This window comes from Rutilus rutilus (assembly GCF_951802725.1).
Source record: "Rutilus rutilus genome assembly, chromosome: 22".
In the NCBI taxonomy this organism is placed as follows: Eukaryota; Metazoa; Chordata; class Actinopteri; order Cypriniformes; family Leuciscidae; genus Rutilus; species Rutilus rutilus.
The window spans coordinates 490892-562980 of record NC_140227.1 but is presented as its reverse complement, the minus strand read 5'-3'; the positions used below and the strand labels follow the sequence as shown (position 1 = coordinate 562980).

Here is a 72089-nt window from a genome sequence, read left to right as displayed (position 1 = left end):
GCGGCGGGGAGTTAGCCTAGAGTTAGTGAGTGAAGGGCAGGACAGTTTTGGACTGGAACGCAGCCGTTGAGTAGATTCACTCACTCTGTCCAAATAAACGTCCCTCGAGTTGAACTCTTCAGAATGGCGGCGGGGAAGTTTGGGGCCTTTTACATCACACCATTTTCAACTAAAAACGGAAAACTTTTTATGCGTTTTGGCCGTTCATTTACACAAGAATGGCATTTTGGGCCTGAAAACACGAAAACCTTTGAAAATGTTTTGTGAAAGCGATACCGTTATCGTCTCTGTGTAAACTACAAAAACACGAATCTGTGAAAACAGTGAGATCATGTGTGTTACGTTGTTGAGGGTAAATGTGGCTGAGTCGTCGTGAGCAGATGTAAACACTCAGGAGAAGTTGGATGAGTTTGAACAGATGGGATCTTTTTATTTACCCCAATTAAGGCCAAAGAAAGGCAATACAAATTTACAAAGGAAAAAAAAGAAAAAAAAAAAAAATACTGTTTAATAAAGAAAATAAATTGACATGAGAGTCAAAACAAAAAAAAATCTAAATTTTGCAGCTGCTTTGAAATTGACCTTTACACAAGCCACTATACATAGAGCATCACACAGACTTATGTCCTCTCATCTCACGCCCCCCCAAGAGAATGAAGCTACTCATCTTTATAGGACTAACGGTACCCCTGAAATTGGCACATACCAACACAATATTACAATGCAGGGGAGGCTCAGGTGAATAGTCCATAAATGCTTAAAAACAGCCGAAATACTACATCTATAAAACTAGAAAATTACAAAATATTATTTCTATGGTTCCAGCTAACATTTGGCAAAGCCACAAATCATATTAACAGCCAAAAAATTAATAACTCAAACTCCGGTTCACTTGCAATTGACCCGGAAGTCATAGCGTCATTTAAACCCCCCAATTGCGGCAAAATTTCCTTTACCCAAACAAACCGGAGACGCCAGTAAGACACAAAGATGGTATGTCAAAGCTATGTTCCTTTTAAACTAAATAAACAGATACATAATTAACGAAAACATGTGTTACGTGGTTATTGAAACTAATCATGATTGCGCGATAAATAACATGATATTAAACAGTAAGATATGTATTGATGACAGTAGCTATAGCATATAAATCACCGTAGTAATAGATATTATAAGTGTGCACACGAAACTACGGGATTACTGTAGGAGTTTTGATAAAAAGCTAGGTTACCGCTGATTTGAAACAATATAAGGATTAACAAAACACATTAACACGCTTGACAAACAAATACAAGCAACATTTGCACTCAGTCTTTGTGAACTGTAATAGGTAGCGCATCGCTGCCGTGACGGTAGCTAAGCACCCCGTCACACACCCCCCCCCCTTAAGAGAGAACGTCCAGGTCCAGCTCATGACGTGAAAGAAAGTCCGCAATGACATTGTCCTTTCCCGCCCTATACCTCACAGTAAACCTGTATGGCTGCAAGGATAGGTGCCATCGGGTGATTCTGGAATTAAAGTCACGCATGCGATGTAGCCATTGCAAGGGCCTGTGGTCTGTCTCCAAGACAAACTCTTTGCCAACAAGGTAATATTTTAAAGTGTCCAGAGCCCACTTGATGGCAAGACACTCCTTTTCGATGGTGGAGTACCGAGTTTCGCGAGGGAACAGTTTGCGGCTCACAAACTGTATAGGTCTTTTGTCCTCCCCCTCACCCTGCAACAACACTGCTCCCAGGCCGATGCCCGAAGCGTCGGTTTGCACCGTGAAAGGTAAGGAAAAGTCAGGACTCTGCAACACCGGTTCGTGGCACATGCTCTCCTTGAGGTCGTGGAAAGCTGCCTCACACTCAAAAGTCCAGACGACCTTATTGGGGCTGGTCTTGCGAGTGAGGTCTGACAGGGGAGCTGCTCGGCTTGAAAAGTTGGGGATGAACCTCCGGTACCATCCGACCAACCCCAGAAAAGATCTCACCCCCTTCTTGGTTGAAGGCGGCTGGGAGCTGCGGATGGCGTCCACCTTGCTGACCTGAGGACGTATGGTGCCGCAACCCAGGACATATCCCAGGTAACACACTTCAGACCGGGCTAGCTGGCATTTGCTGGCATTTACTACCAGCCCGGCCTGCCGAATCCTATGGAAGACATCACTGAGGTGTTGAAGATGTTCTTCCCATGATGAACTGTGAATAATAACATCATCGATATAAGCCTCAGCGCCCCTCAGCACCTCATCCATGAGACGCTGGAATGTTGCTGCTGCGCCATGAAGGCCAAAGGGCATGACCCTAAACTGGAACAAGCCAGATGGAGCTTTGAAGGCGGTCAGTTCCCGTGCTTGGGGGTTGAGTGGCACTTGCCAGTACCCCTTACACAAGTCTAAGGTGCTGAGGAACTCAGCCTTTCCCAGGCGCTCCACCAGCTCGTCCACACGGGGCATGGGATATGGGTCAAAAGCTGAGATGGTATTCAGTTTCGAAAAGTCGACACAGAAGCGAAGCCCTCCGTCCTTTTTTGGCACCAGGACCACAGGACTGCACCACTCACTGTGTGACGTCTCAATCACCCCCATTTCCAGCATCGCCAACACCTCCTGCTTCAGCGCGGGGATCAGTCGCGCTGGAACCCTGGTGGTGGTCTGCCGGATAGGGCCTGTAGAAGTCAGCCGGATGTCGTGGGTGATGACGTCAGTTCGCCCCGGCTGGTCTCGGAACAGGCCTTTCGGGATGATTTTCAGCAGGTCATCCTGCTGTTCAGTTGTCAAATGGGTAACAGAGGGGTAGGTTGACTCTCCGCCCGCAGTAGGAAAGTACTGCTCCATCGGCTCTTCTTCCTCTTCCACGGTCCGCGCCCACAGCTGGTCTTGGATAGAAGATGGTCGGTCAACCCATTGTTTTAGGAGGTTCACGTGGAAGATCTGTTTGGAGCGACGTCTGTCTGGCATTGAGATTTCGTAGGTAACCTCGCCAACCTTGCGAAGTACCTTGAAAGGGCCTTGCCACTTCGCCAGCAAACTACTTTCTGATGATGGCAACAGTAGCAGTACTTTCTGTCCGGACATAAAGGTACGACTGCGTGCTGTTCGGTCATACCACGTTTTCTGCCTCGTTTGAGCCTGGGCTAGGTGTTGGTGGGCCATGGAGCTCAGCTGGTCCAACTTTTCCCGCATCTTCAGGACATAACTCACAATGTTGGTTGGCTGGTGAGGAGCGTCCCCCTCCCAACTCTCTCGGAGGATGTCAAGTGGGCCTCTCACTTCCCGTCCGAACAAGAGTTCGAAGGGAGAGAACCCGGTGGATGCCTGCGGTACTTCTCTGTAGGCAAACAATAGGTAAGGAAGCCACTGGTCCCAGTCAGCTCCTGACTCAGACACGAACTTCCGCAGCATCGACTTCAGGGTCTGATTGAATCTCTCAACCATACCGTCGGTCTGCGGGTGGTAGGGTGTGGTTTTAATGCCCCGGATCCCTAACAGGGAGTACACCTGTCTCAATGCCTTGCTGGTGAAATTACTTCCCTGATCGGTTAAGATTTCTTTGGGGACACCCACACGGGAGAAAAGTTGAATTAAACTATTGGCCACTTGCCTTGCCTTAGTATTTCTGAGGGGGAATGCTTCTGGGTAACGTGTTGCGTAATCACAAATTACTAAGGTGTCCTGCCCTACTCCTCTCTAAGGGACCAACTACATCCATAGCAATGCGACTAAAAGGTGTGTCAATAATTGGGAGACTGATGAGGGGAGCTTTTAAACCCCTTTTGGAACGAGCAGACAACTGGCACTCTGGACATGACCTAGTGTACTCTGCTATGTCCTTGTTGAAACCTGGCCAATAAAATCTTTGCAGGATTCTCTTCTCAGTCTTCTCCCTGCCTAGATGTCCTGACCACGGAATGCTGTGACCTAGGTGTAACACTTTGGCTCTAAGAGTTTCAGGAACAACTAACTGCTCTGTGTCTGCACTCACTCGATACAGTTTCTCATTATTGATAACAAAACACATGCCACCTTCCCTCACGGCTTCTCTAGCCTCATCATCGGTCTTAACAGAAGAAAAGCAAGAGCTAAGTGTGGGGTCTTCCTTTTGAAGCTTCTTGAAGTCTTCAAAGACTTCAATGTCCTCTAGTTGTGGGAAGGATAGACTTTCCTGCACAGCTGTACCTGCCACCTTTGCTCTACGCCTCTCTGCCTTGGACTTTTTAGGTTTGCCACCAGGACAACCCTCAAATGGTAACTCAGACCAAACACTGGAATCTAGTTTATCCTTGGCCTGTGCTCTAGTTGTAACATAAGCACTGACTGTGTTAACACTTTGCAATAGTTCTGTAAGAACTGGCACATCCTGGCCTAAAATCACTGGGTAAGGGCATTTATCCAAAATCCCTACGGTCAACAAGTATTTTTGGCCATTAATATCTATGAGAACCTCGCTGGTCTGGTGCTCAGACTCATCGCCATGAATGCAGCGGACCCTCACTTTGCCCACAGGCTGGAAATCCGACCTCAAACAAGATTGAAGAACGAAAGACTGACTACTTCCTGAGTCAACTAAAGCCTGAACTATCTTTCCACTTATCTTCACAGGGACAGTAACATCAGAAGACACACAAGGTAAGTGCTTACTAGGTCCAGGTAGGTAACATAGTCTGGAATCAGACACTTTCTTCAGTGTGCAATTGGGCCTAATGTGACCTTGCTGACCACAACCGTGACAAATAGGTACTCTAGGTGTTCCAGCTGGAGTGGGGCTAACACTGGGGCTATTGGGGCTGTTAGAGGGCCTAAACACTCGACTGTTACCACCCGCAGACCTACCAGAGGCTGTCTTCTCTGGCTCTTTCTGGGCTGCTTGGTAGGGTCTTCTCCAGTCCTGCTGTTGTGGACCCAGGTGATAGCCTCTTCTGGATTGTCTGGCAGCCATGAAAGTCTCCACCAGATCTGCTGCTTGCACCGATGAATCTGGGGTGCGTTCTCTCACCCACACCTGCAGCTCAGGGTACAGCATGCCCAGGAACTGCTCCAGCACGATTTGGTCGCACACCTGGTTCCTGGTCCGTGTCTCTGGAACTAGCCACTTCTCCATCAGGTCCTTTAGCCGGGCTTGAAGTTCTTTCGCCGTCTCACCCTCCTTAATGGACTTGGAACGGAAACGCTGGCGGTAAGTCTCGGCGCTGATGTTGAACTTGTTGAGAATGGCTTGCTTCACTTTCATGTAATCCTGACTATCTTCAACACACATGGCTACATAGGCAGATCTTGCCTTACCATTTAACAAGGGCACAAGATACAATGCCCAAGTCTCATGGGGCCACTGACTTGCTGCTGCGAGCCTTTCGAAAGTGGTTAAATAATGTTCAATATCTTCGTCCTCTTCATACGAGGACATCCTAGGGGGTTTCCACCCCCGCTGGAGGTTTAGAGGAGCGGCAAGGCCAAGGGCGGTGGAGTTGAGAGAGCTCTGCATCCCTGGTGCTGGGTGCTGATCTGGATGTGGCTGAGGAGTTGGTAAATCCAGAAAAGGCATGTTGAGTGGATCAAAGGCTGTCGAAGGGCGGGAGCTGGGCAGATCCATCTGCTGCATTCCGGCGAGTGGCTGCCTCGTTGCCTGTGTTGATGCTGGATGGCCTCTCACCAGTTGCTGTAGTTGCTTGAATTGGTGCTCCATACCTTTCCATCTCCGCTCTTGCCGGAGCGCCTCTGCCTCTATCTGGTCCTGCTGATGCCGCTGAGACTCCACCATCGTTCTCACAATCCTCTCCAAGCGATCTGTCCTGTCTTCGACCACAGGAGTGGGATGCTTGAATGACTCTGTGGATTTGGGCCTGGTACCCATAGTTGAACCATCTCTAGGGGGTGCCGTACCTCTGCCTTGATTGTCCATCTTGACTCACTGAGTGCTGCTCGGACACTGTTTACCCGGAAACCGCTGCCACCAAATGTTGAGGGTAAATGTGGCTGAGTCGTCGTGAGCAGATGTAAACACTCAGGAGAAGTTGGATGAGTTTGAACAGATGGGATCTTTTTATTTACCCCAATTAAGGCCAAAGAAAGGCAATACAAATTTACAAAAAAAAAAAAAAAAAAGGAAAAAAAAAAAATACTGTTTAATAAAGAAAATAAATTGACATGAGAGTCAAAACAAAAAAAAATCTAAATTTTGCAGCTGCTTTGAAATTGACCTTTACACAAGCCACTATACATAGAGCATCACACAGACTTATGTCCTCTCATCTCACAAGAGAATGAAGCTACTCATCTTTATAGGACTAACGGTACCCCTGAAATTGGCACATACCAACACAATATTACAATGCAGGGGAGGCTCAGGTGAATAGTCCATAAATGCTTAAAAACAGCCGAAATACTACATCTATAAAACTAGAAAATTACAAAATATTATTTCTATGGTTCCAGCTAACATTTGGCAAAGCCACAAATCATATTAACAGCCAAAAAATTAATAACTCAAACTCCGGTTCACTTGCAATTGACCCGGAAGTCATAGCGTCATTTAAACCCCCCAATTGCGGCAAAATTTCCTTTACCCAAATGTTGTGTGGGTGCTTTCATTAATCACAAGGAACCAAAAAGGTCCTAATAAATACTCCTTTTATTGATACCAAGGCTTTAAAATCGAGTTTAAATATCCACCCTCATTTAAGAAGGCATGACACAGACAGCAATCTTTAAAGAAAAAAACCAAACAACTCAAAATAAACCAATTCTGAATAACCAACCAAATTGTTTAAACAAAATTTAGGACAAATTAAATCAAAACCGAGGCAATCTTTAAAACACCCATTTTACACCCAGGCTGCTCTGGTTACCGGGGTTCTCGGGAGCACTTGCGATCCAATTCATTCCCAGCGCCGTATTTACGTGGCGTCTTCACCGCATGAGTTTGGTGCATCACTTAAATCAGTCCGTGCTCATCCCCCTTAAATATATGCACAGTTCCTCCCCCCACCCCTTTTAACCAGAGCTCAATGTCACATCCAACCCCCACTTGTCAAATCATCGTCCCGATGATTCACCATATACATTTCCTGACAAAATCTTTAAAAAAACACCATTAACCACCTCTTACTCTTTTTAATTCATACATCACTTGCAGCAAGAGATCTAAGACTGTCTCCATTGCTTCAACTTCGCTAGAAGGGGGTCTTAAGCCATCATTTAACCCTGTGGGGATTGCTGCAGCTTCCATACCCTGCACCGATCGTGGCTCTCTAAAGGGATTACTATGCTGTCCCGCTGTGGCCCTCTGGGAGCGTCGAACAGTAGAGTCTGTCCCAGTGGTTATTGATTTCTCGTCATCTCTGGAAGATACTTCTTCTGCACTCCTTTCAACCCCTGAAGACAGATTCTCTGGTACCACCACCCGGAGCTCCTCCCAATCCTCCTCAGACTCAGACTCTGACGGTACCATGCTTATACTTGAGTCTGTCCCTTGATGCTCCCTTGACCATACAGGCTCCTTCTGCAGAGGTCCACAGCGGCGTAGCTCCAAACGATGCACATTCTTTGGTGGACGAGATTGATTCACTGGAACTACCTTATACACTGCCTTGTCCGGGTCCAATCTTTCCAACACACAGTGAGGCAAATCCTCCCAAACATCCTGGATTTTATTTCTTCCTCTCACTCTGCGATTACGCAGGTAGACCAAATCCCCTGGATTCAAGCTGGCATCTTGGATTACCCCTTGTTGTCTTTGTCTCTGCTTGGCCATACTCTGCAACCGTCTCTGTGTCAGCCTATAAGCCTGTTGCAGTTTGTGCTGATGTTTGATCACCCAGGTCTCCACCATACCTCCTCCTTTCTTTTCCCTTGTACCACCCCTCAACAAATGGTCAATTGGGAGATCGGGGCTCCTGCCAAACATTAAAAAGAAAGGGGAAAATCCAGTCGTAGCATTTTCAGTAGTATTATATGCAAACAATACTTCATGCAAGTACTCATCCCATCTTTTTTTCTTTTCGGAAGGAAGGGCCCTGAGGAGATCATGTAAAGTTCTATTGAAACGTTAACACTGCCCGTTACCTTGGGGGTGAAATGCTGTTGTTCGGCTCTTCTGTATGCCATACATTCTACACAACTGCTGCACAACTTCAGCCTCAAAGCATCGTCCTTGGTCGGAATGAATCCGGGCTGGAACCCCGTATCGATGAATCCACTCCTTGACCAACACCTTCGCCACTGTTATGGCCCTCTGATCAGCTGTAGGTACGGCTACTGTGAATTTAGAAAATACATCCGTTATGACAAGCACATTTTCTCTTCCCCTCTGGGAACGTTCCAGCAACGTAAAATCCAATGCCACCACCTCCAAAGGTTTAGATGCTTGAATGCTATTCATCACCGTTTTTTCTTTAGGCTGAACATCCTTAGACACAATACATCGAAGACAATGTTTGCAGAACTCCTGAACATCCTGGTACATTCCGGGCCAATAAAAGCGTTGACGTACTAGCTTAAACGTCCGGTCAATCCCCTGATGACCTTGATGGTCATGCAGCTGACCAAGAACTTCCTGCTTTAAGACTTGGGGTAAGAGAAGCTGTTTTACCCAGCCCCCTCCAGCATCTGCAATGACTCTATAAAAGATGCCTTCATGATCTTCCACTTTATCCCACTGTCTTAACAGCTCCAGTGCATCTTTTGACTCCTCTTTTCTCTCTTTCTTACCTGGCCCTTCCCCCTTACTCCAATAGAACTTCAACCGGGAAATAACAGGATCCTGTTCTTGCCAGCTCTGCAGATCCTGTGCCTGAAATTCATGGAAAACAGAAACAACATCCACTGTAGTTACAGATTGTGGCAAAATACTCCCCTTGTCTCCCTCCTCCAGTCCACCACCACCCCTGAATGTGGGGGTAACTCTCTCTGACACGGCCAGCTGTCGTGCTCCTGCTGACTTTTGACGGGACAAGGCATCGGCATTTCCATTCTTCTTCCCAGGACGGTACAAAATTTCAAAATCGAACATGGCCAATTGCGAAGCCCATCGCTGCTCCACAGCCCCCAATTTAGCAGTCTTCAAATGACTCAGAGGGTTATTATCTGTAAACACTGTAAACTTATTCCCAATTAAATAGTCCCGAAATTTCTCGGTTACTGCCCATTTCAGGGCGAGAAACTCCAGCTTCATTGTACTATAATTGTCCATATTACGTTCAGACTCCCTCAAACCTCTACTAGCATAGGCCACTGGCCTCCGCTTACCTCCCACGTCCTGGGAGAGCACCGCTCCGAGTCCTGTATGGCTGGCATCTATTTCGAGAAGAAAAGGCTTAGTGAAGTCAGCATAAGCTAACACAGGAGCAGATGTTAATTTCCTTTTCAGTGTTTGGAAAGCTTCTTCACATTTGTCATCCCACCTCTGTCTGAATTTTTCACCAGTCAAATATACTCTTTTCTTTTGCTTCTTACCCTGTGGCATTTCCCCAACCGCAGCCAACTGATGTAATGGTGCTGCAATCCTAGCGAATCCTTGCACAAACCGTCTATAATAGCTTGCAAATCCCAAAAAAGATCTAAGCTCTTTTGCTGTCTGAGGTTTCGCCCATTCTGCTACTGCTTGAATCTTCTCAGGGTCTGTCGCCACCCCCTCACCAGCAATGACATGACCCAGGTAACGTACCTCCTGTTGGAAAAAACAGCATTTACTGAGCTTAACTTTGAGACCATGATGCTGAAATCGTTGCAAGACTTTCTCCAATCTCTCCAGGTGTTGCTCTACTGTTGATGAAAACACAATCACATCATCCAAATACAAGAGCACTGACTGAAAACTTTCATCACTGAATATACGTTCCATCAGACGTTGGAACGTACTTGGCCCATTGGACAAACCATATGGTAAACGATTATATTCAAACAGGCCAAACGGCGTACAAAAAGCAGTCTTTTGTTTATCCTTTTCTGCCACTGCCACTTGATTGTATCCGCTTGCCAGGTCCAGGGTGGAAAACCAACACGCTCCACTCAACGCATCTAAGGATTCTTCGATTCTAGGCAGTGGATATGAATCTCTTCTTGTTTTTGCATTTAACTGCCTATAATCCACACACATCCGAATTGATCCATCCTTCTTCTTTACAATCACAATCGGTGAGGAATATGGGCTGCAGCTTTCCCTAATTACCTTTTGCTCTAAAAGTAATTTAATGTGAGCTTTAACCTCCTCATATTGAGTAGGGGGCAACCTTCTATACCTTTGACAAACTGGAGCCTCATCTACTACTGGGATCTGATGTTCAATCAAATCAGTATAGCCCAAATCCCCACTTCCGTCAACAAACACAGAAGCATATTTATTCAATAACCTCCTGGCCTTCCCTTCATGCTCCACACTCAACAAAGGAAAATTAAGTGCCTGAACTTGTTGAGCAGCTGTTACCCCTGACTGTGACACATTACTCTGCTCAATAAAAACCGTACAATTTTGTTCTTCCTGTACCGGGGTAAACTGAATATCAAGATCCCCTCCACTGACCACCACTTCAGCCCTATGAACAGACGCTAGTCGAACATGTGGGTACAAAATAACATCCCTAGTTCCCACATTCATAATTGGGACCAACAATTGTCCTTTTTCTGGGGACACTATTGAACCTATCATTAAAAGGTCTGCTGGTAAACTCCCCTCACTCTCTATCAGAGGCTCTAAAAGCAAAGACTCCTTTGGCATGAGTCTAGTGTACCCACTCGCTGCACAAACCAATTGAAGCGTACCTGCTGGCACCTTGACTGGACTTTGGGCCAACAGTTTCACAAAAGACTGATTTTGTGTATCGTACAATTGACAGATTTCCAACGCCTGTTTCAAAGAAGCTTCACATTGCTGCATCATAGGACTTTTCGAATATTGAGACCCAAATTGCTGCTTCAAAAGCTCATGACAATTTTGAATTACATTCATACCAATTAAACCAGGAACCTGTTTCTTTCTTTCCCTTGTCTCTGTATCAAATGTGTCTTTCACCACCAACACCCCCTGTTTTGGAAGAATTTGGTCAAGGATATTCATATCTAGCTCCAGATAACCCACATATGGGATATCAAGGCCATTTGCTGCTTTTAACACCAGCCAACCACAGTCCTTCAATGCGTCTACATCCTTTCCAACGATGTGCTGTTTAAAAAAACTCTCAGTTATCATGGAAACCATAGAGCCAGTGTCAATCAAACTATTTATTTCAACACCCCCCATCTTCACAACCGTGACTGGACATTGACCCACCAATTGTTTATAGATTTCTGGGCTAGTTCCTTGAACCATAGAGCCAGGTGACCCCTCACTTACTGTGTGGCTCTCCACAGTAAAGGGTGTTAGTTTAACGGGCCAGGCTTTTGGGCTTGGGGATTGGATACATCATCTGCAAGGTGTCTCTGCTGCCCCCATACTTGACTGGGGTTCACAATCTCACTACAATAACGCCCAATATGTCCCACTTTCTGACACTTGAAACAAATAGGCTGTCCCGAGGGATCAAAGGAATACAATCTTCGTGGCACTCCCTGTTGTTGCCTATTAAATGCTTGCAAATTGGACATTTTCTCAGTTAAATCACTTAATTGCTTTTGTTGACTTTTCACCATACCAAACAGCTCTACTAACATTGGATCAGTACTCTGCTTTGCAATCACTGCTTCACTATCTATAGTACTGAGGTTCTCAGACCCAAACAATGTTTCAGAAACCCTCCCCCCGTCACTAGCCCACTCAACAGCTTCTTTGCGGACATCAAGGAATGTTAAGCTTGGTTTCTGTCTAATCATTCTTTTTAATTCTCTACAGAGTTCCTTACTTCTCACATTCTCTGCAAACTGATCCCTAAGCATTACATCCTCTTCCGACACACCCCTTGGGTTACAGCTTTTTAGTTCTTTTAACAAAGCCATTAATGCATGTGAGAACTCAATTAGAGTTTCAGTTTTCCCTTGTTGCCTTTCAAAAAACTGTCTCTGTAATGCAGTAAATGATTGAGCACTTCCAAATACTTCAAGCAAAGCTTCAAAAATTCCCTCTGGCCTGGACCGTGTTTCCTTAGATCTATACTTAATTTCCTGTTTTGCCTCACCCTCTAGATGTTCCCAAATGTAATCAACTGCCTGATCTGGTGTAAAGTTACGGGCCTTGAACACACTTTTCAGGTCCTCAATCCAATCACTCAGAGGTACACTTGAAGCTTTACCAGTATAAACTTTACATCTCTTCTCTCTGGGAACATAAACCACCTCTACCTTTGTTGTGCTTCTTTCTTGCCGCACAGTCCCAGTGTCCATTACAGCACCCCTTGACAGTTTCTCGTTCTCAATAGCCAGTCTATCTTTCTCTTCCTTCTCCCGCGCTAGTCTCCTCTTTAGATCTGCCAGCTGATCCTGAAGCTCCTCCATTATGATCCTCTGTGCCGTAGTCCTTGGCCCTTATTTGACGATCGTCTCCGTCTTCACCACGGTTTTGATTTAATTTGTCCTCAAAAAAACAAAAAAAACACAACAACAGAGAAAGAAAGAAAAAAAAGAAAAAAAAAAGAAAAGGGAGTACACCTAAATTAGGGACCCCATCCTCGTCGCCAAAATTCTGTTGTGTGGGTGCTTTCATTAATCACAAGGAACCAAAAAGGTCCTAATAAATACTCCTTTTATTGATACCAAGGCTTTAAAATCGAGTTTAAATATCCACCCTCATTTAAGAAGGCATGACACAGACAGCAATCTTTAAAGAAAAAAACCAAACAACTCAAAATAAACCAATTCTGAATAACCAACCAAATTGTTTAAACAAAATTTAGGACAAATTAAATCAAAACCGAGGCAATCTTTAAAACACCCATTTTACACCCAGGCTGCTCTGGTTACCGGGGTTCTCGGGAGCACTTGCGATCCAATTCATTCCCAGCGCCGTATTTACGTGGCGTCTTCACCGCATGAGTTTGGTGCATCACTTAAATCAGTCCGTGCTCATCCCCCTTAAATATATGCACAGTTCCTCCCCCCACCCCTTTTAACCAGAGCTCAATGTCACACAAACAAACCGGAGACGCCAGTAAGACACAAAGATGGTATGTCAAAGCTATGTTCCTTTTAAACTAAATAAACAGATACATAATTAACGAAAACATGTGTTACGTGGTTATTGAAACTAATCATGATTGCGCGATAAATAACATGATATTAAACAGTAAGATATGTATTGATGACAGTAGCTATAGCATATAAATCACCGTAGTAATAGATATTATAAGTGTGCACACGAAACTACGGGATTACTGTAGGAGTTTTGATAAAAAGCTAGGTTACCGCTGATTTGAAACAATATAAGGATTAACAAAACACATTAACACGCTTGACAAACAAATACAAGCAACATTTGCACTCAGTCTTTGTGAACTGTAATAGGTAGCGCATCGCTGCCGTGACGGTAGCTAAGCGCCCCGTCACATACGTGTTCACTCTACAGGTGTGTAGTGTTTCCTCACACAGTGACATCGCCACCTACTGGCCTGACAGCGGTTTCAGCCGTTTTCACCGATCTGTGTGACCGGGATTGTTTTGACAATGTTGTCGTCTGAATGCAACAAACACAAGGAAAAAATTCTGTTTTTAGTACATCGTTGTTGTGTAAACACCCTGAATATGTGAGCGACTGACAGACCGAAGGAGGATGAGATTAATGAAGCATGACTGGAACAACTGTTGTGTTACACTACAAATATCCTTTAAAATGTATTCATGTAAACCACTGCACATAAAACTGACACAAACTTATGCTTATGTTGCCTTTTTATTTGACAGCATTTTAACATTAATTTGAAAACCAATTTTTCATCATTTCTACATTTTAAAAAAACTTTAGAATATAAAGGCATTTAAACAAACACAAATATGGAATATCCAGCACAATCACAGTCAGTGTTGAGAAACTGTTAACAGTTGCTTCGAGTTTTTCTGTGCAAATAATGGTGAATTTGTGAGAATGATCTACATAAAAATACAACTTTCATTTATTAATCATCATGACAACATTAAAACAGAGAAAAAAAAAATCCTTTTCCAGTGGATCTCAGGTTGTAATTAGACAAGAAACAGCGCAAGAGTTACATAATCATTATATGCAGCAGTGTTTTCTGCACATTTCATACATACGTCCAATAGAATCTAGTTTAAAGTCCCCCTGTGATGAAGATCCAGCTTTTAATGTTGTTTATATTTTTAATACACTTTAAGACAAAGCATGTGTAAGTTCATAAGTCGACACCATTGCTGAGTATTTCCTCCTTAAAACTGCAGTGAACCAAAGACGTCACTGTGTTGTGTTTCTGACATCACAAACTACCTTGTAACCAATCAGATCAACGTGTGATCGTCAACCAGTGGATCTCTGAGCTGAGTGAGTGAGTGAGTGGAGGCGGGGCTCATTTGCATTTTCATAGAACCGCGCATACTAAATGAGGCAAGGGTGTCGAGTTACAGCCAAGATATTTTAAGACATGAAGAAACATTTTTCAAGGAAAAAAAGTTTTAAGTAATTTTGGTGATTGAAAATGAGTTTTAAAGGATAGAATTATTCACTACAGAGGGACTTTAACACAATCATCCACTATGAAAATCAAACCAGGTGCATATCAGTTTAATCTGTTAAACACACACTACCAGTCAAAAGTTTTGAATCGGTAAGATTTTTTATGTTTTTGAAAGAGTCTCTTCTGCTCACCAAGCCTGCATTTATTTGATTAAAAATACACAAAAAATAGTAATATTGTGAAATATTATCACAATGTAAATCATCTGTTCTCTATGTGAATATACAGTAAAGTGTCATTTATTCCTGTGATCAAAGCTGAATGTTCAGCATCATTACTCCAGTCTTCAGTGTCACATGATCCTTCAGAAATCACTCTAATATGAGGATTTATGATCAAGAAACATTTATGATTATTATCAGTGTTGAAAACAGTTATTTACATTTTTATTTCACGATTCTTTGATGAATAGAAAGTTCAAAAGAACAGAATTGATCTGAAATAGAAGCTTTTGTAACATTAAAAAGTTTGGGGTCAGTAAGAATTTTTTACTGAAGACTGGAGTAATGATGATAAATTCAGCTTTGATCACAGGAATAAATTACATTTTAAAATATATTAAAATAGAAAACATTAATTTAAAATTTCCATAATATTTAACAATATTACCGTTTTTTTGGTGTTTTTTTAATCAAATAAATTCTGGTGAGCAGAAGAGACTCTTTTAAAAACATTAAAACTCTGCCTGATCCCAAACGTTAGTCAGTAGTGTGTGTGAGGTCCAGAGTCAGTCCTGGTTTGAGTTCAGCCCATCGTGTGGACGAAGCTCTTGTGGACTTCTCTGTAAGCGTTTCTCAGGAGAACGTACGGGAAACACATCTCCAGCATGTCTTGACTCAAGAACGGCGACTGATCCACGATCTACAACACACACATGAGAAAACATTCATTCATAAAGTATTATAGATCCTGAGCTCATAATAATCCTCCAGAGATTCATTACCATGTGAAGAATGAGATAAACTGAGTCTCTGTTCTTTATTTCCACTCGCTCCACGTTCTGACCGAGCTGGAGTAAGATGGAGGACGCCACCTACACACACACACACACACACACATTACAGATGAGATGTTCAGAGTGACGTGAAGCAGTGTGAGAAGAGTGTGTGTGTGTGTGTTTCACCTTCAGGAACTCCTGCAGTTGTGTTTGTATGTTCTTCCTCTGGACGGTGAACATGGCGGCCGCCAGATGATTCACTGCAGTCGCCAGACAGTGGATGTTGTTCTGGTGGCCTGGAGAAGAACACGACAAGCTCAAGCTCAGCAGGCTCGAGGCGGACCACAGAGCTTTAGGGTCGGTCTACACCGGGTCATTCGTGTGTTTTCTGTGATCCAGTGTAAATGCTCTCCGAAACACATTCGACACGGATTTGAATCCGATCTCTCAAACCACATCAGGAGTTCTGGGCCGCTCTCCACACCGAACTGGACACGTGTAAATGCCTCTGGTTGTTGAAACCACAAGTGTACATTTTACTATAAAAGTAAACGTGTGAGAGCGTGTTATAGGCTACATGTCAGATATGACGACGCTACTGCAGATGAGCATCTCTTCATCAACGAGCAAACTATCGCAAATCAAAGTGAAGTCGCAGACGCTTAACACACAATCATCATCATTAAAAGTAAAGAAACGAAATGATCTGACAGCGCTGTTCTCTCCTATAGCGGTGTCTGATCTTGAGATTAGCTGATGATCGATCAAACGCAGCTCATACGGACGTGAATCCATTAAATCTGCATATAGCGCTGGAATTGAAGATCGGACTTAAATCCATTTTGCGAAAACACATTCATGTGAGCAGGTGTAAATGGAATCGTTTTGATATGAAGTGAAGTGACCCGGTGTGAACAGGCCTTACAGAACAACAAGATGTATAACGCATACAAATTACATGTATAACTTTGATGAAAGGTTTTGATCCACTTCAAATGTTGACTACTGTATATAAATGAACTAAATAACTTTTTTACAACAGAAATGAACCATCACTGATCTTACTGAAGCTGGACTGTGACGATATTTTCTTCTGGAAACAAACTCTGCTGCAGTATTCTCCTGTTATCTCTGTAAAGCTGCTCTGAAACACTGTGTTGTGAAAAGCGCTGTATAAATAAAGGAGACTTGACGACTTTTATCAAGGGTCTGTCAGGAAATCATGATGAAGTTGGTGATCAAAGCAAGCGCTCATGTTTTTAGCAATACATTTATCATGTTGACCCTTTCCCCGCCAGCATCTTTGATCATTCACAAAACTTTCATGGCACCCAGAATTTCTTATTGTATGAATATCTGAACCATTTTATTCTAGCTTCATGCATTCTTTTTTATCCACACTTGTGGGTTGTCATCCAGATTTACATTTTACATTTACATTTATTCATTTAGCTGACGCTTTTATCCAAAGCGACTTACAATTGCTATATATGTCAGAGGTCGCACGCCTCTGGAGCAACTAGGGGTTAAGTGTCTTGCTCAGGGACACATTGGTGTCTCACAGTGGATTCGAACCCGGGTCTCTCACACCAAAGGCATGTGTCTTATCCATTGCGCCACACCACACTACACATGTGTCAGATGGGATTCAAATGGAGTTATGATGGATAGATGCACTTTTATGATGGACAGATGCACTTTTATGATGGATAGATGCACTTTTATGATGGACAGATGCACTTTTATGATGGACAGATGCACTTTTATGATGGACAGATGCACTTTAATGATGGATAGATGCACTTTTATGGACTTCAAAACAGAAACCGTCCATTCACTGCCATTATATATATATATATATATATATAAATATATATGTCCATCAGGCTTAAAGCTGTCTCAAAGCTGTTTCTGTCGTCTGTGAGACTCAAACTCACCTCCCAGTTCTCGGCTGTAGAACGAGTTGGGATCCAGACACAGGGTGGGCAGAGACACGGCTATATACACCATCAGAAGACAGCTGATCTTAAACTCCTCCTCGAGCGACAAGTTGTCTGGCAAGGAGAATAACAGGTTATACATCGAAACAATCAGATCAGATTATCTTGAGACATTCCTCCTTTATCAGGACTTCACCTGTCTGCGTGTTTGCTATCGCCGAAACCAGTGCAGGGTCGATCTCACATCTCAAACCAGCAGCCGAAGACATCTCATACACACCGAGAGTCATCTACACATGATCAGACGAGGACAATCAATAAACAAGACATCTCATACACACCGAGAGTCATCTACACATGTGTCTAAGTGGTGTCCGCAAAATAATATTTTTTAATTGAATGACTGAATGTCTGAATGACTGAATGTCTGAATGATTGAATGACTGAATGACTGAATGACTGAATGATTGAAGGATTGAATGACTGAATGTCTGAATGATTGAATGACTGAATGACTGAATGATTGAAGGATTGAATGACTGAATGACTGAATGATTGAAGGATTGAATGACTGAATGACTGAATGATTGAATGTCTGAATGACTGAATGTCTGAATGATTGAAGGATTGAATGACTGAAGGATTGAATGATTGAAGGATTGAATGACTGAATGACTGAATGACTGAATGATTGAATGATTGAATAATTGAATGACTGACCTTGATGTCGAGCTCGGGCTTGATAAAGTCCTTCAGACATTTGATGGGTCTCATGAGAAACGGACAGTGTCTGTCCATGATCTACAGATGGAAATGACCAGTACAGTGATGTTATAGCAGTATATTATAGCACGTCATGCATTTATTATTATGCATGCACTATAAGATCTGACAAATACAGATTTAATATTAATGAACATGAAGGGCTTCTCACCTCGGCAAGAGCGTCTTGGACCATAGACCGAAACGACAGAATCACCCCAATAATGGTCACTCTCTTCAACACATTCTCACAGCCTGGTGGAACATATTAGATAAATCAGCGTTTCATTACAGAAAGAAGACACAAGAGAAGATTTATGAACGAGTGAAACACTTTAGACCAGGGCTTCCCGAACTTTTGTCCTTGGAGAAGTTGATAGAATTATGCTCTTTTTCTGTCTGTTTATTTTAACTTTTGACATGAAATAGAGATTCATCACATCTATTTTCCAAATGCATCTCCATGATTGTACTGTGAACAATTCATTGTTTTGTGAATTTTTTTTTATTTTGACTCTATACTTTTTAATCAAGAAATCCTAACTGGATCTTCTGGTGAAACGACTTCACCTTGTGTAAACGTGACGCTTATATCTGTTCATACACATGCAAGGCATTTCCCATTAAAATAACACTACAACACAGTTTTAATCAAGGGTAATAATGTAATAACTATAATTCAGAGAAATTGGTGATGTGTGTGATCTTTGCTTTTTAGTTTTACTAAGAGTGTTTTATGATTTATTTAACAATAAAGAAGCTATTATGATTGTTTTTGAGAGGAATGATATTGGAAAGTGTCCAAAACTGCAGACAACTAAGTGAGTAAACTATGTGAGGATTTGAAGAACTGTACCTGTCAGCTTCTTCTGAAGGTCAATCATCGCCTCAGGCTTCTCAAAGTTAGCTCTCATTTGCACCAGGACATCCATGTTGTCACTTACAAGTTTCTGAAAATGAAAACATGATTTATTTCATGTTTACACTGTATGACTGTAAATTAGCCATGTTTGTGCTTTAGAAAGATGTCATGCCTTCAGTTCTCCAATTTGGGATATGATGTGCCACATGAGGTTCTCATTTAAAAACTTCATTCCATACGGGCCAATCAGTTCAGCCAACGATCGCAAACCTGCAGACAAATATGTGTGAATTAAACATCAAACCAGCGTTTAACACCATTTCAGGCACCTTACAGTCTTACTGTATAAAATCAGAAACCGGATCCGAAATATTTCCTTGAGTAAAATACTTTTATAATGCGAGTTGAATATTATTTAGCCTGAATATTTAGCTGAAATATCTTTCATCTTACCACCGATGTCAGAGTATTCCTCAGCACGAAAGCTCTGCTCGTTCTCCGTGTTCTGGTTGATGAAGCACTGTATGGTTGGACAGTGGACTATGAGAGCGCTGCTGGCCTGACGCAGGAGACCCTCGAGATACCTGACCACAGGAGACCAGGAACACAGTTAAACCAGAGACCAAGAACGAACACAGTTAAACCAGAGACCAAGAACGAACACAGTTAAACCAGAGACCAGGAACGAACACAGTTAAACCAGAGACCAGGAACACAGTTAAACCAGAGACCAGGAACACAGTTAAACCAGAGACCAGGAACACAGTTAAACCACAACATCCACAGTTAAACCAGAGACCAGGAACACAGTTAAACCAGAGACCAGGGACACAGTTAAACCAGAAACCGGGAACACAGTTAAACCAGAGACCAGGGACACAGTTAAACCAGAGACCAGGAACACAGTTAAACCAGAGACCAGGGACACAGTTAAACCAGAAACCGGGAACACAGTTAAACCAGAGACCAGGAACACAGTTAAAACAGAGACCAGGAACACAGTTAAACCAGAGACCAGGGACACAGTTAAACCAGAGACCAGGAACAGTTAAACCACAACATCCACAGTTAAACCAGAGACCAGGAACACAGTTAAACCAGAGACCAGGAACACAGTTAAACCACAACATCCACAGTTAAACCAGAGACCAGGAACACAGTTAAACCAGAGACCAGGGACACAGTTAAAACAGAGACCAGGGACACAGTTAAACCAGAGACCAGGGACACAGTTAAAACAGAGACCAGGGACACAGTTAAAACAGAGACCAGGGACACAGTTAAAACAGAGACCAGGGACACAGTTAAAACAGAGACCAGGAACACAGTTAAACCAGAGACCAGGGACACAGTTAAAACAGAGACCAGAAACAGTTAAACCAGAGACTGGGAACACAGTTAAACCAGAGACCAGGAACACAGTTAAACCAGAAACCGGGAACACAGTTAAACCACAACATCCACAGTTAAACCAGAGACCGGGAACACTGTAAAACCAGAGACCAGGAACACAGTTAAACCAGAGACCAGGAACACAGTTAAACCAGAAACCGGGAACACAGTTAAACCACAACATCCACAGTTAAACCAGAGACCGGGAACACTGTAAAACCAGAGACCAGGAACACAGTTAAACCAGAGACCAGGGACACAGTTAAACCAGAGACCAGGAACACAGTTAAACCAGAGACCAGGGACACAGTTAAAACAGAGACCAGGAACACAGTTAAACCAGAGACCAGAAACAGTTAAACCACAACATCCACAGTTAAACCAGAGACCAGGAACACAGTTAAACCAGAGACCAGGGACACAGTTAAAACAGAGACCAGAAACAGTTAAACCAGAGACCAGGAACACAGTTAAACCAGAGACCAGGGACACAGTTAAAACAGAGACCAGAAACAGTTAAACCAGAGACTGGGAACACAGTTAAACCAGAGACCAGGAACACAGTTAAACCAGAGACCAGGAACACAGTTAAACCAGAGACCAGGAACACAGTTAAACCAGAAACCGGGAACACAGTTAAACCACAACATCCACAGTTAAACCAGAGACCGGGAACACTGTAAAACCAGAGACCAGGAACACAGTTAAACCAGAGACCAGGAACACAGTTAAACCAGAGACCAAGAACCATTTAAACCGCAACAGCACGACTGTATGTGTTCAATGACTCGCTCATAAAAGCAGTCAGTTGTTTCATTCCTGAAAATATCAGCAGTGTTGGGGAAAGTTACTTTTAGAAGTAACTAATTGTGTTACTTAGTTGTGGAAAGTATTGCATTTTCACTTTTCCTCACCTGGGCTAGGCTTGTTTGTGCCAAAATAGAACTTTTTCATTTAAAGGCTCTTTCACACCAAAGTTGAAAGGAATAAGCCTCAGGCTGAAAAATGTGCATTCACTCCTTTAACAGTAGAGGGCGCCGCTCAATAAACCTTTCACCTGTGATGTCATTCTGGACCACAGCAATAAAAAAATAAAGCACAAATGTGATGTTTATCTAAAGTCATTTTTGCAGTTTAGAACGGTTGAAGTGGATCATCGAAGGTCAGCAGCAAAGACACTGGTTAATAAAGTGAGATTAAATACATAAAGTATATTTGTATTATTTAGCATATTTAATTGCAGGTTTGCGTGATATTCTGCATTTTTTGCATTTCACTGTTTTTATTCATTTTGAGGAATACTGAATTTGTGCAAGTGAGATGCTCATATTTAGTCTAGAACTACAATATTCACACACAAAGCCTCTGTAATAACTCACGATCTGAAAAAAATACAATACATTCAATATATGGGTCAATGACGTGACGCCTAAATTTTCTGTCCGATTGCATTTTTTCAGGCAAAAACGGGTTAAAATGCATAAAAAGATACTGCATATTTGAAGTACCTCTCCCATGTATGTACTCACTTTAACTCATCAAAAACCTTTACTTATTTTTTTTTTTTTTTGTTATTTAAAGTGTCAAAACATCATGTGGTGCAACCGTCCGGCCATAACTTCTGTTTTGAAAACGTCTTTGAAATTACTCTGAATTTATTCAAATTTATTTTCTGCACTATTTGGCATGATTTCCAAAATGTTTTGTAATCCTTTAAAAAAATTCAAAGCATTTGTATTTATATTTCCATCATAATATACAAACAAACTTTGTCCGATGATGTCCATTTTATGAAATATCATGTGGTGTGACCATCAAGGAACTACCATTTTGGGACTTTAATGTTGAAAACTATTCAAACACAGGACGTTACATCATATACCAATTTACCAAGGACCCATGGAAGCAGCAAGCAGGTTTGTAATTCTCTCAAATTGGAAAAAAAATAAACCTTTGTAATGGTTGGTATGTAGTTGCCAAATTTGGATGTCATGTGGTATGACCTAAAAAAACTATTGACCCCAAATGTTACCTGTATACAATAATTTTATGAAATAATTTATATCTATTACATTATTATTTGTTAGAAAGAAATTCTAAGTCAAGTTAAAAGAAATGGTGCACTTGTGTTTTTGATGAGATTTTTATTTTTAAAAAAAAGTTTATGTTCAGGAAAATTCTGTGAAATTTGTATGAAATCTGGTTTAAATCAATTTTTTTGTATAAAATGTATTGTTCATTGATCTCTTTAAATAGATTTTTAACTTTATAAGGTCTTCGTGTCATTTGGAGCGACCACTTATCATTTGGTGCGACCAATAATCGCTGTATTAAATGTAAAATAAAATATCTTATTTTTGTGGCTGAAATATGAATCACTGATACAGTATGCTTTAGTAAATGATATTTTTAAAACATTTATATCAGTTTTATGTGATTTACAGGAAAAGTAAGTCTGTTAACTAGATTTAAGAAGGCAACTCGGAAATTATAGAACAAAAAACGAGATCATTATTTACAAAAACTCAAAAGAAATGCAAAACTTGGTTTCTAAACACTTTAATTACTAAGAACTTGTAAAAAAAATGTTTAAGCATGTTAAGGAAATTAATTAATTTTAAGATAAATCACAGTCGCACCACATGACATTTTTTAAGGCTACGGACAATTCATCTAGATGAAAAAACACTAAAATCCCTTAAATTGAATTTTTTTAATGAATTTAGGTGTACACAACATCCTTAATGTTTGAACAATTGCAACAGATATTATTATTTTTTGTATTTTAAAATTGACCTGTCGAAAATCCTTATACGTCATTGACCCATATATTATAATATGTAATTATCTATATGTCGCTCACAGTCTGTAGGATTACGCTCAAAAGCTGGAAAAGCTGGAGGAAGTATGATTTTATGAAAGGTGGCACGGCCTGAAAAGTTTGCGAAACCTCATTCTCATCTAGGGTAAGATCAGTCCTGAACTCACAAATTGTTAGTTAATTACTTTCTCAGCCAGCGGCCATGAACTACGGGATACACAGGTGACATTATACATCACAGTCTGAGCCTTGAGGAAACGGCCCTGATGAAGCTGACGAAACTTCATGAGGTCTCACCAGGTAGTATAGAGAGTCGTGATGGTCTGAGCCCCGTACGAGTCGAGAGGTTGAGTCTGCTGTAACAGGACACTCTTCACGAGCCGAGCCACGTCGATGTTGATGTAACAGTTGAGGCACTGAAGACTCGACACGTACGCTTGAATCCCAGCCAGCAGGTCCGATGGACGGGCGATCTCGTGAGTGCTCTGGTTGTAACCCGCCATCTGCACGATCACCCTGCAAACCTCCATTTGTTAGGTTGAAGCAAACAGTGCTCTACGCTGAGATTAATGATTTATTAAACTCAGGTGTTTTTTACTCAATACTTTTTCATCTATATTTTACAGTTGTGAACACTCTCAAACAAGCCTTTAAAGGAATATTCCTGGTTTGAGAACTTTACTTGTGGCGTAAAGTTGATAACCACAAAAATGTATAAAATAAAATAAACGTCCAAAAGTCCAGATTGCAATGAGGCATGTACAGTGTAGGTGAATGAATGTTAAGGCTGTAAACATTAAAAGTATAAACACAAGACATAAAAAATATACCAGCGAACAAAAATATGTTCTAAGTACGTTAATGAAAAATATAAGTTATAAAAAAATTATTATTTCTGAACACTCAACATTTTTATTTCTTGGATATCATTTTTCAACCATTATGGGAACGTTACTTTTGAATACTTTGAATACTTGTTACTTTTCCCCAAATTCAACTGAAAATGCAACTTTTAATGACTTCTGCAGTTTCAAAATTATTCACCCCCTTCATGGCAAGCATCTTTAGCACTGAGTAGAGCCTTTTGCTGAAGCGAGATGTATAACAGACGCAGCTTCTGTGTCTGAGGGATCTGAGCCCGTTCCTCATGAGCAACAGCCTCCAGTTCAGGGATATTCCTGGGTTTGTGTTCTGCAACCGCCTTCAAATCCCACCAGAGATGTTCTCTGGGGTTCGAGTCAGGAGACTGTGATGCCACTGTATCTCCCAGGATGACTTCTGCAAACAAGCCTTGGTGGAATCTGAGGTTTGCTTGGGATCATTGTCCTGCTGAAGGTCCAAGCTCCAGCTTCCTCTCTGACGGCATGATGTTTTCTCCCAGGATCTCCTGATACTTCAGTCATCCATCTCTCCTTCCTCACGCTGCAGGTTTCCAGAGCCGGAGGATATACATCAGCCGAGAGCATCACGAGCTCCTCATGCTGAACTGTAGACAGAGTACACTTCATTCTTCTTCCTCCAGACACACGCTGATCCACAGGGCCGAACAGCTCCAGTTGTGTTTCATCGCTGCACAGAACAGAATCCCAAAACTTCTGTGGCTTATTTATATGATTTTGAGCTCTTTTCTTGTGCTGTTGGGTCAGTAGTGGTGTAGTCTGGCATGGCTCACTGTTCAGCTGAAGCCTCAGAGCCTGTGGACATCAAGTCCTGCTCTAGATCTTCTGCAGTCGCTCCAGGGCTTTCTGGACCGGCTTTCTCAGAGATCTGGTTTCAGCCGTTGAAACGTTCCTTTTTCTGCCCGTCCGGGGAGAGTAACCACTGTTCCTTTAACACTGAACTTGCAAACTATGCTTCCAACATATGTTTCTCTAGGAACATTTAGTGCCTTCACTATCTTTCTGTATCCTGTGCCTTGTTTGTGAAGGGCGATGATATCTTCTCTTTTTGGACCGTTCTTTGCCATATTTCTAACATTCAGTCAAACGTGACACTCATCAAACCTCACCAGTTCAGATATTTCATGTGTTCTAGCTCGAGCACACCTGGTGCAGCTAATGAAGCCCTTGATTAGTGAGACAACACCTGTTCTGCAGATGTGTGCTGTTCTGAGGGATTGTATTCAGGGGGCTGAATCATTTTGAGACTGCAAAAGTCATTAAAAGTTGGGAAAAAAATCGTTTCCTAACCTTTTCTGTTTAACGTCTAATTTTACTACCTTATAGCCATGATGCCTAAAACCCTAAAACAACTATACAGATTAAACAACACACAATTGTACATAATTTAACATAAAAATAAAAATAAAATAAAAAAAATTTAATAAAATTATAAGCCTCACATGTCTGGATTCATTGTTTGCGCTTCGTGATAATCTTTTTTTTCTTCTTTTTTTTTTAAAAATAAAGCGACGTAACCTGGGATATTCCTTTAAGACACACAGGGCCCTATCTTGCACCCAGCGCAACTGACTTTGTACAGCGACGCATGTATCATTCCTATTTTGTACCCGACATACAGCAGACTTTTCCCTCCACAGACGCACGTCGGTAAATTAGGGAATGAACTTGCGCTCCCGGGGGCGGTTCAGCGAAGAGAGGAGGCGTGTTCCGGCGCAAACGTTCCCTGGTGCTATTTTGCAGTTTCAGAAAACAATTCCTCCACAGGCCAGGAGAAACCTCGTCTAAAGTCAGTGGCGCGTTATTCAGATGCTATTTTAAGGGCGCATGCTTGGCCATAATGTAGCGTGTGCACAACGCACATACACTTTGCTTATCTCATCTACACACAGACGCATCAGTTCTCATTTTTAGAAAACCATACATAATTAGAAGGACAAATATTAACACACGAGGGAAATCATTGTTGTGTCCATGAAGATGTGAAAGAATAGGCATAAATCTAGCTTACACATTTACCCACATTATTATACGCCTGTTTAACCGAAGCTAATTTGTGTGTGTTTCTCCATCCCCAATGTCACTTCTCTGTGTTTTACGGCCCTGACGAGAACGCCGGTCTCCTCGGCTGTGAACCGTTCCTGGCGTGCGTCTGGCAAATCCGCCATTATAATAGCAATCCGCCATGGAACAAGCGCGCCTGCTCTTAAAGGGAATGTGAGATGACGCTCTGATTGGTTTATTTCACGTTACGCCCAAACCACACCTATGAGTAATGAAGCGACTTCAGACCAACACATTTTAGATTTGCGTCGGGCGCAAGAGTCATTTATCCCGCCGGTATAATAGCAACAGCGCCGAGATCCGCCCACAAAGTTACTTGCGTTTCGCGTTTGATACTTGCGTTTCAGATCGTTACAATAGGGCCCAATGTGTGATTGAGAGGATGTTGTGATCTGAACAGTGCAGTAGTGAACACTACAGAAGTGAGTGTACTTGTTGAGTCTCATCTCCAGCTGTGTGAGCAGGAACTCGGCCGGCACAACGATGTGTTTGAAGACTGTGAAGTCAGCGCAGACGCTGTAGGAAGCGCACAGTTCTGTCAGCGCCATGTGCATCTTATCCAGACTACAACAGAAGAGAGCAGTCAGCTTGCAAATCTATATGAAAGATAAAGATAGTTTTTTCATTCCTATACTGAATCTGTCGGATGATGCATACTTTGTGACGAAGGCTCTGTCCTTCCTGAGGCTTTCCGTCCCTGGTTTCTCTTTAGGCACGTCTCCTCTCTTTGGTACCGGTTTCTTCAGTTTCTTATTGCGCGCTGTGCTGATGGTCTCAGCGCTGTGTTTGGGCAATAACTAAAACACAGCAAAAACTTAAACACTTGTGGTTCTTACTGGCTTTTTTGATTTATGGGCATTCATGTCCATTTTTTTTTAAACTACATTATATATATATTCTTCAACCTAAAACCAGACCACTATAATTGTAGTTTTGATCAGGTTGATCTTCATACTGAGTTCAGTAGATTTTCTGTACCTTCTCGTTCAGGTTACACTGTTCGGCACAGATCTCCAGCACCACCGAACACGTCTGACGGGAAATCTCCTCCAGAAAGGCCACGCACAGCTTCAAGCTTTGCTTCTCCATCTCTTCAGTCTAGCCCACGCACACACACAAGAGAAATATGACAGAAAATCATTTAGTAGCAGATTTCCTTTTGTGAAAATGATCTATTGAAGGGATAGTCTACAAATTCTGTCGTCATTTACTCACCCTCAAGTTGTTTCTAACCTGTAAGCATGTCTTTGTTCTGCTGAACACAAATGAAGATATTTGAAGAAAGTTTGTAACCAAACTGTTTTGGGGGAAAAAAATAGTCAATGGTTCCCCAGACCTGTTCTGTTCCCACATTCTTCAAAATATCTTCCTTTGTGTTCAACAGAACAAAGAAATTTATAGAGGTTTGGAACAACTTGAGGATTCAATTGAGGATTTGGATTCAACAACTTGAATAATTTTTTCGGTGTAATATCCCTTTAATTTTCCTTAAAAAGCCATATTATGCTGTTTTATACAGTCTTGATGTTGTTTCAGGCTCTACTAGAACAGGTTTTCCTGCTTGAATGTTGATTATTCTCCTCATATTCTCCATTGTTGCGGCTCCTCTCTTCCCAGTCTGTCAGTAACGCTCTGTTTACTTCCTGTCTCTATGAAGCCCCTCCTTCTGAAAAGCACACTGTGTTCTGATTGGTCGGCTGGAGCAGTGTGTTGTGATTGGTCGAGCGCTTCGAGTGTGTTTGGGAAATGTCCTGCCCCTTAACCATAACTGCCAGTTTAACACACTACTAACTATATATATATGGGGGGGGGGGGGGGGGGGGTGGTCGGGGGTTAATGTAACTTTGCTTTTCATTAATTATTTAAAGCTCAGTTGAAGTACGCTGATATAGAGAGCACTGACCTCCTCGGGACAGAGTGGATGGAGACTCTGGCTGAAGTGTGAGCAGACGAGAGGGAACGCCATCAGGTATCGCTGCATAGACACGTCCTCGCCGCTCTGAGAGAACATCTTCTCAAACACACGCCCGTGGAAACTGAAGATCACAGGCAGCAGAAATCAAGCAGAGTCCGTTTACTTTTATTAAAGCTCATCGGATTCACAGGACATCTCAGAGACTCACCAGAGGATGGAGAGATCGGCCGTCTCGCAGAGGAGCTCGTTCACAGTGTCCATCATCCTGGTGTGAAACTGGGCCATGTTCATGATCTTGGCGAGTTCAGGATAATCCTTCAGAGCCAGAGACGCTTTACCCACACTGGTGTACGCCTGAACAACACACACAACACATCGGTGATGACACTGGTGTACGCCTGAAGAACACACACACACACACACAACACATCGGTGATGACACTGGTGTACGCCTGAACAACACACACACACACACACACAACACATCGGTGATGACACTGGTGTACGCCTGAACAACACACACAACACATCGGTGATGACACTGGTGTACGCCTGAACACACACACAACACATTGGTGATGACACTGGTGTACACCTGAACAACACACACAACACATCGGTGATGTCACTGGTGTACGCCTGAAGAACACACACAACACATCGGTGATGACACTGGTGTACGCCTGAACACACACACACACACAACACATCGGTGATGACACTGGTGTACGCCTGAACACACACACAACACATCGGTGATGACACTGGTGTACGCCTGAACAACACACACAACACATCGGTGATGACACTGGTGTACGCCTGAACACACACACAACACATCGGTGATGACACTGGTGTACGCCTGAACAACACACACAACACATCGGTGATGACACTGGTGTACGCCTGAACACACACACAACACATCGGTGATGACACTGGTGTACGCCTGAAGAACACACACACACACACACACACACACACACACACAACACATCGGTGATGACACTGGTGTACGCCTGAACAACACACACAACACATCGGTGATGACACTGGTGTACGCCTGAAGAACACACACACACAACACATCGGTGATGACACTGGTGTACGCCTGAACAACACACACAACACATCGGTGATGACACTGGTGTACGCCTGAAGAACACACACACACACACACACACACACACACACACACACACACAACACATCGGTGATGACACTGGTGTACGCCTGAACACACACACAACACATCGGTGATGACACTGGTGTACGCCTGAACAACACACACAACACATCGGTGATGACACTGGTGTACGCCTGAACACACACACACACACACACACACAACACATCGGTGATGACACTGGTGTACGCCTGAAGAACACACACACACACACACACACACACACACACAGCACATCGGTGATGACACTGGTGTACGCCTGAAGAACACACACACACACACACACACACACACACACACACACACAGCACATCGGTGATGACACTGGTGTACGCCTGAACACACACACAACACATCGGTGATGACACTGGTGTACGCCTGAACAACACACACAACACATCGGTGATGACACTGGTGTACGCCTGAACACACACACACACACACACAACACATCGGTCATGACACTGGTGTACGCCTGAAGAACACACACACACACACACACACACACACACAGCACATCGGTGATGACACTGGTGTACGCCTGAAGAACACACACACACACACACACAGCACATCGGTGATGACACTGGTGTACGCCTGAAGAACACACACACAACACCTGAAGAACACACACACAACACCCGAAGAACACACACACACACAGACACGCACACACACACACACACAATACCTGAACAACACACACAACACATCGGTGATGACACTGGTGTATGCCTGAACACACACACAACACATCGGTGATGACACTGGTGTACGCCTGAACACACACACAACACATCGGTGATGACACTGGTGTACGCCTGAACACACACACACACACACACACACACACACACACACACACACACACACACACACACACACACACACACAACACATCGGTGATGACACTGGTGTACGCCTGAAGAACACACACACACACACACACACACAGCACATCGGTGATGACACTGGTGTACGCCTGAACACACACACACACACACACACAACACATCGGTGATGACACTGCTGTACGCCTGAAGAACACACACACACACACACACACACACACACACACACACAGCACATCGGTGATGACACTGGTGTACGCCTGAAGAACACACACACACACACACACACACACACACAACACATCGGTGATGACACTGGTGTACGCCTGAAGAACATACACACACACACACACACACACACACACACACACAACACATCGGTGATGACACTGGTGTACGCCTGAAGAACACACACAGCACATCGGTGACGACACTGGTGTACGCCTGAAGAACACACACACAACACCTGAAGAACACACACACAACACCCGAAGAACACACACACACACAGACACGCACACACACACACACACACACACACAATACCTGAACAACACACACACACACACACACAATCACCAATGTATAAAAGTCATGATTCCCACTCTGATGAATATTATAGGCCTATGGATGTGTAACTGATCAGTGCGAGCCGTACCTGAAGTCTCAGCCAGTCCAGTCTGAACGGTCTCAGGTCGAACTCTTCTCCTGCATTTACTGCGGAAACACCAAAGAATATTCAGAAAGCCAATAAATGTGTGTGTAACAATTGGATCTGAATTCCTGCTACACATTGGATCTAATTTGCTGTAAGATGGCAGAAGAAAGAAATGGACTTTCATCTCATCTCATATTTGTCTATTGATAGATTAGTGACTAATTCCCTAAACAGTTCATCAAGACACTGATCCTGGAAAGCAGAGCAAGAAATTACAATAATCCCTTAAATGTGGTTATTAGACAGGCATGAAAACAGGAATATTACACTTTGCATGATTATACAGTATATGTGTTCAGAAGCAATCCTCAGTCCACGTTGATCTGAAGGAAAGACTCACAGTGCTTGAGACTCATTGAAGAAAGAGTTGAGACGAAGGACGACATGAGAACCGATTCTTCCTCCGGACACACGTACATGCCCTGAAACCAGGAGATACGCCACATAAACGTCTGTGTGTGTGTTTGCGAAGAGGACGGAGTACCTATCACACACACACACACACTCACACAGAGGACAGAGACAGCGCTGTACCTACAGTGGGGAGAACAAGTATTTGATACACTGCCGATTTTGCAGGTTTTCCCACTTACAAAATCCAGAAAATCACATTGTATGATTTTTAAATAATTAATTTGTATTTTATTGCATGACATAAGTATTTGATCACCTACCAACCAGTAAGAATTCCGGCTCTCACAGACCTGTTAGTTTTTCTTTAAGAAGCCCTCCTGTTCTCCACCCATTACCTGTATTAACTGCACCTGTTTGAACTCGTTACCTGTGATCATGAGGAAGGTGAGGGAACAGCCCAGAACTACACGGCAGGACCTGGTCAATGACCTGAAGAGAGCTGGGACCACAGTCTCAAAGAAAACCATTAGTAACACACTACGCCGTCATGGATTACAATCCTGCAGCGCACGCAAGGTCCCCCTGCTCAAGCCAGCGCATGTCCAGGCCCGTCTGAAGTTTGACAATGACCATTTGGATGATCCAGAGGAGGAATGGGAGAAGGTCATGTGGTCTGATGAGACAAAAATAGAGCTTTTTGGTCTAAACTCCACTCGCCGTGTTTGGAGGAAGAAGAAGGATGAGTACAACCCCAAGAACACCATCCCAACCGTGAAGCATGGAGGTGGAAACATCATTCTTTGGGGATGCTTTTCTGCAAAGGGGACATGACGACTGCACCGTATTGAGGGGAAGATGGATGGGGCCATGTATAGCGAGATCTTGGCCAACAACCTCCTTCCCTCAGTAAGAGCATTGAAGATGGGTCGTGGCTGGGTCTTCCAGCATGACAACGACCCGAAACACACAGCCAGGGCAACTAAGGAGTGGCTCCATAAGAAGCATCTCAAGGTCCTGGAGTGGCCTAGCCAGTCTCCACACTTGAACCCAATAGAAAATCTTTGGAGGAGCTGAAAGTCCGTATTGCCCAGCACAGCCCCGAAACCTGAAGGATCTGGAGAAGGTCTGTATGGAGGAGTGGGCCAGAATCCCTGCTGCAGTGTGTGCAAACCTGGTCAAGAACTACAGGAAACTTATGATCTCTGTAATTGCAAACAAAGGTTTCTGTACCAAATATTAAGTTCTGCCAGAAAGACTCGGGAGAATTAATGCTGTAGCATAGACATTTATTAATGAGCTCAGCAAGCAATCAAATTCTTTGGCGGAGGCCCCGTTCATGACTCGAATTCCAGGGGTATTGAATCAGCGACTGCTGACTGAAGATGAAGGCAGGGGCGCCGCTCACCCCCCGAGGCGATGAAGGGGGCCATCTGGTGGTGGTGGGGTGGATGGAAGGGAGGGCGTCTTGAAGACTTCAGGTTGGAGAGGAGAGCCCATTTAGTGATGTTGGGGATGGTGATGGTGGACACCTGGGTGGTCGTGATGGGGGGGGATGGAGGAGAAGATCCGTCTTAGTGGTGGTGGGGAGGAAGGTGGTGGCTGGAGCAACAGCATCTGCGGACTCAGATATGAGTAAGTGCTGCCCTTTTATGCTACAGCAAGAAAATGAATGGGTAGTTGAAGAGGCAATTAGTGACGTAAATGATTGAGTCTCCCTGGCAGAACTTGCGCTAGCTTTATTTCTGCTTTTCTGATGTATTAAATACTTATGTCATGCAATAAAATGCAAATTAATTATTTAAAAATCATACAATGTGATTTTCTGGATTTTTGTTTTAGATTCCGTCTTTCACAGTTGAAGAGTGCCTATGATAAAAATGACACACTTCTACATGCTTTGTAAGTGGGAAAACCTGCAAAATCGGCAGTATATCAAATACTTGTTCTCCCCACTGTATCACACACACACACACACACACACACACACACACACTCAGTGCTGTACCTGTATGGTGTCGTTGAGCACGAGCGCGTCGTACTGGGACAGGTACTGGAGATGGTAGCGCTGGAGGATGTATCTGTGCTGGACCAGAAGAACTCGCAGACGCTCCATGTAGAACAGCAGCTCTGCCATCTGTCTGCATCACACACACACACACACACACACACACACACATTGATAACCCAACTTATGATGGGCTTTTCCCACTGAATCAGTGTACAGGTTCACACACACACACACACACTCGTGCTTCTCTTCCTGATAAACTCCTGATAGGAAACTAACACAAGCGCTGCCAGTCTTCTAATCCAGAGAGCGGAACAGAACATGAACAGAACCATATGAGCCATTCTTCAGTTAGAGGCAATTATTACTAACTATGTTAAATCTAAATATGGTATAAAATATGAAAATCTGATTTTTTTTTCCAGATCTTGGGAAAGTGTGCACAGTCTGAGTTGTGTTGAGGATGAAACTCACGAGTCTGCGTAATCCTCCGGTGTCTTGGTTTTTGGGATGTTCTCTGCGTGCCGCACGAGCCAGAGCACTTCATCCCGGGAGAACGACAGCGCCATGAACACGAATAAAGCCTAGAACAAGCACAGGGTTCACAGGTCTGTGGAAGCTTGTTTCCCACAGAGGAAAACATTAAAAAGGTCATTTTGACTTTTTATCTCACAATTGTGTAATATAAAGTCGCTATTGCGAGTTATAAAGTCAAAATTACGAGATAAAAAGTCGCAATTATCTTCTAAAATGTTTTATTCTGTGGTGGAAACAAGCTTCAATAGAGATCTGGGTTAATGTATATGAAAAAAATATATAAAATAAAAGCATGATTGAGACCTTGGGTCCGAGCAGAGCCGGCTCATCCTCCAACACTTTGATCAGTTCCTTGAGAGCGTTTCTCAGAAAGCCTCGCTTCTCCCTCCGCACGGCCCCGCTGGAGAACAACCAAACGTTTGCTGGTTATGTGAACGTTAAGAGAACATTCCCTTTTATCATTTTTCAAACATTATGGAAACGTTACTTTTAAAATTTTCTCTGAACGTTCTGAACATTTAAGTAACATTTAAAAAAACCTTAGACAATCGTCTAAACACACAACATTGAGAACATTATTAAAGACCAGATAACTTTGAATGAATGTTCTATTAATGTTACTGGAAGAACATTTGTTCGTAACGTTCAAAACCTTGACAGAAAGTTCCCTGTTCACGTTTAAAGGGCAATTACTGATAATGATTTTTTTCTTCCAGCCCTGCTGTATTTGAAGTTATCAAGTTCATACTTTAGATGCTCACCAGTTAGCGATGACATACTCTTTACATTCCTTGATGTCGGGAATACGCTTACTGTACCTGGAAAAGAATATGATCAGAGTGAACACATGAGAACAGTGGAGTGAACACACGAGAACACACGAGAACAGTGGAGAGAACACACGAGAACAGTGGAGTGAACACACGAGAACACACGAGAACAGTGGAGAGAACACACGAGAACAGTGGAGTGAACACACGAGAACAGTGGAGTGAACACACGAGAACAGTGGAGTGAACACACAAGAACAGTGGAGAGAACACACGAGAACAGTGGAGAGAACACACGAGAACAGTGGAGTGAACACACGAGAACAGTGGAGTGAACACACAAGAACAGTGGAGTGAACACACGAGAACAGTGGAGTGAACACACGAGAACAGTGGAGTGAACACACGAGAACAGTGGAGAGAACACACGAGAACAGTGGAGAGAACACACGAGAACAGTGGAGTGAACACACGAGAACAGTGGAGAGAACACACGAGAACAGTGGAGAGAACACACGAGAACAGTGGAGAGAACACACGAGAACAGTGGAGAGAACACACGAGAACAGTGGAGTGAACACACGAGAACAGTGGAGAGAACACACGAGAACAGTGGAGTGAACACACGAGAACAGTGGAGTGAACACACGAGAACAGTGGAGTGAACACACGAGAACAGTGGAGAGAACACACGAGAACAGTGGAGTGAACACACGAGAACAGTGGAGAGAACACACGAGAACAGTGGAGAGAACACACGAGAACAGTGGAGTGAACACACGAGAACAGTGGAGTGAACACATGAGAACAGTGGAGTGAACACATGAGAACAGTGGAGAGAACACACGAGAACAGTGGAGTGAACACACGAGAACAGTGGAGTGAACACATGAGAACAGTGGAGTGAACACATGAGAACAGTGGAGAGAACACACGAGAACAGTGGAGTGAACACACGAGAACAGTGGAGTGAACACACGAGAACAGTGGAGTGAACACATGAGAACAGTGGAGTGAACACATGAGAACAGTGGAGTGAACACATGAGAACAGTGGAGTGAACACATGAGAACAGTGGAGTGAACACAGTGGAGTGAACACAGTGGAGTGAACACATGAGAACAGTGGAGTGAACACACGAGAACAGTGGAGAGAACACATGAGAACAGTGGAGTGAACACATGAGAACAGTGGAGTGAACACACGAGAACAGTGGAGAGAACACACGAGAACAGTGGAGTGAACACACGAGAACAGTGGAGTGAACACATGAGAACAGTGCAGCATCATGCGTTACCCTTTGAGACTGTCGAAGAACTCCTCGGAGAGCTTGTGTATGTGCAGCACCTCGTCTCTGATGACTGTGATGTACAGGCCGCTGCGAAGAGCCAACTTCCACAAGTTCTGAGAACCAGCGTTACTGTTCAGACTCCCGTGACACAGCAGGAACCCGACTGAACAACACAACACAACACAACAACACATCAACACAACCCCCGATTGAACAACACAACACAACAACACATCAACACAACCCCCGACTGAACAACACAACGCAACACAACAACACATCAACACAACCCCCGACTGAACAACACATCAACACAACCCCCGACTGAACAACACAACACAACAACACATCAACACAACCCCCGATTGAACAACACAACACAACACAACAACACATCAACACAACCCCCGACTGAACAACACATCAACACAACCCCCGACTGAACAACACAACGCAACACAACAACACATCAACACAACCCCCGACTGAACAACACATCAACACAACCCCCGACTGAACAACACAACACAACAACACATCAACACAACCCCCGACTGAACAACACAACACAACAACACATCAACACAACCCCCGATTGAACAACACAACACAACACAACACAACAACACATCAACACAACCCCCGACTGAACAACACAACAACACAACACAAGCCCCGACTGAACAACACAACAACACATCAACACAACCCCCGACTGAACAACACAACACAACAACACATCAACACAACCCCCGATTGAACAACACAACACAACACAACACATCAACACAACCCCCGACTGAACAACACAACAACACATCAACACAACCCCCGACTGAACAACACAACACAACACAACACAACACATCAACACAACCCCGACTGAACAACACAACACAACACAACAACACATCAACACAACCCCCGACTGAACAACAACACATAAACACAACCCCCGACTGAACAACAACACATAAACACAACCCCCGACTGAACAACACAACACAACACAACACAACACAACACAACACAACACATCAACACAACCCCGACTGAACAACACAACACAACACAACAACACATCAACACAACCCCCGACTGAACAACAACACATAAACACAACCCCGACTGAACAACAACACATAAACACAACCCCCGACTGAACAACACAACACAACACAACACAACACAACAACACAACACAACACATCAACACAACCCCCGACTGAACAACACAACAACACATCAACACAACCCCCGACTGAACAACACAACACAACACAACACAACACAACACAACACAACACAACAACACATCAACACAACCCCCGACTGAACAACACAACACAACACACCAACACATCAACACAACCCCCGACTGAACAACACAACAACACATAAACACAACCCCCGACTGAACAACACAACACAACACAACAACACATCAACACAACCCCCGACTGAACAACACAACAACACATCAACACAACCCCCGACTGAACAACACAACACAACACAACACAACACAACACAACACAACACAACAACACATCAACACAACCCCCGACTGAACAGCACAACACAACACAACACAACACAACACAACACAACACAACACAACACAACACAACACAACAACACATCAACACAACCCCCGACTGAACAACACAACAACACATAAACACAACCCCCGACTGAACAACACAACACAACACAACACAACACAACAACACATCAACACAACCCCCGACTGAACAACACAACACAACACAACACAACACAACACAACACAACACAACACAACACAACCCCCGACTGAACAACACAACACAATACAACAACACATCAACACAACCCCCGACTGAACAACACAACAACACATCAACACAACTCCCGACTGAACAACACAACACAACAACGCATCAACACAACCCCCGACTGAACAACACAACATAACACAACAACACATAGGTAGGTCTGGCTTGCCAGGCTATGGGTTTGTCCATATTTGACCAAAACATGGGTTTAAACAATCCAGCATTTTTTAGAGTGTAATAACAAAAAAAGTCTAGCACATGTAAAGGCCCTTTCACAGCAGAAATGAAGTGAATGAGCTCCAGGCTGAGGGACATGCACATGATATACTGTATTATAGTGGGCAGGACATGTTCTTCACTATTCTGCTGCTTTTCATTCCAGCTAAAATACAAAAAAAAAAAGTTGATACACAACCACTGACATAGAGTACAAATCTTGGGTTATTAACTGCAAATATTACATTAGGATTATTTACTGTATCTAGTGATGTTGATGTGTGCATTTATCCACTGATCTAAGAAATCCTGGAGCCACAGTGGCCGGTAAAGGGATACAATTTTCAAATAGAATAACACACAAGGTCATCTGAGCACTGACAGAAATGATCCCTCAAATAAAGAGGTGTGTTTGGAAAAAGAGTGTAAGAGGGTATTGAGAGAGTGTGAAAAGTGTGTGTCACTCACTGAGGATCCAGCGCTCCATCACCTCCATGGACAGATACTCACAAGCCATCTATAAACAATGTTCAGTGTCAGTCTTTTATTCACACTGTTGCATGAGTTTACTGATGATGATGATGGACAGATGTGTACAGATGTGAAGCTGATGATGATGGGCAGATGTGTATAGATGTGAAGCTGACGATGATGGGCAGATGTATACAGATGTGAAGATGATGGACAGATGTGTACAGATGTGAAGCTGATGCATGAGTTTACTGATGATGATGATGGACAGATGTGTACATATGTGAAGATGATGATGGGCAGATGTGTACAGATGTGAAGCTGATGTGTACAGATGTGAAGCTGATGCATGATGGGCAGATGTGTACAGATGTGAAACTAATGCATGATGGGCAGATGTGTACAGATGTGAAGCTAATACATGATGGGCAGATGTGTACAGATGTGAAACTAATGCATGATGGGCAGATGTGTACAGATGTGAAGCTGATGCATGATGGGCAGATGTGTACAGATGTGAAGCTGATGCATGATGGACAGATGTGTACAGATGTGAAGCTGATGCATGATGGGCAGATGTGTACAGATGTGAAGCTGATGCATGAGTTTACTGATGATGATGGGCAGATGTGTACAGACGTGAAGCTGATGATGATGGGCAGATGTGTACAGATGTGAAGCTGATGATGGGCAGATGTGTACAGATGTGAAGCTGATGCATGAGTTTACGGATGATGATGGGCAGATGTCTACAGATGTGAAGCTGATGATGATGGGCAGATGTGTACAGATGTGAAGCTAATGCATGATTGGCAGATGTGTACAGATGTGAAGCTAATGCATGATTGGCAGATGTGTACAGATGTGAAGCTAATGCATGATGGGCAGATGTGTACAGATGTGAAGCTAATGCATGATTGGCAGATGTGTACAGATGTGAAGCTGCTGATGATGGGCAGATGTGTACAGATGGGCAGATGTGTACAGATGTGAAGCTGATGATGATGGGCAGATGTGTACAGATGTGAAGCTGATGATGATGGGCAGATGTTTACAGATGTGTATATACGTACAGTGTCGCAGCAGACGGGACTCAGCATGGCGGCGGGTGAGGCCAGCAGAGACAGGAGTTGAGCGCCTCGACACTGGTCAGCGGTCAGATTCCTCCGCGGATACACCAGGTTTAGCGAGAGAAGAGCCTCCGTCACAGACTGACAACAGCACACACACACACACACACACACACACGACTTATACATCCGACAGTCAATCACTTATTTCTATACAGGATTCTTACAGTTACTTACAGTTAGTAGAATGCAACCGAATGAACAATCGAAGTAAAACTTAACCCTTATTTGCCAAGGCATTAGGGGTGTAACGATTCCCTCAAGTCATGATTCAGTACATATCACGATACTGAACTCACGATACAATATTATTGAGATACTCCAAAATATATGATAAAAGGTAAAAAAAAATGTTACTGTTGATTAAAATGCTAAATTTGGTATTACCAGTATTACATTGTTTGTGTAAATGAATAGTCTTGGACTTGGTGCTGAAACCCAAAGCACAGGACAATAGAGACACCAGAATAACAATATTCATGATTCTGAAGCTGAAAATACTGAATTATTTTAGACGAATATGCTTTCACTGTCACTGACTAGATATATTTAAAATAATGTAGGACACTTTTTACTGGTAACGGAAGACATTTGGTCTCAATGATACTAAAATAACAAATCAAGAATATTATTCTGTACCATAATAAACTGTTGTTTCCAGTACCTGTGCTGTGATGGAAGTGAAAGTGACTGACCTTGGTGTGAGGGCCGAACTCCTCCGCCAGTTTTTTCCAGGGATGATCGTACTCGAGGAACATCTGGCCAAGGCGAGGGTACGAGGGATCACTGCGTAATCATACTCCATATTATTATATATTTCTAATATAACCCACACATAAACCTTTTTGCATTTGCACTGTCAGTTGTAGGAAGCAGCCATCCGTCCTCATGAGGAAATCTATGGAAGCTTGTTTCCGCCACAGAATAAAAAATAAAAAAGGTAATTGCGACTTTTTATCTCACAAGTGCATGTTTAATATCTTGCATACCTGACTTTATAACACGCAATTGGGGGTTATAAAGTCAGAACTGCATTGTATAATTGCGTGTTATAAAGTATAAACATGCAATTCTGACTTTTTTTCTTGCAATTATTTTTTATTATGTGGCGAAAACAAGCTTCCAAATGAATCTGATCAGTAAAACTGTGAAAATAAACAAAACAATGTCTTGGGTTTGATAACTACGAGACACTGAAAACAAGTCAAATGTATTTCTCGTTTAAATGTAAATGTGTGTGGATCTATGTTTATACACAATGACTGTAAGAATAGACATCATGGGCCCTATTTTAACGATCTGAAACACAAGTATCAAGCGCGAAACGCAAGTAACTTTGTGGGCGGATCTCGGGCGCTGTTGCTATTATACCGGCAGGATAAATGACTCTTGTGCCCGACGCAAATCTAAAATGTGTTGGTCTGAAGAGCTTCATTACTCATAGGTGTGGTTTGGGCGTAACGTGAAATAAACCAATCAGAGCGTCATCTCACATTCCCTTTAAGAGCAGGCGCGCTTGTTCCATGGCGGATTGCTATTATAACGGTGGATTTTCCATATGCGCGCCAGGAGCGGATCACAGCCGAGGAGACCGACGTTCTCGTCAGGGCCGTAAAACACAGAGAAGTGACATTGGGGTTGGAGAAACACACCCAAATTAGCTTCGGTTAAACAGGCGTATGATAATTTGGGTAAATGTGTAAGCTAGATTTATGCCTATTTTTTCACATCTTCATGGACACAACAATGATTTCCCTCGTGTGGAATATTTTCCTTGTAATTATGTATGGTTTGCAAAATTGGAACTGCTGCGTCTGTGTAGATGAGAGAAGCAAAGTGTGTGTGCGTTGTGCACACGCTACATTATGGCCAAGCATGCGCCCTTAAAATAGCATCTGAATAACGCGCCACTGACTTTAGACGAGGTTTCTCCTGGTCTGTGGCGGAATTGTTTTCTGAAACTGCAAAATAGCACCAGGGAACGTTTGCGCCGGAACACGCCTCCTCTTTTCGCTGAACCGCCCCCGGGAGCACAAGTTCATTCCCTAATTTACCGATGTGCGTCTGTGGAGGAAAAAGTCCGCTGTGCGCGGGTGCAAAATAGGAATGAAACATGCATCGGTGTACAAAGTCAATTGCGCTGGTTGCAAGATAGGGCCAAAAGAGTCCTTTATCATAAAGAGACAATCATATACATAAGCTATATTTACTACTTTTGGAGATGATGAGATGGCCAAATGTTTTGTAATCACATCATCTGAAAGAAAAGCCATTTACAAAATCAAAATGAAACTGATTTCAGACCAGATTTAAAGATTATGTATATGTAAATCATATCTAATTGTACATACATTTTTACATTATATGTGCAATACATTCAAGCCGATCTCATGAGAATTCGTAAGTATTGCACAAATTGGCAATTTTATATAAAAACATACAAGTTTGCCACCAATTCACAAAACTGTAAAATTCTTCGGGATATTTACGAGAGTGTGTTGGTGTATGTAACTGCATAAAAGCAGGAGTAGAGGATCACAACTGATTTACTGTAAAACACTGTAAAGATAATACTGGAGCATGAAGAGAACTATATTGAAGGCTTAAACACACAGAGGAAAACAAACTGAACAAGAAACAGGTGCACAAAGCAATCAGTAACCATAGCAACAAACAAGGGCATATTCAGCAACCTAGGAAACGGAAAAGAAGAAAATGGGGAACAAAGGAAGCAGGAACAGAACACAGGGAATAATGAAATATAAATTAAAAGTCCATAACACAGAACATGATCGTTATTATGTTACATACTCTCTTGAGTAGGCATTACTTGAGTAAGTCATTACGTATGAATGTAATCTTACTACGTACTACATTCGCCATGCTGTCATTATCACGTGATTTACCAGTGTCAGTTGCTGGTTCATAAATCCTCTCCTGTGGCCTCATGGGATAGTAAAGTGTCCATCATATGCACACTTTTTCCTACTCTTTTATGAGTGCTGTGAATTCAGACATACTTGTTTTGTCACATACTGTTCTTGCCTCCTTCATAGTAGGGAAGCATGTGATTTCGGCCGCAGCCGTAGTGTCTAAACATGTGGTCACATGATCAAATTACCTGTTTCCATTGGACAGCTCATATGCACTGTTATACATTCCCACAATCAGCTTCTTGTCATCGATGCGGGATAACATGAAAATGACTGAGGCGTAGGTGACGATGAGATCCAGGTAGTTCTTGGTGAAGTCAGTATTAATGGTCTGAAAGCATTTATGAGCACAGATGAATATAAAACAGATGAATATCTGCCTTATGAATTCTATTCTCTCTTCAAGAGTCATACTTACAATGTTAAAGAAGCACTGGCAGGCATCTATTGTGTTGAGCAACTCATAAACATGATCCTAAAGACAAAACATGAATAAATTCATTAAAAATACTGACACTAAAACAGGAATAAGATAATATCATCAGTTTTATTACAAAATACTACTGAAAGATTTACTGTATGACTCCTGATTCCAACACTTATTTGATGTTTGTCATATTCCAATATTTCATAAAAATGATGACTCCATACACATTTACTAATTTAGTAGACATTTGGTCGTTGCTACTTATCTTTAGTGTTAAAATGAATGTTACTTCTTCTCCGCTGGCTGAGGCTCGATCTCTTCCAGACCTTGCAGGTGTTTTTTTTGTGTGTTTTTTTAACTGAGAAGTTCTTTTTTGCAAGTGAAAAAAACTCAACTTAATTGACTGTGTTTATCCAGTTGATGTGTCCAATGTATTTAAAGTAACTCAATCAAAAAGGTATCTCAATTTTTGGGAGTAAGTAAAATTTTTAAAAGCCGGTGCAAAAATGAAACCACATACAAGAGTTGATTACAGTGTAAAATTGACCAAGATGAACTCTACATGACCTTGACAGAGATCAGCTGACACTCTTACCCTGAACTCCATGATGTCGATGAAGGACTCATAGAAACTGTGCAGGCCCTCCAGAACGACCGACTTCTGCTTCTGTATGCTGCTCAGATGTTGCTGCAGAAACACGGTGTGATGGAGGAAGAAAATAAGTGCTAACACTTTACTTCAATAGTCCAATTTAGACATTCTATTATAGCAACTACATGCCAAATAACTCTCATTAGAGTATTAATAGACTGTCTAATATCTGCTAAATCTTTGTTGTGATGCTCCTCACTATCAGTAACTTTATTACTATCGTCAACTTATTCTAACCCGAACCTGACTAATACTCTAATGAGAGTTAGTTGACAAAGTTACTTATACTGTAGCTAGTTGAATGTATAAAGTGGACTATCAAAATAGTGTAACCAAATAATTATTTAACATTTGAGCAATGAATCACAGCTGTTGTCTGTCAATACTCACACTGCCACCCCTGAAGTCAATGTTGGGGAATTTTCTGTTGATGTATTTGGTGGCAGACTCCATGCTTTTATCAGTAAAGTATGATGGTCTTCGCTTTGGGTCTGTGCATACCTGGAAAAACATATACATTAGCCAAAACACAGAATCCAAAATCGCATTACAGAGATACACCACCACCACCAAAAAAGGAGACATTTCTCCATTCTTGTCCATGATGAATGATCGGCCCCAAACTCTGCGCCTGCTACTGTAGCCACTCCCCAAACTCTGCGCCTCCTACTGTAGCCACTCCCCAAACTCTGCGCCTGCTACTGTAGCCACTCCCCAAACTCTGCGCCTGCTACTGTAGCCACTCCCCAAACTCTCAGTCTGCTACAGTAGCCACTCCCCAAACTCTGCGCCTGCTACTGTAGCCACTCCCCAAACTCTGCGCCTGCTACTGTAGCCACTCCCCAAACTCTCAGTCTGCTACAGTAGCCACTCCCCAAACTCTGCGCCTGCTACAGTAGCCACTCCCCAAACTCTCAGTCTGCTACAGTAGCCACTCCCCAAACTCTGCGCCTGCTACAGTAGCCACTCCCCAAACTCTGCGCCTGCTACTGTAGCCACTCCCCAAACTCTGCGCCTGCTACTGTAGCCACTCCCCAAACTCTGCGCCTGCTACAGTAGCCACTCCCCAAACTCTCAGTCTGCTACAGTAGCCACTCCCCAAACTCTGCGCCTGCTACTGTAGCCACTCCCCAAACTCTGCGCCTGCTACAGTAGCCACTCCCCAAACTCTCAGTCTGCTACTGTAGCCACTCCCCAAACTCTGCGCCTGCTACTGTAGCCACTCCCCAAACTCTCCTTCTGCTACAATAGCCACGCACCAAACTCTCCGCCTGCTACAGTAGCCACTCCCCAAACTCTCCTTCTGCTACAGTAGCCACTCCCCAAACTCTCCTTCTGCTACAGTAGCCACTCCCCAAACTCTCCGCCTGCTACAGTAGCCACTCCCCAAACTCTCCTTCTGCTACAGTAGCCACTCCCCAAACTCTCCTTCTGCTACAGTAGCCACTCCCCAAACTCTCCTTCTGCTACAATAGCCACGCCCCAAACTCTCAGTCTGCTACTGTAGCCACTCCCCAAACTCTCAGCCTGCTACAGTAGCCACTCCCCAAACTCTCAGCCTGCTACAGTAGCCACTCCCCAAACTCTCAGCCTGCTACAGTAGCCACGCCCCAAACTCTGCGCCCGCTACAGTAGCCACACCCCAAACTCTCAGCCTGCTACAGTAGCCACTCCCCAAACTCTCCGCCTGCTACAGTAGCCACTCCCCAAACTCTGCGCCTGCTACAGTAGCCACTCCCCAAACTCTCCTTCTGCTACAGTAGCCACTCCCCAAACTCTCCGCCTGCTACAGTAGCCACTCCCCAAACTCTCCTTCTGCTACAGTAGCCACTCCCCAAACTCTCCTTCTGCTACAGTAGCCACTCCCCAAACTCTCCTTCTGCTACAATAGCCACGCCCCAAACTCTCCTTCTGCTACAGTAGCCACACCCCAAACTCTCAGCCTGCTACAGTAGCCACTCCCCAAACTCTCCGCCTGCTACAGTAGCCACTCCCCAAACTCTCCTTCTGCTACAGTAGCCACTCCCCAAACTCTCCACCTGCTACAGTAGCCACTCCCCAAACTCTCCTTCTGCTACAGTAGCCACTCCCCAAACTCTCCTTCTGCTACAGTAGCCACTCCCCAAACTCTCCGCCTGCTACAGTAGCCACTCCCCAAACTCTCCTTCTGCTACAGTAGTCACGCACCAAACTCTCCTTCTGCTACAGTAGCCACTCCCCAAACTCTCCTTCTGCTACAATAGCCACGCACCAAACTCTCCTTCTGCTACAGTAGCCACTCCCCAAACTCTCCTTCTGCTACAGTAGCCACTCCCCAAACTCTCCTTCTGCTACAATAGCCACGCACCAAACTCTCCTTCTGCTACAGTAGTCACGCCCCAAACTCTCGCTATAGGTTGAGCTAACATATTGAAGGATCTGAGTGGATGCTCTCAATGTTTTGATTTCTGTCTGGGAGGCTCAATGTTTACACTGTTGGGGGAGATAAACCTGTGAATGGCATACTAATTGTAGTCATGAACAATAAACAATTGGATGGATTTAACATAAATCAAATATTTCAAGTCTCTTTCAAGCCTTTCTGTCAGATATTCTAAAGATTCTGAAGTGCACATTTCACTGTGGATGTCAAGCAGAGATAAATATAGTTTTTCACCTGACCTAGAGGTCTGATTAACCTTTGACCTTTACAGCCTGACTCACTGAGTAGGCAAAGGCACTAAGAGGAGTTGTTCAGAGGATTTATTCATTTATTTATTTGCACTAAAGCTTGGCATTAGTTTTGACAGTAACATTTGTAACTGCTTTCTGCGACAGACAGGAAATGCAGTGTGTGTGAGAGAGATGTGGTTTACAGAGAGCCCTGACAAGTCCTCTTTACTTCCTGTGTGCACTTCCTCTTTCTCTACAAAACTGAGACAGAACATACTTTCTTTTGAAAACATGTCAAAATACAATACATATACTTTTAAAAGCCCTCTGAATAAAATGAATACAAAGTACTTTTAAATCCCATCTGAATGATAAAAACAGACCCAAAACTGGATGATTAAAACAACAATGTGAGATTTGAGCATCGTTTGGTTCTACAAACAATTCAACAAGCAAAGCAGCTCATCCAGTCCAATCTGATGTGAATCAATCTCATAAATTCAATGCAAGTCCACACAAACAAAATTCAGCCCTGCCTGTATGCATCTTTCTCACAGGTTTGTGAATATTGCTATTTTCCTCTCACCTTTTTAATATGGTTCATCCTGACTAGAACTCCTTGACCCCGTTCATTGAGAATAATAAGTTTCTCAGCCAGTTTGAATTGGTAGGCCATGATCCCAGTCCAGATGAGATGATCCTCAGTGAAACGAACACTGGTCTCCAGAGATCAAGGAGAAGTGAAATCAACATTAGAGAGGGCGGAGCTTACAGAGCTTCCGCTGCGCACCAACCAAGACACCACGAAATCAAGTTCTTGTTTTTTTTTAATGGAAAATTGGTTTATTGTAAATGATTTATCGTACACATCATTATTGTATTTGATTCATGTTCCTGGTAATCTTGAATCAGAATAACTTTCCCTCCCTTCTCTCTTCTCTTCTCTGACGACGACCTGTCACTCACATGAGATCAGCCAATAGCAAACCACAACCATCAAGTCAAGTCACCTTTATTTATACAGCGCTTCATAGCAGTGTTTCACTGAGTGTTTCATAGCAGCTTTACAGAGATAACAGGAAAATAATGCAACAAGGTTTGTTTCTGCTGTACAGCAGATCTAGAAGAAAATAGTGTCATAGTCCAGCTGAAGTAAGGTCAGTGATGGTTAATTTTTGTTGTAAAAAAGTTCTTCATTTAGTTGATTTATATATATAGCCATTCTGGAGGAAAAAGTGATGTCATCGTCCAGCTCAGTTCAGGTCTACCAGAAAGACTCGGGAGATATGATGTAACAAAGCATTCATTTATTGACAGCCCCGCAAGCAATTATTTATAAAGTTCTTTGGCGTAGGCCCCGTCCGTAGTGCATAATCCGAGGGTAGCGGATCTGCATGTCCCGCCTGAAGACGGAATGGACAGGACCATCCTGGTGCTGGTGGGGAAGGTGGAGGTAATTGTTTGCATCAGCATCTGCGAACTCAAACGTGTGTAAGTACTGATCTTTTATACAGCAAGTATTAGGACATGATTGGATAGATGTGAAGGTAATAAGTGACGTAGTAATTAAGTCTTCCTGGCAAAATTTATGCTAAAGCTTTCATTTCTCATAAGTATCCCCAACTAAGCAGCCAAAAGCCTAAGGCGACAGTGGCAAGGAACCAGAACTCCATCAGAGACAGAATGGAGAGTGTGGCAAGGAGGCTGTGGTTTAGTGAGGTCTGCAACGAGAGAGAGCCGGAGGACGAGCGGCACGTACGTAGGTCAAGATCAAATGATAAACATCTGTCTCTTGTTTCAGTAATTGGGGAGGAGAGGGACTCAAACTGGGACTCACAAGCACGTCTGGAGCAGAGAGGAACTGCTGACGAATTGTTAAACTGACGAACACTGAGAGATTATTGATTTAATTAGTGTAATTTTATGTAATGGAGCTGAGAACAAAACTCCACACTTTGGGGCGGCTCTCCATGGAGAATTTGTTACAGGCCCAGGACAGTAGGGATGGGGAAATGAAGCCTCATGAATCACTGAGGCTTTCCCCTGACTGTTCCGAGAAAAGGTTCAAAGCTTCGAGAGTGTCGAGAACAGCGCCATCTGGTGCTTATTTAAAATAAAGCAGCCAGAAGTCTCTGTTAGAAGCTCTGGCAGATGAAGCAACCACAACACACTCCATAGTTTCAATGTTATGTGTACAAATAAAAGCCTTTCATGTTTGTGTTTGATTTGTTCATTAAATAAATTCATTTTCTCTCCTCACGAACCCATCAACCAGACTAAGCCAACAATGACTCGTTAAATAAGATCTGGGGTTCGAGCCTTCTGACACCCAAAGCGAAACACGCACGTGATTGGACAGAAAGTGAGGCTTCGTTAAATTTTGTCATCAATCACGTGACTCTAGTAAACCAATACACACCCCGATACGGGGCTTCACTAGAAATTGTGTCGCATGTGCGATACGCACATCGAAGCTTCAGTGTCGTATGTAACATCACTACAGGACAGACAGAGCTGGCTATATAACCGGGGAACTAAACTGCGCCAATTTATGCAAAATTAAAGGACCCTTTGAGGTCACACGACAGGTGTGGGATCTAAATTATGAGGTAATTCGATAGGAGCGGAGCACATCAAATATACTACCTCAATCTCCTTAAAAAATGGAGCGAGGTGGAGTCAGTGATGCTGGCAGTGGCAGTGCGTGGGGAGGAGGATCTCGGCCCAGAAGTGAACACTAAAATCACATCCTTCGCTCTGGCCCAGGAGGAGATCCCCTCTCGCCCTCGCAGCTCACTGACATGTGTTTTCGCCCCTACCCGGCCGAACAAACCTCACTCAGCACCACACTGAGACAGAGTGGGGGGGGGTAGTAGCTTGCAGCCGGCAGTATAGGTTACCTGAACATAAAAATAAAGTGGTTCAGGCTGAATTAGAGGCTATGCTAGAAATGGGAGTGATTGAGGAATCATACAGTGATTGGGCCAGCCTGATGGACGGCTCAGTCCGGTTCTGTGTTAATTATCGCAAGGTGAATGCTGCATATCCAATGCTGAGGGTTGACAAACAGCTTGATCGGCTGGGCATAGCTCGTTTTTATTCGAGACTGGATTTAAGAAAGGGATATTGGCAAATCCCCTTAACGCCTTTATTCAAAGAAAAAACAGCCTTTACGACGCCGTTTGGAATACACTAAAGGCACTGGCCACTTTCCAGCGTCTCATGGATAAAATTCTGTGGCCGCATGCTGCGTATGCCGCTGCTTACTTGGATGACATTATCATCTATAGAAACGACTGGCAGCGTCATATGGGGCATTTGCGTGCCGTCCTGAGATCGCTGAGAGTGGCCGGGCGAACGGCCAACCCGAAGAAGTGTGCAATTGGGCGCGTAGAGGTCAGATATCTGGGCTTCCACTTATGTAACATATTACATATTACATTACTGGGATTATGTAACAATTTATATACCAAACAAGCATACTTGAAACATTTGAAATTGTCAAAGCTTAAAAATGTATGTCTCTCTAAAATATCGCAATGTTGAAATGACAATGCCTTTTTATCAAAAGTTTTTATGGCTTTCTTAAATAGAGATTCAATGCTTTTAAGAGTAGATATACTAATTAATGACCAATTTATAAAACAATACTCAATATGTGAAAAAATCATAGTATGTAAGAACAACTTGGCAGCTTTGGTGTCAAGAAATGGCCTAACTTGTTTAAAATTCTGCAGATTGAATTTAACTTTATTTTCCACCTTTTTTACATGACGTTTGAATGTTAGGGTGGAGTCATATATGACTCCTAAATACCTGAATTCATTAACAATATCAAGCTCCTGTCCTAAGGAACACATTAGAATGTGACACCTTCATATTTTTAGTAAACGCCATACAGACAACTTTTTTTGATGTTTAGGTAGAGACATGACTTGAATCATGACTTGATCCTCCTTCAATCGTGACTTCGCCGGTATGGAGAAGAGTTTGTTGAGGATCAGTGCCGATGGCTATCGTGTCGATGAGGCCTTCACAGGGGAGAGTCTAGTTGACATAATCTCTGCATCTCCTGTGGTCGTGTCTAGGTGCAGGTCCTCCATCTGATCTGGATACGGCCCGGATCCGGCTGACTACATCATGCGTTGTGGTCGTGTCTAGGTGCAGGTCCTCCATCTGATCTGGATACGGCCCGGATCCGGCTGACTACATCATGCGTTGTGGTCGTGTCTAGGTGCAGGTCCTCCATCTGATCTGGATACGGCCTGGATACGGCTGACTACATCATGCGTTGTGGTCGTGTCTAGGTGCAGGTCCTCCATCTGATCTGGATACGGCCCGGATCCGGCTGACTACATCATGCGTTGTGGTCGTGTCTAGGTGCAGGTCCTCCATCTGATCTGGATACGGCCCGGATCCGGCTGACTACATCATGCGTTGTGGTCGTGTCTAGGCGCAGGTCCTCCATCTGATCTGGATACGGCCCGGATCCGGCTGACTACATCATGAGTTGTGGTCGTGTCTAGGTGCAGATCCTCCATCTGATCTGGATACGGTCCGGATCCGGCTGACTACATCATGTGTTGTGGTCGTGTCTAGGTGCAGGTCCTCCATCTGATCTGGATACGGCCCGGATCCGGCTGACTACATCATGTGTTGTGGTCGTGTCTAGGTGCAGGTCCATCATCTGATCTGGATACGGTCCGGATCCGGCTGACTACATCATGCGTTGTGGTCGTGTCTAGGTGCAGGTCCTCCATCTGATCTGGATACGGCCCGGATCCGGCTGACTACATCATGTGTTGTGGTCGTGTCTAGGTGCAGGTCCATCATCTGATCTGGATACGGTCCGGATCCGGCTGACTACATCATGTGTTGTGGTCGTGTCTAGGTGCAGGTCCTCCATCTGATCTGGATACGGCCCGGATCCGGCTGACTACATCATGTGTTGTGGTCGTGTCTAGGTGCAGGTCCATCATCTGATCTGGATACGGTCCGGATCCGGCTGACTACATCATGCGTTGTGGTCGTGTCTAGGCGCAGGTCCTCCATCTGATCTGGATACGGCCCGGATCCGGCTGACTACATCATGCGTTGTGGTCGTGTCTAGGCGCAGGTCCTCCATCTGATCTGGATACGGCCCGGATCCGGCTGACTACATCATGCGTTGTGGTCGTGTCTAGGTGCAGGTCCATCATCTGATCTGGATACGGTCCGGATCCGGCTGACTACATCATGCGTTGTGGTCGTGTCTAGGCGCAGGTCCTCCATCTGATCTGGATACGGTCCGGATCCGGCTGACTACATCATAAATTGTGGTCATGTCTAGGCGCAGGTCCTCCATCTGATCTGGATCTGGTCCGGATCCGGCTGACTACATCATGTGTTGTGGTCGTGTCTAGGCGCAGGTCCTCCATCTGATCTGGATACGGCCCGGATCCGGCTGACTACATCATGCGTTGTGGTCGTGTCTAGGTGCAGATCCTCCATCTGATCTGGATACGGTCCGGATCCGGCTGACTACATCATGTGTTGTGGTCGTGTCTAGGTGCAGGTCCTCCATCTGATCTGGATACGGCCCGGATCCGGCTGACTACATCATGCGTTGTGGTCGTGTCTAGGTGCAGATCCTCCATCTGATCTGGATACGGCCCGGATCCGGCTGACTACATCATGTGTTGTGGTCGTGTCTAGGCGCAGGTCCTCCATCTGATCTGGATACGGCCTGGATCCGGCTGACTACATTATGCGTTGTGGTCGTGTCTAGGTGCAGGTCCATCATCTGATCTGGATACGGTCCGGATCCGGCTGACTACATCATGCGTTGTGGTCGTGTCTAGGCGCAGGTCCTCCATCTGATCTGGATACGGCCCGGATCCGGCTGACTACATCATGTGTTGTGGTCGTGTCTAGGCGCAGGTCCTCCATCTGATCTGGATCTGGTCCGGATCCGGCTGACTACATCATGTGTTGTGGTCGTGTCTAGGTGCAGGTCCATCATCTGATCTGGATACGGCCCGGATCCGGCTGACTACATCATGTGTTGTGGTCGTGTCTAGGCGCAGGTCCTCCATCTGATCTGGATCTGGTCCGGATCCGGCTGACTACATCATGTGTTGTGGTCGTGTCTAGGCGCAGGTCCTCCATCTGATCTGGATACGGCCCGGATCCGGCTGACTACATCATGCGTTGTGGTCGTGTCTAGGTGCAGATCCTCCATCTGATCTGGATACGGCCCGGATCCGGCTGACTACATCATGTGTTGTGGTCGTGTCTAGGCGCAGGTCCTCCATCTGATCTGGATACGGCCCGGATCCGGCTGACTACATCATGCGTTACAATCATTTAACTGATTTGAATCATAGAAATGTAGAATGTTCTATGTGTATGCCAGGTTAAAGAGATGCGTTTTTATTCTAGATTTAAACTGAGAGAGTGTGTCTGCTTCTCCAACAATGGTAGGAAGATTATTCCAAAGTTTAGATGTTAAATAGGAGAAGGATCTACCGCCAGCAGTTGATTTCAATATTCTAGGTATTATCAACTAGCCAGAATTTTAAGATTGCAATCGACATGAAGGACTATAATGCATTAAGAGCTCGCTCAAGTACTGCGGAGATAAACCATTTAGTGCTTAGTAAGTAATCAGCAATATTTTAAAATGTATACATTGTTTACTAGGGAGCCAATGCAGTGTTGACAGAACTGGGATAATATGGTCATACATCCTGGTTCTGGTAAGAACTCGAGCTGCTGCGTTTTGGACCAGCTGTAGTTTGTTTAGTAAGCGTGCAGGGCAACCACCCAGTAGAGCATTACAATAATCTAGCCTTGATGTAATGAACGCATGATCTAACTGTTCTACATTTGTCATTGAAAGCATATGACGTAATTTAGATATATTTTTAAGATGGAAGAATGCGGTTTTACAGATGCTAGAAATGTGGCGTTCAAATGAAAGATTGGTATCAAAGAGCACACCCACACGCACACACGCACACACACACACACACCCAGGTTCCTAACCAACAACGAAGACTTGACAGAGCAGCCATCAAGTGTTAGACAGTATTCTAGATTATTACGTGTGGACGTTTTTTGTCCAATAATTAGAAACTCTGTTTTTTTCAGAATTAAGTAGTAGGAAATCACTAGTCATCCAAATGTTATATCAGCTATGCATTCCGTTAATTTTGTGAATTGGTAAGTTTCGTCAGGGCTGAAGAAATATAGAGCTGAGTATCATCAGCATAACAGTTAAAACTAATGCCATGCTTCCTAATGATATCTCCTAATGGTCCTAGTACTGAGCCTTGTGGTACGCCATACTGAACTTGTGATCGATAAGACATCTCTTCATTTACTGCTACAAAATTAGGTTTTATTAACAAAGTTCAGTAGCATGTTCAGATAATTAACCTAAATTAACTCAAGCGCACTCAGTTAATCAACCAATTACCCAAATAAGAGGTGTATATATAGAGCAGACTTACCTCCGTTCTTGTTTAACAGCATCCCTCTACCACCCCTTCTCCTCACTTCTAGTCCTAACTATTCTCTTACAACAACTGGGGGAGTACTCTGGGTTCGGGCAAAAATTCTGAGCTCGGAGCCTCCCCTGGAGAGCACGCCAAATACGCATAAACTTTACTCCACTTAATTACATGTAAGTGTGAACTCGTGAATTGATAATGGTCAGATAAGTATGATTTAAAGCATGCTAATGCAATTCCACTAATGCCAACATAATTTTGGAGTCTATTCAAAAGAATGCTGTGGTCAATAGTATCAAATGCACAAATAGCTGTGAGGATACTGCCTTTTCTAGTATTTTTGAGAGAACGAGATCGGCCTGTAATTGACAAATTTTGTAGGATCAAGTTGCGTTTTTTTAATAAGAGGTTTAATAATAGCCAGCTTAACAAAGTTTAATGACGCCCAGTTCCAGGAATGCACTAATATTTTGTTGGTAGTACCAATTAGTACCAACACTTCGGAAAAAAATTATAATTCGTCGTTACACTACATCCTTATGCATCGCTTTCTGCCAGGACTTTTACGTGCTTTTCCCAAAGCACTGAAGTGACGTCGACGTCCAGGTTAGCGGTAGCATGAGCCGTCAGGCAAGAGTTATTTAAATAAACTCCTCATGTACTTACAAACTTTCCAATGCCTCGTTTTTGAGTACAGAACCTATGTCTATCCCTATTTGTACTACTGTAGAAGTTTGGTACCATTCTGGGCATTATTAGTGGGGTAATTTACGGGATATATCATAGGATCCATTAGCGCCTGCACTAAGCCATCCGGCTGATATCTCTAAATAAGCTCTAACTTTATTAATGTTCAACCAAGGGAGAAAAAGCTTCTGGGGGGTGTTTGACTCGAGGTCATCGTGCAAAGGACCCTAGGTTGATTTTACTCCAAACCATCCCTTTAAGTGCACATGAGCCCATTATAGTACAGCTACTCCTTTAAATGAATCCAAATTTTAACCAGTTTTTACTGTGGAATAAATATTTTATGAAGCTTTGAACTTGACACATTACACAATGTAAAATGATCTGCCAATGGCATTTTCTGCACAATTCACTGTGCTGTTTCTCAGCCGCCTCAGAGAGTGCGTTAAAGTGGACATTATCCCGTTATAGTAGAGCTACTCCGAGCCTGAACCCAGAGTACTCTCCCCGTATGTAAGTGGTTAGGACTGGAAGTGTGGAGAAGAGTGGTGTTGGAAGAGTGGTGTTGCTAAACTGTCTATGGACTGAGGTGAGACTGCTGAATACACACACCTCTCATCGAGTGCTGTTGTTAATTATGTGGACGTGCTCCTCCCTAACTTTAATAAAACATCATGTAATGTTCCCTTAACATTCACATAACCAAGAAAACATTTTTAAAAAGGTTTTGGAAAATAAGAGGGAGTGACTGCAAATTTGACATCTCTTTCTTTAGACCAACATAATCAGTCTCTCAATATGTTTTGTAAGAATACTGCAGTTTATTATAAATGATTCATCCATGTACATCACTTTTTTGTTAACTCATGTGCCTCGTTATCTTGAATCAAACAATCTTATACGAGGCTCCATGAGAACAGCAGACTATCAACATGAGAAAGATCCAGATACAGGAGAGAGGAGTGTGTGCTCACACAGAGACGCTGCGTTAGACGAGTGTGTGTTCATACAGAGACAAGTGTGTGTTCATACACAGAGACAGAGACGCTGTGTTCTCAAAGCATGGCTTTATTGTGTCTGGTGTAAAGTCTTCATGAGAACATCTGCACTCCTCGACTCTATTTCGCCGCCGCCGCCGCCTTCCGTGCGATAGTCTTCGCCCCCTTCTTGTTGTGTTTCTTGGCAAAGCGCATGTTCCTCAGAAACTTCTGATCCACCTGTGACAGAAACATGCATTAAAGCTCCTGAACACACACACACACACACACACACACACACACACACACACACACACATTGTTAAAGTGTAACTGTCACCAAAATGCAACCTAGGGTCTTTTTGTGAATCTACTCCAGGCAAACTTTCCTTTAAAGTCATGATTAGAATGGAAACGCCACTTTTAAGTTTGACTTAAGCTAAAGCTCAGTTCCATATAAATTCACGGATAATTTGTTGTTTTGTCGTTAATGAAAATGAATATTGACCTTGTACTTGAAAAAGGATCCTCATATAAGAAACAATACTAAAATTCAGAGTCAGTTCATTCGCATTCGGAGATCGACTATTTTTGACTGAGAAACAGCGAGTCGTTCAAAACCTCTCTCTTTAGTGAACTCTGTGTGCACACACACACACACACACACACACACACACACACTGTTCTCAGTGCTGGAGTTCATGTGTAGAGCCGCTGGTGACACTTCCAGCACAGTTTCATGTTGTGTCGAGCCTTCTTAGTGTTTTAGAAATAGTGATTTTGATGCCATCACTGCAGTGGCCCCAGCACTCCCATTCACAAGACAATTTGACCGAAAACGAAAAGAGTCAAACTTAAAAGTGGCGTTTCCATTCTAATCATGTTTAAGGAAAGTTTGCCTGGAGTAGATTCACAAAGAGACCCGAGGATGGATTTTGGTGAGTTACGCTTTAACCTCTCGGACAGGTAAAGGTCTATGGTGTGCATCTCTCTCTCGGGTGTGTTGGATTCAGCTGCGCTACACATGTACAATAAAATCCTTTTAATTTTACAGTATACATTATAAATATATTTACTTGTTTTTCATGAATGTATTTTACAACAGTATAAAGAGCGATGAGTAACAGGTTTAGTGCTACACTTGTTCTCCATCTCCACTAAATGTTCAGATTTTGTACAGTTGTGCTCGTGAGTTTAGAGTAACTTTTGCTGCTGAAGTTCAACTAGTTTCTAATAGGGTTGTGCCGATGGACGATGGAGAGCCACCATCGTGATGCCACGCCCCCCACCCTGTCAGACCGGGTCACGTAATTTAATCTATTGATTCGCGTACAGCAGTGGTTGGAAACCTATGGCTCGCGAGCCACACCTGGCTCTTTGGCAAAAATCATGTGGCTCGCAAGGTCTCTCACCTTTTGCCAACAAACGATCAATAAAAAAAAAAAATAAAAAAAATTAAGACACATCAACAGAGATCGGCTTTCTGCAGAAAAAGCAGCCAATTGCAATTCCCTTGTTGTAGCCTACAGCCTACCGAAGTTAATGAAAAGTGTATGATGATGATAATAATATTCAAGTTGTACCGGCAAAAGTGCGTGTTCAGTGCTGTTCACGAGTGTCACGAGTCACCACAGCAATCGCTTCTGTGGTACAGCTCCTGCACTGGGAGTCAAGCTGGCGAAGACCATTTTAGAACAGCAGCGAAAATGTAAAAGTAGGCTATATAAACTTTAATATATATTTTTATTGAAACGGGTTAATTCCATATTGCAACTTATTATTTGCTGAATATATGTTTGTTTTTAATAGTCTATGGACCTAATAATTACTACTGATGAAATTTTATTGAAAAAAAAAAGCATGTTTTTAATAATAATATTATAAATGAACCCCACGATATCATTGTCCATCGCGATGTTTTACTGTAAACATCGTCAACGGCCAATTTAGGGGACGTCGCCCAACCCTAGTTTCTAATAGTATTTTGACAGATTATGATCATATCATTATTACATTTGTTGTTTTTCTTTATAATGATGTTTAACACACAAGAGTAATTATCAGTTCATCAGAGGAATAGAAACTCTACACTGATTATAAAAACTGCTGATATCGGATCGGCCGACACTAAGAGTTTGTTGTACAGGGTGGGCCATTTATATGGATATACCGTAATAACATGGGAATGGTTGGTGATATTAAAGTCCTGTTTGTGGCACATTAGTATATGTGAGGGAGCAAACTCCTCAAGATGGGTGGTGATATATACATATACTAATGTGCCACAAACAGGACTTTAATATCACCAACCATTCCCATGTTATTACGGTGTATCCATATAAATGGCCCACCCTGTAGTTTAAGAACGGTGAACTCTGACCCCTCCCTGACCCTCCAGATCTCCTGATGAGACGCCTCTGATGAGCAGATCTGAAGACGTGATTACGCTGAACACCAGAACATAGGGGGCGGAGTTAAGCAACATGCAGTCGTCTCCCATTGGCTCGTGATGACTGACGTGCTTTTCAAACATTTATATTATTTTTCTAATAGGATCTGATTAGAAAGTAGGGCTGGGCGATATATCACATGACATCGTTAGGCGCATCTCGTCAGTAAAGCCGGTTCCTTGATTAGTAGTAAATCGCCATCACCTGCTTTCAGATGGAGCGGCATTCACTACACAGAGCCGTAGTTCACTGACAAGCTGAGCCATAGCGCATTAATTATCGCAGACGTATCGCCTGCAGTGAACTACGGCTCTGTGTAGTGAATGCCGCTCCATCTGAAAGCAGGTGATGGCGATTTACTACTAATCAAGGAACCGGCTTTACTGACGAGACGATGTCATGCGATATATCGCCCAGCCCTACTAGAAAGCAAGTGCACGTCTTATTTCAATGTTCTATTGTGTTTACTTTAGTGTAACAACACTTGAGTGGTGTGTCATCAGATGAGCATGAACACACTTCTGCAATCGCCCGAGACTCGAACCCATGACGCAGTGTTGCAAGCTCCATGATCTACTGTACGAGCAACACGAACTATACGTCTAGAACAGATATATGACACTAATATAAAAAATAAATAAAGTTGCTCGTTTTGAACATCAGGATCTTCAGCATAAACACTGAAGGCCTTACAGATGTGCAGAGGAACAGCTGGAGGACATCATCATCTTACCCCTTTCAGAGACTCGTAGCGCTGAGATCGAGGCTTCTTGATGCCGTTCCTGTGCCACTTACGGGCTGCACACACACACACACACAGAGACAGAGAGAGTCATTAAAACATCCACAGCATCTCTCACACACACACAGTCATTAAAACATCCACAGCATCCCTCTCACTTCACACACACACACACACACTCTAACATTAACAACAGCATCACAGGTCACACACACTCATCCACAGCATCTCTCTCACACACAGAGAGAGAGAGAGAGAGAGAGAGTCATTAAAACATCCACAGCATCTCACACACACACAGTCATTAAAACATCCACAGCATCCCTCTCACTTCACACACACACACACACACACACACTCTAACATTAACAACAGCATCACAGGTCACACACTCATCCACAGCATCTCTCTCACACACAGAGAGAGAGAGAGAGAGAGAGAGAGAGAGAGAGAGAGAGAGAGAGAGAGAGAGAGAGAGAGAGAGAGAGAGTGTGTCATTAAAACATCCACAGCATCACTCACACACACTCAAACATCCGCAGAAACTCGCTCTCTCACACACACACAAACACACTCAAACATTAACAACAGCATCACTCACACACTCAAACATCCACAGTATCACTCACTCACACACACACACACACACACACACACACATATACAAAAACATCCACAGAACACACACAGAGTCAATAAAACTTCCACAGCATCGCATCACATCTCACACACTCACTCTCTCTCACACACACACACACACCGGGCGAACACTTACACTGGTTGTGTGTGGTGTGATTCTTCGACTTGGCCATTTCTGATCAGTGTCTGCTAACAGAAAAACAGCAGTTTAGAGAACAGAAGTAACACAGATCTGCAGGACATTACAGTGAACTTTACACTAGCTAAACCTCCTCAGGACGCTATGCTAACGGCTAACTAAACTATAAACTCCACAACACCGGCCCGCTCGCGCTCAATACTGCACTAGTGCTGCTCAATAAGTGCCACTGTACACGATACTGGACTGATGTTCCAAGAGGAGTTTGCATTTAGGAGGATTCATTTAGATTTCATTTTGATACGGAGACAAACTCAATACCTGCCACACGAAGCGCACGACAACCGGAAGAGAGAGAGACGGCAAAGCATTGTGGGAGATAAGAGTCCCCGTCACCGGATGTGAAGTTCCGAAAACACATGTAAACAAACACAATTTTAGTTTCACACATTTTATTTCACGTTTAATTCTGAAACCTTTGGAATCCCATTTCCAACACATAAAAAAAACAATAATGCTTTATAATACTAATAATGATAAGTATGACACAGAGGTCAAAAATATTACTTAAAATGTTAAAAAGTTGAAATTATGACATACAAGTCATAATGCATTTACATTTATTAATTTAGCAGACGCTTTTATCCAAAGCGACTTACAAATGAGAACAATAGAAGCAGCTAAACTAACAGTAGGACAATAATATGTAAGTACTATGACCCTTCTCAGTTTAATCTAACGCAGTACAGCGTTAGATTATCATATATATATGAATGTTGAAAGTGTTAGTATTACTGGATCAAGTGCTGCCGAAAAGAAAAAGATGCGTCTTCGGCCGTTTCTTGAACATGGCCACGCACTCAGCAGCTCTGGTCGAGTTAGTTAGATCATTCCTCCAGCAGGGAACAGTCCAGGTAAAAAGAAGAAGCCTCCCCGTCGGGGAATCGAACCCCGGTCTTTGACAGGCGGAGATACTGTCCACTATACTAACGAGGATTGGACGATAATGCGATGCATTTATAAGTCCAAGATTGTGTGTCACAATTTGGACTTGTAATTTCGAACTTTTTTTTATGTCATAATTATTATTTAGGACATCTTTTTTTTTCCTTATGTGCCGAAAATGTGAGTATAGCCTTTTAAAAATCCAAAATGAAACATTAAATGCTACCATACTAGTGTAAAGTTATTGAAAGTAACTTGACCCACCATTGTCCAATAATAATAATAATCATAAAACTCACACACCCACATAAAATGAAAATATAAGAATAGTAAGTGTGTTATTTTGAAACTATGATTACCATGGTAAATTGTATGTGATTGAGCTACACGTAATGTAGTAGAGCGAAGTGACCGGTAGATGTCAGTGTAAACACACGTCATATCCGCTTCTGGAACAGGGATCACGTGAGGTGAGAGAAGCAGCTCCCTTCAGTAAATGCTTCATATTTATAATGTGTCACATGAAGAGAAGTAGACTTACTGTGTGATGTAGAGATGAAGGCCACTGCCAACAAATGTACATATTTACATTTATATGCATGTTTTGTATCTATATTTCCCATAGTATCCTATAATAACACCCAGGCCGCAGTGATCTGAGATTGACTGAAAGATTATTTCAGATGTATATTGAGCTCTTATGGAGATATGGCTGTGTTTCTCCTCTAAAATCTCAGGCATTCTCCAGTGAAGCCCAAACAATCAGACTGGCTGCTATTAATAGCCTTGCCTTGCTGTCTGAAGATACAGGCACTCAGTGGACTGACTATAGACACCGAACAGCCTCTTTCTGTTAAACTCTGAGGTTTATTACAGGAACAAGCTGATCAAAGCGCTTTCATATCATTCCTGTGGGCCTGAGAGGACTGAAGACGCACCTGTCATGATAACATACAGAATACTGTGTTAATAATGTTGCATCAGAATAAGTTCCTCTTGCAGCATCTCTTCTCTGATGACGAGGGCGGGGCTATAACTTGTCACTCACAGGAGATCAGCCAATAGCAAACCACAACCATCCAATCAATTCCCCACAGACACAATCAAGCCCCGCCCACATGTGTTCTTGTTCCTGAAGCGTTGACGGCGTACACATGCGCATTAGGTGTTCAGTCCAAAGGTGTGCGCGTTTGAATATATATGTGTCCTTCTTTACAAACCAACCCTCAATAAACTACAGCTCCACGAGAGTCACAGCAGTGTTTGTGGACGGATCTGCGGCTTTCAACAAATCGTGACAGTCAATGATTCATTCATAATTATAGCCACTTCGTTACTGATGAATGAATTACTCGATGACTCGCTCATAAAGGCTGTGACTTGCCGCCACCTACTGGCGGATTTAATTTAATATTTAAAAGCATCTCTATTGATTTTTTTTTTTATGTAAAGCATTATTTATTTTATAAAGCTAAAAAATGCACTGGAAATATCGAATATACGCAGAAGATGTTAAAAGCCTCGGGGGACACCGCTCTAAGAGAACACCAAGGGCAGAACGTAATACACAGAGGTCACTTACAAAGTTAGGTTAAAGAGACAAACAAACAGGGATTCAAACAAACAACATATAATAAGGTAGAATGTACAGACTGTGAGCTGAAGAGTAATGTTAGAGAGATGAATGAGAGAAGGGTGGACGCTTGACGGATGAGGAAGAGCCACAGCGCTAAAGACCGGATGGCTCCTGTGGTTACCAGCAGGGTTCAAAACGAGGGGGGTCTGGGGGGGTCCTGGACCCTCCATAAGTCATTAGGGACCCCCCATAAGAATTTATTTTTGGATTTTGGGGGGTCCCCGACAAATATATTTTAACATTAAAAATGATTGTGAAAATTATAGGTCTTCAGTGACGTTTTATATTTATAACAGTAATTAATTTATTTCCTAGCGCGAGGCAGCAATCAGGGCAGCTATTAGCCGAGTGAGTTCCTGTACAGCGTCACAGATGGTTGTTGTGGTGCTCCCGCAGACACGCACTCTAGCTGAAAGCGGCAAAACCAAACCCCACAAGAGTGAAATCCTGAATGAAAATCCTGTAAGTGCTTCGATTATATTTATATCTCCATAATTGCTTATAGTAAAATATTAGGAGTTCGAGTTCCTATATGAAAAGTTGCATTAACTAGATACCCAGTGTAATGATTAGAAGAGTACGTTTTTCAACGTTTCTTGCTAGCTGTATGTGTATGAAGCCAAATGATCTGCCAGCTAACAGCAGACTGTGGAAGCTTGTTTCCGCCAGAGTGAAAAATAAAAACATAAAAAAGTAAGACTTTATAATCTCACAATTCTGACTTTTTATCTCAGAAATACGTGATATAAAGTCGCAATTGCAGGTTATAAAGTCAGAATTGCGTGATTTAAAGTCACAATTGTGTGTTGTCAAAATTGCGTGATAAAAAGTCACAATTGCGTGTTATAAAGTCAGAATTATGAGATATAAACTCGCAATTGCGAGAAATATACTTGAAATTCTGACTTTTTTTCTCAGAATTGCATGTTTATATCTCGCAATTCTGACTTTATAATACGCAATTGGGAGATATAAAGTCAGAATTGCATGATATAAAGTCGCAATTGCGTGTTATAAAGGCATAATTGTGAGATATAAACTATTCTGAGGTAAAAAAAAAAAAAGTCTGTCTTTTTTTCCCTTAGAATTGGACTTTATATATGAGAAAAGATGTCAGAATTGCGAGATATAAACTCGCAATTATGGGTTATAAAGTCAGAATTGCGAGAAAAAAAGTCAGAATTCTGACTTTATAAGACGCAATTGCGACTTTATTTCACGCAATTCTGACTTTATATCTCGCAATTCTGACAAATACTTGTCCAGTCAGTGATTACGAAAGATAACCAGGACTTAATTCAAGTCTGTGAGTTGATTAAAGTGAATGTGATTTGAGCATGAATGAGTATATACATGAGAGCTTGGTAAGCTATCTAGGAAGCTAATATTATTTTTCTTAATTTAGAATCCTGCATCATGGAGAGAAAAAGAGGAAAAAGAACTTGTAACTTTGTTGCTCTAGAGGTAGAGGTTTACCTGTTAGATTATAGCCACTTCTCCAGACACCACTACAATACTGGGCCTAGCCCAAACCATGAAAAACATCAAGGGATAAGACGGTGGGATAAGACCATTATCCCACCTTCAACATTGGTCCATATAATTTTGCCTACAGTATATAGTGTAGCAAGGTAGTCTTCAGAATTTTTAATAATTTAATCATTTAATTTTAGGGGACCCCCCAAGAGTCCTAAGTCATTTCGAACCCTGGTTACCAGACTATTAAAGCTGATTGAACATGACACAGCCCCGCCTGAGAGATCTTCCACCAGCCGCCACTGCACACACTTCACACACACTGGACACACACTTCACACACACTTCACAGGGGAGACTAGTGGCACTTCAGGACTGCGCTGTCGTCGTGTCCAGGCGCAGGTCCTTCATCAGATCTGGAGTGTGTGTGCGTGTGTGTGTGTGAGAGTGAGTGAGTGTGTGTGTATGTGTGTGTGTCCAGGCGCAGGTCCTTCATCAGATCTGGAGTGTGTGTGCGTGTGTGTGTGTGTGTGAGAGTGAGTGAGTGTGTGTGTATGTGTGTGTGTCCAGGCGCAGGTCCTTCATCAGATCTGGAGTGTGTGTGCGTGTGTGTGTGTGTGAGAGTGAGTGAGTGTGTGTGTATGTGTGTGTGTCCAGGCGCAGGTCCTTCATCAGATCTGGAGTGTGTGTGTGTGTGTGTGTGTGTGTGTGTGTGTGTGTGTGTGTGTGTGTGTGTGTGAGTGTGAGTGTGTGTGTGTGTGTGTGTGTGTGTGTGTGAGTGTGAGTGTGTGTGTGTGTGTGTGTGTGTGTGAGAGTGAGTGAGTGTGTGTGAGAGTGAGTGAGTGTGTGTGTGTGTATGTGTGTGTGTCCAGGCGCAGGTCCTTCATCAGATCTGGAGTGTGTGTGTGTGTGTGTGTGTGTGTGTGTGTGTGTGAGAGTGTGTGTGTGTGTGTGTGTGTGTGTGTGTGTGTGTGTGTGTGTGTGAGAGTGAGTGAGTGTGTGTGTGTTCTCCTGCAGTGTGTGTGAATGATTCCTCAAAGCATGTGCGTTGTTGAGAAGTGTGTTCTTACTTTAGTAATTGATCCAGAAACACCCCAGAAACACTTGACAGAGAGTTGAGATATATATAAACATATGTTTGTAGTTGTAATCGTCTGATGACATCATAGAGAGGAAGTAAAACTGATTCTCGGTGTCCATGTAAGAAACGACATCTATATAAAGACATCCCTGTGAAACTAGAGTTTGATTAATGTCATCTAATTAGACATGTGGCTTCTCTGAACAGAAGAACTATTTTTACACTCTTTCTGTTCTTCTTTCTCATCTCAGACTCAGAGAGAGAGAGAGTGACTTCAGGAACACACGCATTATCACACACACACACACACACACACACACACACACACACACACACACACACACACACATTCGTCAGGAGAGAGAAACTCTAATTCTGCTGGAGACTGAGGAAGAGGAAGACCAACGGTTCACTGACCTCTCACACACACACACACACACACACACACACACACACACACACACTCACTCACTCACTCACTCACTCTCACACACACACACACACACACACACACACACACACACACACACACACAACTTGAGATAAAAAGGGTTGGTTTCATGTTTCACTGCAACATGAGTTTTTTCACACATTAATTTCCTGGTTCAAAGGTTTATGCTTCAAACTGTTTAATACTCCTGATAAGCAGAAGCGTGTCAGTGATGAGTATTCCAGCTCCACCGAAGCCAGACCTTGTGGAACAAGACTTCAGTCTGCAGTTTAGAAGTTAAAATCCACTTCATTTCTCTGTTTTCTCGATGGTATTTTTTCTAATGTGTCTTTATTGCTCTTAGGACATGAAAAACAAGAGTTGAATTTTTTTATTATTTATTTTTTTACACATTTTTCAAAGAGATTTTCAGATGTCCACTTGAGTGGACAGCATGCGTTTATGGTTTAAACTAAAGAGATACTGTATTAAACATAATACAATAATCAAACAGATACAGTGTGTGTGTTTAAAAACCAATCAATAAAATGATATCAAATCATGTGAAAACTATAAAATATATACAAAACATATAAATGTGAAATATTGCAAAGGCAGTTGAACTTCATACAAGTTGCACTTCGCGTATCTTTGATATCAGAACATGAGGATGTGATTCCATCAGAAATTTCTACAGCCTGTCAATGTACAACTGTGGAAACCATTCAGATGCTTCCTCCAGTGCACCAGAGTATGGAGATTTACCCTTATTAGCTGATCATTCTGATTATATTCAAGATGGACACATTTCTAGCATAGCCCTCCTCTGAGAAAACCTAGCGATCAGGGGTTTTCAATCTCATCTGAAATGAGCAGTGTTGGATTACAAATAACATGCATTACGTAATCAGATTACTTTTTGATGTTACAAGTAATGTGTTACAAGTAACGTGCATTACGTAATCAGATTACTTTTTTGGTGTTACAAGTAATGTATTACAAGTAACGTGCATTACGTAATCAGATTACTTTTTTGATGTTACAAGTAATGTGCATTACGTAATCAGATTACTTTTTTGATGTTACAAGTAATGTATTACAAGTAACGTGCATTACGTAATCAGATTACTTTTTTGATGTTACAAGTAATGTATTATAAGTAATGTGCATTACGTAATCAGATTACTTTTTTGATGTTACAAGTAATGTATTACAAGTAACGTGCATTACGTAATCAGATTACTTTTTTGGTGTTACAAGTAATGTGCATTACGTAATCAGGTTACTTTTTGATGTTACAAGTAATGTGTTACAAGTAACGTGCATTACGTAATCAGATTACTTTTTGATGTTACAAGTAATGTATTAGTAACGTGCATTACGTAATCAGATTACTTTTTGATGTTACAAGTAATGTATTACATGTAACGTGCATTACGTAATCAGATTACTTTTTTGATGTTACATTTAATGCATTACAAGTAACGTGCATTACGTAATCAGATTATTTTTTTGATGTTACAAGTAATGTATTACAAGTAACGTGCATTACGTAATCAGATTACTTTTTGATGTTACAAGTAATGTGTTACATGTAACGTGCATTACGTAATCAGATTACTTTTTTGATGTTACAAGTAATGTATTACAAGTAACGTGCATTACGTAATCAGATTACTTTTTTGATGTTACAAGTAATGTATTACAAGTAACGTGCATTACGTAATCAGATTACTTTTTGATGTTACAAGTAATGTGTTACAAGTAACGTGCATTACGTAATCAGATTACTTTTTTGGTGTTACAAGTAATGTGTTATAAGTAACGTGCATTACGTAATCAGATTACTTTTTTGATGTTACAAGTAATGTATTACAAGTAATGTGCATTACGTAATCAGATTACTTTTTTGATGTTACAAGTAATGTATTACAAGTAACGTGCATTACGTAATCAGATTACTTTTTGGTGTTACAAGTAATGTATTACATGTAACGTGCATTACGTAATCAGATTACTTTTTTATGTTACAAGTTATGTATTACAAGTAACGTGCATTACGTAATCAGATTTTTTCAAATGTTACGAGTAAAGAAACGCATTACAAGTCACATACATTATGTAATCACATTACTTTTTTGATGTCAATGAAAATTACATTATAATAATACAAATACATTTATTTACAGTCAAAAAAAGTTACTGCAGATTAAGTATTTTCAAAAACAACATTCACAGTATAAGTATGAATTGTAGATGAAATATAGCCATTGATGCATGAGGTCCACTCTAAAATCAAAACTTGGAAAATTTAACTGTGATAGGACTCATTAGATATTGCTTGATACTGCAATATATTTTTTTTTACCTACTAGAGTCTCCTAGGATAGAAGGAATGGGTGGATATTCCGGAGCAACTCTGACTGACCATTGGCCATCTTGGTTTGGAGGGGGGAAAAATGTACACACAACGGCTTATGATCCGACAGGATCCACTGTAGAGGTTGATGTGCAACTATGCCATCAAAACCTGTGCAAATTCAAGAAAATGCTTTTTTAATAGCTGTCCACTCTATTGACCTCTATGCATGAAAGGGTTAAAGAGGCCCGGCTGTGCTCGTGTCTATGTTCATCTGTGTTTAGTATGTAATGTTGCTGTTTGATCATGTAAAAGCTCCAGTTCTTCTCTATATCAGTGTCAGTGTTTCTGAACTCCTGAAACGAGTCTTGAGTTTCTTCCGGAAACGAACACATCACAGTATTTCTGTGTCCCCATATAACAATGTCAAATATGGGGAAAATACTGAACATGCAAAAAATGAAGCATGAAAACCTGTTCTTGTCACGGTTCTGTTTAGTTCCGCCTTCTTCACACTTCGGTTGTCTTTTGTGTCACGTTCACACTGTTATGCCTGTGGGATTTACCTGAGCTTATTTTATTATTACAGTAAAATACCGTGGAATTGGAACCTGTTGTCTCGTCTTCATCTTTGTAACAGTTCCAGTAAAGTCCGAAAACAACATCAAGACTTTGTGAAAGTGCACAATATGTGCTCTTTAATACCTTGCAATGTTGCACAACAGCAGTGAATGTTGTTAATGATATTCCGCAGCTTTGTCATATAACAGAAACACATCAGGTGAGCATTTATTAACTTGTGTTTAACTGATCTCTGCATCTGAATCTGCCTTTTCTCTTGAACCGGTTACATATAGATCCGGTTAAGCCGTGTTAAATGCTTTATCAGAGTGGTCATGTGACCCTGCCACTGGTCATGTGACCCAGAGTGGTCATGTGACCCTGCCACACAGCTCCATTCATAGCAGGCTGATAAATGGGGCGTAAACATGTGCATTGATTAAATCTCTCTCTCTCTCTCTCTCTCTCTCTCTCTCTCAGTGTGTGGTGATGTAATCCATCTCTCTCTCTCTCTCTCTCTCTCTCTCTCTCTCTCTCTCTCTCCCTCTCTCTCCCTCTCTCTCTCAGTGTGTGGTGATGCAATCCATCTCTCTCTCTCTCTCTCTCTCTCTCTCTCTCTCTCTCTCTCTCTCTCGGTGATGTAATCCATCTCTCTCTCTCTGAATGATTTCCGGTTGTTCCGGAGCTCAATGGGTTCACTGCGGCGCTGCATGACTAACTGTGCTGCAATACTCCTGATCCGACAGCTTCCACTCCCTCCGGCCTTTACTGAGACACAAGAGATGCTAATGCTAAAGCATCACAAGAGGAAGCGTAGTGTTCGACCAAAAGATAAATGCTCATGCTTTACAATTAATCCAAACTAGACCAGATCTAATTCAAAAAAGACATTCATTCACAAATCATACATCTCTGCCTCTCTGAATGAATGCATGTTGGATTTCCTGGTGCAGGAAACTGCTTGTAAATTTCACATATAATTACATAGTAAATAATGTAAAAAAAAAGAAAGTGTAACCCTGTGGAATAATGTGCAACAAAGAATTGGGGGGGGGGGGGGGGGGGGGGACAATAAGTAACGTGTTGGGGAGGGAAAAGATTTCATTCATGTTGACGTGTTTCTCCACACACACACACACACACACACACACACGTTCGGCTGCTGAGGTCGTAAAGGTGCTTTAATCTCTCACGTTTGCTCTGGGCGAGCACATGTGACGCGTGTGACACACACATCTGTGTGTTCATGATGTGACAGGTTACTAACACTGAGCTTGTTCTGGGTCACGGGGAAAAGCCTTCAGGTTGTAGATCTATATAACATGAACATGATCACAGCTGTAGACATGACTCACATTCACACCAAGAGCACGTGTGTGTGTGTGTCATGTTGCTTGTATGCAACAGTAAACAAGACATTCTTACTGAATAACTTACACTGCTGTTCAGAGGTTTGGGGCTGGTGAGTCTCTTCTGTTCACCAGGGCTGCATTTGTAGCGTAAGAAAGTTCCTGTCAGCATCACTTGTGTTCAGTGTGTGAGAGCACCTGTAGATTTGGCTCTCTGAGGCCCAGAGTGTGTGAGAGCACCTGTAGATACGGCTCTCTGAGGCCCAGAGTGTGTGAGAGCACCTGTAGATACGGCTCTCTGAGGCCCAGAGTGTGTGAGAGCACCTGTAGATACGGCTCTCTGAGGTCCAGAGTGTGTGAGAGCACCTGTAGATACGGCTCTCTGAGGTCCAGAGTGTGTGAGAGCACCTGTAGATACGGCTCTCTGAGGCCCAGAGTGTGTGAGAGCACCTGTAGATACGGCTCTCTGAGGTCCAGAGTGTGTGAGAGCACCTGTAGATACGGCTCTCTGAGGCCCAGAGTGTGTGAGAGCACCTGTAGATACGGCTCTCTGAGGTCCAGAGTGTGTGAGAGTACCTGTAGATACGGCTCTCTGAGGTCCAGAGTGTGTGAGAGCACCTGTAGATACGGCTCTCTGAGGTCCAGAGTGTGTGAGAGCACCTGTAGATACGGCTCTCTGAGGTCTAGAGTGTGTGAGAGCACCTGTAGATACGGCTCTCTGAGGTCCAGAGTGTGTGAGAGCACCTGTAGATACGGCTCTCTGAGGCCCAGAGTGTGTGAGAGCACCTGTAGATACGGCTCTCTGAGGTCCAGAGTGTGTGAGAGCACCTGTAGATACGGCTCTCTGAGGTCCAGAGTGTGTGAGAGCACCTGTAGATACGGCTCTCTGAGGCCCAGAGTGTGTGAGAGCACCTGTAGATACGGCTCTCTGAGGCCCAGAGTGTGTGAGAGCACCTGTAGATACGGCTCTCTGAGGTCTAGAGTGTGTGAGAGCACCTGTAGATACGGCTCTCTGAGGTCCAGAGTGTGTGAGAGCACCTGTAGATACGGCTCTCTGAGGTCCAGAGTGTGTGAGAGCACCTGTAGATACGGCTCTCTGAGGTCTAGAGTGTGTGAGAGCACCTGTAGATACGGCTCTCTGAGGTCCAGAGTGTGTGAGAGCACCTGTAGATACGGCTCTCTGAGGTCCAGAGTGTGTGAGAGCACCTGTAGATACGGCTCTCTGAGGTCCAGAGTGTGTGAGAGCACCTGTAGATACGGCTCTCTGAGGTCCAGAGTGTGTGAGAGCACCTGTAGATACGGCTCTCTGAGGTCCAGAGTGTGTGAGAGCACCTGTAGATACGGCTCTCTGAGGCCCAGAGTGTGTGAGAGCACCTGTAGATACGGCTCTCTGAGGCCCAGAGTGTGTGAGAGCACCTGTAGATACGGCTCTCTGAGGTCCAGAGTGTGTGAGAGCACCTGTAGATACGGCTCTCTGAGGTCCAGAGTGTGTGAGAGCACCTGTAGATACGGCTCTCTGAGGCCCAGAGTGTGTGAGAGCACCTGTAGATACGGCTCTCTGAGGTCCAGAGTGTGTGAGAGCACCTGTAGATACGGCTCTCTGAGGCCCAGAGTGTGTGAGAGCACCTGTAGATACGGCTCTCTGAGGCCCAGAGTGTGTGAGAGCACCTGTAGATACGGCTCTCTGAGGCCCAGAGTGTGTGAGAGCACCTGTAGATACGGCTCTCTGAGGTCTAGAGTGTGTGAGAGCACCTGTAGATACGGCTCTCTGAGGTCCAGAGTGTGTGAGAGCACCTGTAGATACGGCTCTCTGAGGCCCAGAGTGTGTGAGAGCACCTGTAGATACGGCTCTCTGAGGTCCAGAGTGTGTGAGAGCACCTGTAGATACGGCTCTCTGAGGTCCAGAGTGTGTGAGAGCACCTGTAGATACGGCTCTCTGAGGCCCAGAGTGTGTGAGAGCACCTGTAGATACGGCTCTCTGAGGCCCAGAGTGTGTGAGAGCACCTGTAGATACGGCTCTCTGAGGTCCAGAGTGTGTGAGAGCACCTGTAGATACGGCTCTCTGAGGCCCAGAGTGTGTGAGAGCACCTGTAGATACGGCTCTCTGAGGTCCAGAGTGTGTGAGAGCACCTGTAGATACGGCTCTCTGAGGTCCAGAGTGTGTGAGAGCACCTGTAGATACGGCTCTCTGAGGTCCAGAGTGTGTGAGAGCACCTGTAGATACGGCTCTCTGAGGTCCAGAGTGTGTGAGAGCACCTGTAGATACGGCTCTCTGAGGCCCAGAGTGTGTGAGAGCACCTGTAGATACGGCTCTCTGAGGTCCAGAGTGTGTGAGAGCACCTGTAGATACGGCTCTCTGAGGTCCAGCTCGGAGACACTGACACAGAGCTGTGAGTTCCTCGGCATCGGCAGCGGGTACAAGTCAAGTCACCTTCATTTATTCAGTGTTTTATACAATATAGATGTTTCAAAGCAGCTTTACATTGATAATAGGAGATTACAGTAACAGAGATTGTTTAGGCTTTACAGCAGATCTAGAATAAAATTATTGTCCAGCTAAAGTACTTTTTGATTTTCGTTATTAAAATAATTAGTTATTAACTTAGGAGCCGCTTACACGGCACTGCTTGCAACTGAAAACAGGAAATTGTTAATGCGTTCTGGCCGTTCATTTACAGGACAACAGCGTTTTGGTGGCCTGAGAATGCAAACTTTGAAGTGAAACTTTTGAAAGCGATTCTGTTATAAGCGATGCGTTATAAACCGTTGCACCCGTATAAACCTCAAAAATGTGAATCTGTAAAAACAAAGACATTAAAATGTATACGATGTTTAATATAGGGAGCCAGTGCAGTGTTGACAGAACCGGGCTAATATGGTCATACTTCCTGGTTCTGGTAAGAACTCGAGCTGCTGCGTTTTGGACCA

At 43.1% G+C, this 72089-nt stretch overlaps 2 protein-coding genes across 4 annotated transcripts; both read right to left on the bottom strand.

Annotated features, from left to right (window-relative positions):
* Positions 1–13775: 13775 nt before the first annotated feature.
* nckap1l (NCK associated protein 1 like) lies at positions 13776–46940 on the bottom strand. 2 transcript variants are annotated; one of them, XR_014625799.1, is made up of 32 exons: positions 46785–46940; positions 43937–44047; positions 43490–43582; positions 42886–42942; positions 42656–42798; positions 40230–40320; positions 39478–39615; positions 38402–38450; positions 35907–36063; positions 34601–34657; positions 34143–34239; positions 33777–33886; positions 33300–33432; positions 31281–31362; positions 30881–30939; positions 28394–28539; positions 28174–28306; positions 27249–27368; positions 26928–27067; positions 26703–26834; positions 23605–23823; positions 19548–19678; positions 19267–19364; positions 19089–19182; positions 18405–18487; positions 18191–18271; positions 17667–17760; positions 17468–17584; positions 15717–15826; positions 15537–15626; positions 15274–15454; positions 13776–14716 (listed from the first exon to the last, which is right to left on the bottom strand). XR_014625799.1 is itself a non-coding variant. In XM_084394382.1 (31 exons), the coding sequence occupies exons 1-31, from the start codon at positions 46872–46874 to the stop codon at positions 15338–15340; spliced, it is 3372 nt and encodes a 1123-aa protein (XP_084250508.1). In that variant the 5' UTR covers positions 46875–46940; the 3' UTR covers positions 13776–15337. The 2 variants fall into 2 exon arrangements, 1 of the variants encoding a protein (XP_084250508.1); XM_084394382.1 differs by having other exon boundaries at positions 13776–15454.
* An 8488-nt stretch (positions 46941–55428) lies between these two features.
* Positions 55429–59739, bottom strand: rpl29 (ribosomal protein L29). Of its 2 annotated transcripts, none has more exons than XM_084395487.1 (4): positions 59646–59739; positions 59322–59374; positions 58538–58602; positions 55429–55595 (listed from the first exon to the last, which is right to left on the bottom strand). In XM_084395487.1, the coding sequence occupies exons 2-4, from the start codon at positions 59356–59358 to the stop codon at positions 55497–55499; spliced, it is 201 nt and encodes a 66-aa protein (XP_084251613.1). In that variant the 5' UTR covers positions 59359–59374; positions 59646–59739; the 3' UTR covers positions 55429–55496. The 2 variants fall into 2 exon arrangements, with proteins under 2 accessions (XP_084251613.1, XP_084251614.1); XM_084395488.1 differs by having other exon boundaries at positions 59322–59371; positions 59646–59734.
* Positions 59740–72089: the final 12350 nt, after the last annotated feature.

What these genes read in the sequence shown, in the direction of transcription:
- rpl29 (XM_084395487.1), bottom strand. Translation starts at nt 59,358, where the DNA reads ATGGCCAAGTCGAAGAATCACACCACACACAACCAGT. An exon ending in TCACACCACACACAACCAGT is followed by an intron (nt 58,603 to 59,321) that starts GTAAGTGTTCGC and finishes GTGTGTGTGCAG; the next exon opens with CCCGTAAGTGGCACAGGAAC. An exon ending in GCTACGAGTCTCTGAAAGGG is followed by an intron (nt 55,596 to 58,537) that starts GTAAGATGATGA and finishes TTTCTGTCACAG; the next exon opens with GTGGATCAGAAGTTTCTGAG.
- nckap1l (XM_084394382.1), bottom strand. Translation starts at nt 46,874, where the DNA reads ATGGCCTACCAATTCAAACTGGCTGAGAAACTTATTATTCTCAATGAA. An exon ending in GAGTATGTCATCGCTAACTG is followed by an intron (nt 34,240 to 34,600) that starts GTGAGCATCTAA and finishes GTTGTTCTCCAG; the next exon opens with CGGGGCCGTGCGGAGGGAGA. An exon ending in CCCAAATTGGAGAACTGAAG is followed by an intron (nt 19,183 to 19,266) that starts GCATGACATCTT and finishes TTTCATTTTCAG; the next exon opens with AAACTTGTAAGTGACAACAT.